Below are 57,885 nucleotides of genomic sequence, written 5' to 3'. Positions count from 1 at the left end.
TGTTCACCTTTCAGAGGACTATTATTATGATGGTTATTATTATATCATACACCATGTTTTTATTATGAATAACAACAACGACAATTATTATAATTATTATTATTACAGAATTGTATTATCCGTTGTTATGGAAAGAAATACCCAGCCGCTTGAAAAGCGGTTTAAAATACAGTGATGATTGTAATCGTTGATAGACCTCTGCCTCCGTTGGCTAATACAGTAAATAGACACGGTACTAATAACTTTGTCCTGTCTCCGATTGTGTGTGTGTATATATATATATATTCAATTACCGTTGTTATTATTATATAGAATATATCATATAGAATTATATATATCATTTTTAGATATGTAATATAATTATATATCGTAAAATATGGCCACGATATTATGATTTTTATTTAACTCAGAAGACCTAAAACAAAAATTTTAAAATAGGTAGGTTGCGTTATATAGCATCAGCACAAATTCATGCTAGCTCCCCTCCCCTCGTAGCATCTTCTTTTCGCCCTCTTTTCCTGAGTCACTGCGCTGAACCCGTGGACTCCTGTCTCCTCTGGTGGAAAATACTCGATGGCCGAGGTGGCTCCAAGCCGTGTTGACGTGACAGGTAAGCAGAATGTATTTTAACACTCATACGTATCTGTTAGTCAATCTACCTGCACCCACACAAACATAAAGAAATCGACGTGCTAGCATGCTGGATGCCGTTTCTTAATAAAAGATAGATTCCTTCCTTCGAGATTCAGTTTTCGCTGCAAAGTTGGGCACGGGATGAGTAATTTCATAGTGTAAGTAGAAATTCATATCATAATTTCAAGTATAATTTCAATTAAAAGATGTAACGCAAGGCATGTACAAATATGACCTGTCATCTAAGGTTTGTGAATACTTGCATATTTATGTCAACATAAAAATATCGACGTGGTTGTATTGCATAAATAGCAGCTTATCAGAATTATGAAAACAATGTGATGCTGAAGACATTATCTTGATACAAATGTATGTGGTCTCTCAAATATCTGTTCTTCTGTCAATAAACTAGAGTCTCTGCTTGTTTGCTGCCTGATAACTGTTTTTAGGGATGTGCTTTTAAGGACAGTCACACTCCTTCACTGATGTCACTACTTGGTGCTCAAATTCTCTGGTCTTAGCTCAGATATGTATTCTCATATATAATGGCTGTGTGTGTGCTAGAGGATTTGTGAGCATATAGGGAATAGAAACAAAGCAGGAAGGGGGCGTGCGGTTACACTTAAGGATCTTGCTAGCTTACTGACACCTGACCCCAATGGTACTGACTGACATGAAGATCTATTGCATCTGGACTCCATAACAAGTATATGTGATTGCTAGCTTTTCAGCCTCTTCCATATTGACGTAAACGTTAGTCACGTTTACCACGCCAGCTTGGCATTTTTAGCCTCTCAGCCAGTATAGCGTGAGTCATGCCTGACTCTTTTCTCTAAAACACAGCTCTCATTCCTCCTCATGCACCATTGCTCACCAACGGGCATGCATCTCCTTCTCAGTCACCCTCCAGTCCCAGCAGCCCTACAGGTTAACAAAATCTTGACATTTGAAATTACAAATAAGTCAGAAATGAAATCTGCAAGTATGTGCAGTGTTTGAATTACACTCTGTGTCTGCCTCAGAATTTAGCTGTTCCTGTTTTTTCTGGTAGCCGTTCTGTCCTCTGAGAGGAGAAACTATTTAATTAACAGTATTTTTTGCAGTTGAGATAACCTTAGGCAGATCTGATGGCAAATTCTTTCACAGTATTCGCATGTAGGCACACATAAGAAAGCACTATAATAAAACACATAATATAAAAGATATGTACAACCTGCAGATAGCAGAACTAATATCTTCATTGTTGGTTTACTTCCCAACTGCATTTAGCAAAACAGCAATGGGAGGATAGAGAGAATACACAAGGTATGAGTAGATCTCCGTCTGGTGGAGCTGTACATGGTCTATCCTGTTGTTCTGGCTCTTCCATTGTGGAATAAATAAAAGGTTATCTTATTTTATCGTGGGAAGGACTGTAGTTGTTAAGAAGTATGTAGATTTTTATTTTTATTTTAGACAAAATATCTCAATGGAGGGAGACTTTTCCCTTTGAGCTGCCTCAACAGGCTCAACAGGGTCAGGTTAACAGGCTCTACATAGGAAGTCACAAGGTTTCAGTTTGATGTTTATTATTATGTTACCTGTACAATCCCTGCTGGTTTTTGCAGGGAGGGGGAAGCGCACCAGGTTTTTGTTTGGAATGGAGGAGGGAATCACATAGATGCAAAACAGGTCTTTAAAAATAGTATCATGTAATATAAATGTAGTACTCGATCCAGTTCAGAGGAGGGGAAATCTCATCAAAATTAAAGAAAATAAAAAACATTAAAATGGCTCTCTTACAGGAGACACGCCTCAACGACTCTGAACATACTAAATTGAATAAATCAGAATTTAAACATACTTTTCTTCACATGGATAGGGGAGGCGGAGAGGAGTGGCGACTCTGATATGTAATGCGGTAAACTATGAACACATAACAGAACATAAGGATAAGGAAGACAGATTTGTTATGGTTATGTAAAAAACAGAAGATATTGTGATTTGTCTCCATAACGGTATGTTCCGCTAGGCAGAGATTGGTCCTTCTATAAACATATGGTTGATTTAATGACAACAAAAAGTCAAGGGATTTTAATATGTGGAGGAGATTTTAACATCCGATTAAATCTGAAAATTTACCCATCAAAATCTCAAAAAAACATTAGCAGTGAAGTGGTGATTGTGGATGTCTGGAGAGAGATAAACCCGACAAGCTGAGACTACTCACAATGTCTACTCGCGTATCAATTGCTTTTTTAGGCTTCTAGGAGATGTTTTTAGGGTAGATAACTGAAATAGGACCCAGTACTATTTCAGATCATGGTCCCATCTATATGTCAATCCATCTGAATAATAATCAGAAATTCACTCCCTGGAGACTGAACTCAGATACTCTGAATAACCCAGTTATCAAATAAAAATTGAAAAGTGAAATTAAATTGTATTTGGAAAATAACAAAAATGAAGAAGTGACCCCACCAATTCTCTGGGATGCACTAAGAGCAGCGATAAGGGGCAAAATAAAAGCCACCTCCTCATATGAGAAGAAAATTAGGGAGCAAAAGCTAAAAAAATTAGAAGAGGACTTGAAGAGGCTACAGGGAGAACACGCAAAGTCTCTCAAAGATGACAACAATGACATCCGGGGAGCAAAAACTGACCCTATTTGCTGACGATTTATTGATAAGTATAATGCCTACAGAAGGATCTTGAAACCCTACAGAAGGATTACGGTCTGGGGAGAGATGATTTTTTTAGGTACCTGAAAGTGAGACATTATATTAACAAAAATATATAGGCGTTAGGAAAAGATGAGTCAGAGTTCATGGAGATATTTGTATCACTAATTAAATCCACAACATGCCAGAAAATTATCTATTATATAATGCTAGAATACTTAAAGAGGAAATGGGAAGAGAAATAAGAGATCACGCAGGAGAACTGGGGGAAAACATGTCAACTACTGTGGTTCTCACTCAGGTCAAATACATGGCGGGAGTTCTGCTGGAAAATAACAACATTTTTTGTTGGATGCTCTGTGGATCTAATGGAGCCAACCACTTTCATATTTTTTGGGACTGCCAAGCAATAAGGTCTTACTTAAAAATGTGTTTAATGTGAAAATTCCATCAAAATGTGAAACTTTGTTTTTGGGCAATATATTGTTTGAAACACGGAATAAAAAACTGCTTGCTATACTGTTGGCAGCTAGTAAGAAATGTGTCACGACAAAATGGTTAAAAGTGGAACCTCCCACCATTGATGAATGGTTGAAATTGTGTATGAGATTATTTTATGGAGAAGATTTCTTTTACCCTTAAAGTTGAGAAACAAAATTTGGACCAAATGGACTGAGTATGTAAAGCCAATTTGATCTGATTTTATTTCATTATACTGGTGCTTGGTGTTAACCTACCCTTGTTTTTGTTTGTTTGTTTTTTAATGTGATGTGCACTCCCTGGTTCTGTTCTTTGTTTTGTCGTTGTTATTGTTCTCACCTCGAATAATTTACGTCCATAAAAGCAACCCCAGAAAGGCAGTAGGAACAAAATCACCCAGATCTTCTACATCCATCCTGTCCTATGTCCTTGACTAACCAAAGCTGTAATTAATGTATGTGATGGAAATAAAGAGAGAATTAAAAAAAAAAAAAAATACCTCAATGGGAAAATACATTGGGAATTTAAACATTTATTTTAAAGTAGACAAGTATGAGCAGAAAATAAATCTATTAAGGAACTCAGCCATCAAGGTGATTGTGCATCTGCAAAGAAAGTATAAGAAAGGACAACTTGATGTCTACCTACACCTGAAGAACAAAGGACATTACATTGAGGACAACAGTGTCCATTTTTTTTAGCCAGATAAGACAGATGGTTTAAATAGAATAAAGGAAGTCATCCATTTCAACTTAGAACTTATTCTTTGTACATGATACTGTATTTATCTAATGTACCACTATATGCAGAAACTAAGTGAGTGAGGAGCTTTAATTTTGACACACTTGTTCACTTTTGGAGTGAAGTGCCTGGTAGAAAATCCATGTAGTAGATTAACAAGTATAGTCTCAAACAACAAACAACTGAGTATCTGAGTAAATGTACTTGCGGTGCTTTCCACCTTTCTAAACCATGTATGCATGTGTGCAGAGCTGTCAGAGGTGCTGCGGGATAAGGAGCGCCGTGCACAGCAGCAGCTGGAGCGCTTCGCCGAAGAACGAGGGCGGAAGATGGAGAAACAGAAGAAGAAGGAGCATCAGCGCCGGGCTGCAGTCGAGGAGAAGAGAAGACAGCAACAAGAGGCAGAACAGGTCAGAGGTCACAACAGTATGACCCTCAACAGCTGGTTATCAGAAGAGAAATAAAGAGAGAAAATCTTACCAGTACAGCAAATTACATATGTAAATATTAATTTTGTAGCGTTGGGCACGGTATTTTTACTGGTCTCCTGAATCAATTTGATTCAGTATCCGTTCATTAATAGAGATACCACAGGAAAAATAAGTATTGAACACATCACATTTTCTCATAGTAAACATATTTGTAAAGGTGCTATTAACATGGCATTTTCACCAGGTGTTGGTAACAACCCAAGTAATCCATACATAGAAAGAAACCAAAAACAGATGAGCTCAGTAATGAAGTTATGTGTAATAATGTGAAATGACACAGGGAAAAAAGTAATGAACACACTTACTGATATTTAATACTTTGTACAAAAGCCTTTGTTGGTAATGAAGCTTCAAGACGTCTCCTGTTTGGAGAAACTAGTCGCATGCATTGCTCAGGTGTGGTTTTGGCCCATTCTTCCACACAAACAGGCTTTAAATCTTGAAGGTTCTGTGGGCCTCTTCTATGAACTCTGATTTTTAGTTCTTTCCATAGATTTTTTATTTGGATTCAAGTCAGGTGATAGTCTGGGCCGTTTTAGCAGCTTTATTTTCTTTCTCTGAAGCCAGTTGAGAGTTTCCTTTGTCTGCGTTTGGGATCATTGTCTTGCTGGAATGTCCACCCTCGTTTCATCTTCATCATTCTGGTAGATGGCAGCAGATTTTTCTCAAGAATGTCTTGGTACATTTTTCCATTCATCCTCCCTTCAGTTATATGAAGTTTGCCAGAACTATATGCAGAAAAACAGCCCCACACCATGATGTTCCCACCTCCAAACTTCACTGTCCGTATGGTGTTTTTGGGGTGATGTGCAGAGCATTTTGTCCTCTAAACATGGTGCGTGTTGTGGCACCAAAGAGTTCAATTTTGTTCTCATCTGACCAGACTGGTCTATGTTCTCTCAGTATTTTACAGGCTTGTACAAATGTTGTGCAGCAAACTTTAAATGAGTTTCAACATGCTTGCATGTCTTGCGTGGTGAGCGTGCATACAGGCCATGGGCATTGAGTGCATCACTTATTGTTTTCTTTGAAACAATTGTACCTGCTAATTCCAGGTTCTTCTGAAGCTCTCCACTAGTGGTCTTTGACTCTTGGACAAGTCTTCTGATAATTCTTTTCACTCCTCTGTCAGAAATCTTGCGAGGAGCACCTGGTCGTGCCCGGTTTATGGTCGAATGATGTTCTTTCCACTTCCAGATTATGGCCCCAACAGTGCTCACTGGAACATTCAGAAGCTTAGAAATTGTTCTGTAACCAATGTCATCAGAATGTTTTGCAACAATAAGATTGCAAAGGTCTTGAGAGAGTTCTTTGCTTTTACCCATCATGAGATGTTCCTTGTGTGACACTTTGGTCTTCTTTTTATAGGCCATCAGTTTGGACTGAACCAGCTGATATTCATTTGCACTGAAAAGGGGCAGGATGACTTTCTGATCACTGATAGATTTCAGCTGGAGTCTTGGCTTTTCATGTCTTTTCCACCTCCCTTTCTGTGTGTGTTCAATACTTTTTCCCTCTGTTATTTTACATTATTATACAAACTTAATTTCTGAACTAGTTTGTTTTGGTTTATTTCTGTGTGTGGATTACTTGGGTTGTTACCAACACCTGGTGAAAATTTTGTGTCAATAGCAACTTATGTTAACTATGAAAAATTGTGATGTGTTCAGTAATTATTTTTTCCACTGTATTTCAGTTTCATGATCAGATTTTAACAAAAGCAAATGTTCTCATGGGTCCAGTGATGTGTGGTTTCACATCTTTTAATGTGTCTTTGCTTTTGTCCAGTTCTTCTCTGTAATCATAGTGTTTAAATTCAATCAGCTTTCACGCTTGACAGTGCATTCAGAGTTGAGGCTTCTGTCATGTTTTGTAACTCCCTCATGTGGACTAATCTTGAAGTGCAGCACTTGTCATGTGAAACCAGTCCTGCCAAACCAAAGATTGTTTTGAGAGGATACAGGAAATGGCATGAATTGATATCACATCTTTCAAATGAAGACTGATTTCAATTGGAAAATAGTTTTTTAAACCCAGTTCTAATGTAGTCTGTTTTCATTAGTTGCAACATAATTCTAATTCATATCAGGAGGCATCTGATCAAGGAATAAATAATAAAAACCTCACCAGGAATCAATTTCAATGCAGATATTTTAAAAAGGTTGGCCTTAGTTGGCTTTTTTATGTACTTTTATGTAATCGTACCTCTGCTGTCCTTCCATCTTACCTCTCCATCACTCTCTTATATGTATTCACAAACTCTGACCAAGAAACGACATCACAGAATTGTATTGATTTGTCTCTCTTTCTGAGCGTCTTGCTTTCCACCACAAAATGAATCCAAAACTAAGTGAATGTGTTTCCAGATGTTTTTTGGCTGACCCACAGTTTAGCAAGTAATTAATGGAAAAGCCCTAATGACGTTCTGTCCACTGACCAACCATGTGCATTCACCTGAAACCGTTTGACTTGGTGTCTACACTCACAGGGCATCCCTTTTTTCCTGAGTGTGACCCACTGAGTACACAATAGTTAGGAGCAGGAAAACTCACTGTGACGTGAACTGAGACCATATTGACATTATGGAATAAAAACTGTACTTCCTGTCAGTGGTGTGTTGAGGAGTTGAGGAAAAACATGATAGGATCTTTATGGCTGAATCCAATCGCTGTTGCACACTGAAAGACAGAACTGTATGGACGATCTTACAGCAAACAACTAACACAAAAAACAAGTTAACAATTGAATTAGTTGTTAGTCAGCAAATTAACCTGATGAGACCAGACCAGACAAAACAGATTGATTGGTGAAATTAAGTGGCAACAATTATTTGTTTTGAATGGTTGTTGAACTATCCAGTTGTATGCAAAAGTGTCTTTTTCTCTCTGGCAAGAGAAGACTTGCCCAGAGACAAAAGACTGTGCTTTGGGAAACATCAGGATGACATCACGGCCCATATTTAGATTGAGCTAATGAGGAATGTATGAAAATGCAACTGCAGCATAAGCTAAAGATTGCTCAGAAAGTAGTTGTTGAATCTCCTGCTAGCAACATTAGCATTGTAGCTAAGTGTCACGTTTAGTTTCCTTTAGGTAAATCTCATGCTCCAGTCTTGGATGTTGTGGTGCATGTTTGAACAACACAAAATGGAGTGCTTCATATTATTGTCAACTCAGCTGCCAACAATGTCAGTTTCATGCTAGTAGCAACTGATGTAGCCTGCAGCAGGGAGATGAGGATCAGGCTGCAGGCTAGCTCACTTCTTTAAGAGACATCACCTCTAGGATATGATCATACATCACACATCCCATTAGAAATTTGAAAGACTTTATATGTCTTTGTTTCACACATGCAGCCCCAACCCAACACACAAAGACACACACTGATGTGTAAAATTGCTCATGGGTGATTTGGAGTAGCTCAGACTTTCATATTTCTGACCAGCAGATATCAGGATCCAATGGTGGGATCTTGTTGAGTTATAAAATTAACTGAGGTCCATACAGATCTCTTCACTCTACATGACTCATGAGTGAGCATCACTTGGCTGAGGACCATTGACTCACATCATCACCGTCCAACATCAGTCTCTTGTTTTGTACAACAAGCAGAACAGAAATAAGTGTAGCTTGTTGAAATCTTAATCAGCATATGAGGGATTAGTAGAAAACTGCCTGGTCCACACAGAGAGAAGAGAGGGGTTCGCTTTCTCTATTGATCTAGAGAAAGAAGAGGAAGAACAGGCAAACACCCCCCTCTCCCTCCTCCGCCTCATATGCATAACTTAATGACATAATGATTGGTCAGTCCCAGGGGACCATGACATCACCTCCAGCGTATCATGTGCCGCCTACTGGAACAGACAGTCGATGGAGGCAGCACAATGACAAGCACACATTTCACCTCTGAACAGGAAAAGAAAGCTACACGATCAATGTGGCTGAGATTATGTGAAACAAACGCACACTCTGATTTTATTGTAAGTATTACTGTGTTGAAATGCCAACCTGGCTTTTAGCTTTCTCAAACTATAGCAGATAGTATTTATTCTTATATGTAATTTAGTTTAGTTTTGTACTCTGTAAAATGACATAGTACTGTCTTTTTTCCCATTTAATAGTCCAATACCCAAATACATTCAATACATGGTTATCTAAATAAACTGTTGCACCATATTATGGTACTACTCTTTACTCTGTTTAATGTCACCATGATATTGCAACTAACATTAACTCTGAAGGAAAAGGGTGCAGGATCAATGCACCATCAGATTTACTGTAGTACAGGGACTAACCTGGGTCATAGCAAGTGAAGCAGATTATTTAGATTTATTTAATGTCAATTATCATCAGTTTAATTTTAGTCATATATCTTATAAAATGTTAGAACATGCGAGAAATAAATCATACAGTTTCCCAGAGCCCGAGGAGTCCTCTCTAATTCTAATGCATATTACCACATGCTAGAAGCCAGGACTGCAGAATGTTTAACCTTTTTAACTTTCTTTTTTTTTTTTTTTTTGGATAGATAGCAAACAATAAGTGTAGAACTATAGACACGCTTAATATTCTGTTTATCTATCTCAAATTATTATCTTTTTTGGATGACTAATAGTTTGAGGCAAAGACTACGTCTACTTTAGTAGAAGTACAGCATGACAAATGCTGGCAAATGCCTTATATAACTCGTCAGTCATCAACTAATATATGAATTGACCAATCACCTTAGCTCTTTACCCTATAGACATGTCAAATTAAATTCAACCATTAAAATACAAATAAGTGACTGTGGGTAGAGCATCCACGAACTAGTGTTGTTGAGCAAGACACTGAACCAATAGATACAAAAGCGCTGCATAAATACAAGTTATTTACCATAACAATAAAATTAAAAAGGATGTGTATTGTTTTGGTCATTGTGTCAGTGGTTCTTGGTACTTAGTAGAAATAATTTTACTAAGTGAGCATTTTTGCGTCCTGTATTTAAAAGTAGTTAATGCTGTAGTGAGCTGGGTGAGTCCATTTTAACTAAATGTGGCTTGTAAATAAGTTACCATAAGTACTTCAAATTCTCTGTTTCAGTGTACTGACTGGGCAAAACTAAGTCAAGTTACAGCAAATAACTCAGCTGCAGTCTGTTAATCTGTCCCCTCTTTGATCTACAGTCTATATTTGCCTCTTTACCCTCTTTCACTTCACATTTCTGGTGTCTCCCCCTCTCCCTTTAAATCCTCCTCTCTTCTAAACCTACCACCCTTCTCCCCCCACCTCTCCTTCTTCCTGCAGTGTACTGCGTGACTCTGCATGCACCTTCAGCAAACACCCCACAGTGCTGAGGTGGGGCATTTACGTCCTTTAAATGTATGCAGCAGATTTATATATTGTACAATTACAGTATTTACAGACATTAGTCGTCATTTGGAAAGCATTATGAGATGTGGTTGTAAACAGAATGCTTATCCACATTGAATGATAGACTCTGCAGAAGAGGTCGAGAGAAACTCATCTCTTCCAATGACTCACATGAACCACAATCAGTGTTAGTATCAATAGGATTATAGGATTAAAAATATTCATCTTACATTATATTAGATCACACCACTAAATAACGTACATAACTATAACAGAAACACCTTGAAAAACACAGCTGTAACGTAATTTACAGAATTTCTATATATACATTAGGGCTGTCACGATATCAGATTTTCACTTCACCATTATCGTGGACAAAAAAGTCATGATAACGATGTTACCACGTTATCAACAAAAATGTAAATAATAACGACAAAATCCTGGAAAGGCATTTATTTATGTAATTTTCTCTCTTTTGGGAGATGAATTACACTCAAAATAACAGTACAACGGAAGAAAACAGTGGCACTGGATCAGTGGAGGGCCAAAATGCTAATTTTGCAGTACATTAAGTTAAATAAGGGTGTATATATAGCATGCATGTGCAAAATAAACACTATCACAAAATAATTTTGAAAAATGAATGACACTGGTTATTGTGCTTCATATTTATATTCAAAAAATTACTGAACATCTATCTGGGTTCTTTAAAAAAGAAAAATAATTGAAGCACTCATTGAAGAAATATTTGAAAACCGACACAGATCATCACCTAGCCTTGGACCCATATCTGCAGATACAAAGACATTTAATGCAATGAACAAAGTTACATGTGACAAAACATGCCTGAAATGATTTCATTTCATCACAGCACAGTTCTGATTTCAATCAGTACTGTACTTACTAGTGTAATAAAAAAATGCCCTCATTAATCATACAGACTTCAGTCATACAACATACACTGCTGTGGAATTGACCTTGGTAAAAAGATATTTAATTAATTATTTCATTTATTAAATAAGCTTTTTCAACTTATTTTGAATTTTCATGCCTGTGTACCACTCGCTAACACCTTCCATCTGCATCCTCCCACTTGCTGATGGTCTTCTTCACCTCACACAATTTCAGCTGGCAGGAGCTCAACAGCGCCACCCTACCATTAATGTATCACAATGTTATTTTTTGGTGAGGAGTGGAAGTGCACCAATAAATAGTATTTAAGAGAGCAAGCCATCAGGCAAGCGCAGATTTTTTAGTGCTGACGAGCTAATTTGAGCTAATTATACAGAGGGCAATACAAGAGCCAGATATAATTGGTCATGTGTGAAGTTTGGCCTGGATTTACAAAATCGTAAGTGCATTTTAACACTATATTGAAATTTCATTCTATAAAACCACGATTGTGTCAGTACCGGTATACTGCAACAGCCCTAATTTACATAATAATAAATTAAATTCAAGCAACGAAACAAAAAACCTGAATAATAGATGATAGATGATTTTATTCCTTCAGACATGAGAGTGTTAAATGCTGTAAAAGACTGATATTGTGATAAGTGTGCAGACTACTAGATTAAAAGGTGAACAGATAAAATATAGGATTAACGCGATTGTGTGTTATATTTAATTTTGGTGTGTCAGGTGTATTATTATTGTATTTATTTCTTATAAATCTATTTTTAATTAAATGACAGTGTAGCCTATAAGCCAGGAGTCTCTCTGTTAGTAACTAATTAAGCTCTGCTGTGGCAATCATATCATTTGTTTTGTGCGGTGATGGGCAAAAGCGCAACAGCGGCATAGTCATATGCTTCATCTCAGCGCTGTTGAGTTGATTTAGTTTTTTAAACTAGGCTGATGTATATAAGTAGAGTATAAGATATAGGGTAAGATAAAAGGGGGAAGGACGAGAAACAGAACTGGATATGAATCAAATGCAGCCAATGTCCAATCCACCAATCAGCGTGTGCATGAGAAAGAGAGAGAGAGAGAGAGAGAGAGAGAGAGAGGAAGAGAGAGAGAGAGAGAGAGAGAGAGAGAGTGATCACTGCTACCTAGAGGGAGCAGCAGATGGAGAGAGAGGGGGAATAAAGCTGCTGTATCACTGAGTGACAGACGAGCGATCCAGCTCTGGTTGAACAGTAGCACCGGAGGGGCGAGGCTGCTGCGGTCGCATGCGGTAACCATGGCGCAGCTGTCTCCGAGCGCATCGCCCGGCACCCGTCGCCGTAGCGATGGCTCAGTAAGAGAGTGTCTGTTCTTCCCTATTTCTGAACGCAACGAGCAGGAGAGGCTGGAGGCCCTGGTGCGCCGGAGAGCTGGGGGTGCTGACAGACGAGGGGGAGGAGGAGAAGGAGGTGGAGGGGAGGCCCGCGACCACCTGGACAACAGACCTAAACGATGGACATGGGGAGGGCCGCCTGAAGGTGTGGAGGGTGAGTATGATGGGGAAGGAAGGTGGGGGCTTTCTTGATTGTGATGATGTCAGTGGAGGGTTGGTTTGAGATGTAGAGCAGAGCAGACCATACGGGTTGATATTGATGGGCGGCTGTGAGTGATGGGGAAGATGTTTGTGGAGGTGGTCTGGAGGTCAGGTAAGAAAGCAAGAGGGGGATGGTAGGATGAATGGGTGGGGGAGGACAAAGAGCAGGTGAGGATAGAGGGAGACAATGAGGATGTGAGGAAGAGAACAAGTAATGAACAAAAGAAAGGAATAGAGCAGTGGATGGAAAAGGGTGTGGAGGCTGCAATGGAGGCTGCAATGCAGGAGCTGCTCTACGCTCTGTCTAAACCTGGTCAGGGCTAGGAGAGCCTCTGTGTTTGTGAGCAGACATGGTGAAGATGTGGTTATAAACTGCTGTTTGGTCCTATCAATGTGCTACAGGTGTCTGTTTGTATTTGTGTATCATGGCTCTGATTGTTATGTGTGTGCTGGGAGGCAGAACTAAGACCTGGAATTACACATCTAACCTTGAACACAACAAGGCCACATAAACAAAGTGTGTCACGATGCTGCCCTCTGTCCTATTTTATAGCTTTTTCTTGTCACGTCACTCTCATCTCTTGGAGCTGTGTTCTGTCATCATGTCGGAACACAGCGCCACCTTCCCAGCTCTGCCCTGCGGTGCATTCATAACGCCATCAATTATTTATTGTGCCCATCACCCAAGTCGTCCTGGCACTGACCTAAGATCAGGGTCCACCCAGTAGCTCATCTGGCTCTGGCCTGGCTGACTGGCAGAGAGGCTGCTTTGGGATCTGTCAGGCCCAGCAGAGCGCTCACTGCAGCAGAAACAGCAGCATCTCCTCTTACAGCTCTACACGATAAAAGGACAGAGACTCACCATAGATGCAAAGTGTGTGTGCAATTGTGTGTATTTGCGTGCTGCATATTTTTCTAAGATGGTCCAAGTTAAAGTCTGTGTGTGATGAAATTAAATGTCGTCTGAGAATACATCACAACACTGTTGCGCACGAGCATTATCGTCTGAAAACTGAAAGAACCATGGAAACAATTGATGGGCTAATTGTAAGGTGACCTTCTATAGCTATAAATCAACTAGTGTTGACATGCTACTTTACTTCAGTCTCAAAAGTTTCCAAAGATATGTGTGTACTGCTCATCTTTCCGCTAAATTATAGGAAACTAAACAGCACAGAGAAACCTAACACAAGGAGCAGATAAACGTATGTGTATAAATCACTTGGAAATACAAAAGTGAGTCATCCCTTTTTAAATTTCTTTGTACAAATCAGCATACTTTGAGGCCACAAGTACAGTGGTGTGAAAAGTTGTTGGCTACCTTCCTGATTTCTTCTTCTTCTTCTTTTTTTTTTTTTGCATGTTTCTGGTGCTTAAATGTTTCAGATCGTCAAACTAATTAAATATTAGTCAAAGGTCCCACAAGTAAACACAAAAGGCAGTTAAAAATTGAGGGGTTTTATTGTAAGATCACACGTAAACAGCACATTTATTAGTTCAGTGACTTTTGCTCTCAACAACTGTTATTTCTTTCCCCTCTTGTATTAATTCCCAGGTATTTTTGTTTGTGAAAATATTGCAGAGCAGCAAGTTCCGTGAAAAACAGAAATCCTTTAATTTGGTGGAGCTGTAATCTTTACTGGGTAGAGGAATCCAATTGACTCACATGCGGTCTGGACTGGATTCAGTGTTGCCAGATTGGTCAAATTTTTGATTTTATTTTGCAGTTGCGAGTAATATTGAGAGGGCAAACTAAATATGATCTGGTTATGACAGACTTTTGTCGTTAGTGTGTCTTTGTACGACATGCAGTTTTTGGTATAGTTGTTCAAGCTGCTCCTCTCTTTGCCCTATTTTGTCCTCTATTGATAGCGATTGGGCATTATCAGGTTCTGTTTAAACCAGTGTGTGTTGTGTGGTTTGAAGTTGGCTCCTGTCACCTGTTTGTATGTCTGCTCCCTGTTAGATGACAAAGGTGTGTTTGTACATGCAAGTGTGTGAGTGTTTAAACGCTTTGCTTTCTGCTCTCTGCCTCACCTGCTGCCCAGGTAACCCTAAGACCCCGCCCCGCATTGCCATTGGCTCCACTCAGCCCAATGAGCTTCCTGCTGCTTCCAGTGCCAGCCAATCCCGTAACGGTATACATCACGTGACTATATGTGTAACCCACGCCCCTACCACCCCCACCCACCACACTCATCTGTAGCTAATCCTTTGATCTGTGCCATCACAGTGGCTGTAACATCATCCTGAAGTGTGTGTAAATGTGTGCTGTGTCTGGTGGTGGGTTCTAGTGACATTTTAGACCTTTTCCATACATATACTGCAGCCCTACATCTCCTGGAGGAGCTATATGTGAGAACGCAAATGTCTGAATCAGCCTTATTAAACATTAAACAGATTTTACTTTGACAGCTCAGGAGTACAAAGTCGGTGTGTGCACATGAAAATAGTAAATAATATTTTCCTTCACTCCCCTTAGACTACGACCCCACACCCGCACACTTACCTCCCACAGAACCACACAACATAGTAGCAAGTGTTTGAGAGGAATTTGCTTGATTTTGCAGCATTAGACGCCAAACAAGACACAAGACCAACTGGGAGAAATGTTGTTCTCTATGAGATGATGTATAACATCGCAGCAGTATCCACACACCCACTGAAAAGCAGCCAACATTTGAGGAATCCTTTTTAAATTACGTATATAGTATATAGAGCACAGTCAGTGTTGTTGACTGCATATAGACATTGACATTGTTTCCCAGTGGAAAGTGCTCACATAAGCAGTCAGAGTGCATATAACTAAGGATACAGTGCAGTATTTCCACAACCAAACTTATGTAAAATTGTCAAAATGTGTGAAGAGACAACTCTGAACAAGTCTGGATTGAATTAATGAAAACACATAAATGAAAAAAGCTTGTGTTTGCAGTTATGACTTGCATAAAGCCACAGGCTAAGTGTTTCCATATAACTGTTGTTTCCTTCTGCAACATCTCAACTGTTAGTCATACCTACCTGCAGTCCTCTGTCAATAGAGTTGGATAACATAAAGTAAATCAAAGAACCAGACAATAAAATAAATACAGGTTTTTGTTTCCAGGATATTTCTCTGTCACTCTACCGTCTGGTTCATCAAATGCGAGATATAAATAAAAGTCTGCACTTGAATCTGGAGCTGTTTGAACATGACTATGTCTCAGTAATGTCCAGATAGGCCCAACGTCCAAATAATATTTTCTGAAGAAATAAGTAGTTTCATCTGCAAAATTTTTTTGTCATAAATACTTTCAAACATCCATATCTGCATTCTTTAATATTGCAAACATTCATTCCTAAGCTGTGTGGGATCAAGCCACGCCTGCTGACCATCTCAAAACGATGGTGGATCTGGACAGAAAGGGTTGTGACCTCCATCACTGTCTGTCTGTCTTCTCACTATATCTGTGTAGGAAACATGGCTTCACTTTGTGCTTTGCTTTTTTCCATCAACCGTACACATTTGCACTTGCTGTGTAGCTAATGGGTGTCTGGTTTAGAAGCCCCCACCACACACGAACAACCTCACTCCCCTACCCCCAACCTTATCACAACAAAGGGCTGCTCCACTTCCTGTCTTCCTGGCTCAGGGCCTTGTTTAGCGATGCATACATACCATACTCAGCAGGGAAGCCAGTCTATAAAACACCCTGCTCCTCACTGCACACTCACACATGCACACACACACCCCATGTATCATACCAGACATTCACCCTGTAGCTATCTGTGAGACTTATTAGACCCCATCTACACTCATACAGATACCATTCAGCCAACATTTCCTATTGTTACTGGCTCATTTTACAGATGCAGCAACTCTATTTTCAAGTGTCTTATTATTATTATTATTATTATTATTATTATTATTATTATTATTATTATTATTATTATTATTAGTGTTGTTATTGTTATTATTATTATTGTTATTATTAAATCAACTTTATTTATATAGCACCTTTCATGCAAATGAATTACAACCCAAGGTGCTTCACACATTGGACAGACAAATATAAAACAAGCCCCACACACACAAATACATGCACACACACGCACGTAAACACATACACACACACACACACACACAAAGAAGCACAGGGATATAAAGAGCACAAATAAAATTATTATTATTGTTATTATTAATGAATGCAGTGATGATTCTTACGGATAAACATTAGCCTTCTAGACATGTTTTTTCAGCATTGTCCCAATAAAGTTAACGAATGAAATACAATTAAGTGTATATTAAATTGAAATTTAGTTTTATAAGTTTATCGCTCTTATTGATGCTTGCTGTGAGAGCTCAGTGCTTTGGAACTTAAGACAACAAATGCAAGTAGACAAAACGCAACCAAGTTGTTATTAAATATTTGGGCTTTACAGACAGGTTGTTAACATGCAGCTAATAACAAATATGATACATAGATCATAACCAAATGAACATGAGAATGTTCTTTACCCGACCTGTCCTGGAGTTTTGTTTAGCAGGGTTGTCAAATTAATTGTGGAATTAGCACAAACCTGTAAACAAGTCTAAATTAACATCTTTCAGGTTGAACATGCAAAAATAAATTAAATCTTTCTTTTTCCATTAGCATGTTTTAAAGTCCCTCTAGAGTAATATAAATATTATTCTTATTATTAGTTAAGCATGTTGTCCAATGATTTTATTGCACTGTTAAAATGTTTTATGTTCCTGACATTATGCTTCATTATGCTTCCCACTTAAGTAAACAATATTCCCTCCCCTGGTGATTCATAAAGGCTGTTCTTATCTTACTTGTTGTCTCTAGACCTAGATCATGCACCATGCCACAGTCCAATAAATAGGGAGGTCACAGTTAATGTGGAGGATAGCGCATACCTTGGAACCAGAAGTTACAACATACGATGAAAACCTATGTTCTCTACTCCAGAAATGGGCTTTATTTTGCAGCCACCAAGGTTGTTTAATTTGGTATTATTGAATGACTATCTCCTACTGCCACCTCACCAATCATCCACAGAGCCTAATTCAGAAATTTCAGTTTGATTGATGTAATTATCCAGAGTCACGTAATTTTGGTTCTTTCACTGGTTTTGAAGACGTCATCTTCTTCTTGTTTTTACTTTGGTAGCTTGGATGCTAGCCAACAAAGAGGGAGACAACGTATTTACATTACAGGGAGTTGGTTTTGGTTCATGGCAGAGCTAAAATAAAAAACTACACAAGATCTGTCTTGATATTGTTGCCGATCTGATCTGATCCAATCTGATCATTTGAAAAAAATGCCTGGATCAACCCCGATTCTGATTTCCTGATACTGATCGGGACATCCCTACTCCAAACTGTATTGTCAGACCCATCATGCAAACTCAGATTATTTGGAAAACTACGTTACTGTTAGTCCTCCAAAATGCTTGAATTAGATAAAATCTGGCAAATTAAAGGAATATTGTGTTTAAACAAAAACTGAATATTTACACCCTAGTTTCCTTCCCCCTTCTTTTCTGTGGATATTGTCACGGTGCCTTCAAGTGCTGTAGGAAACATTTCCCACTCAATTTCATGGGACTGCGGTGGCTGCTTCTGTATAACCATCCTCCATTCCATGATGAAGCAGTTACACACACTTGCTGTGTCTTTCCTGCTGCTTTGTTTCTGTCTTACATCACCAAGGTTAATTCATTCAGCGTTCTGCACGGCTCATTGATCAGCAGAATTATATTCTGCATGAGCTGGCAGTTTAGTCCTGTGATAGGTGTTTGTTTTGGGACCAGGACGCTTATTGAATGTGTTTTACGTCAGCGATGCAGCAGCTGCAGCAGGAGTTAGCAGTTTTATTCATAATCATCAGTGATTTGATTTATTTTTTTTTTTTATTTAGCTGTTGACTTCCTGTCTCCACCTGCAATGGATCAGCCAATCAACAAACAGCTTTCCAACTCCTCAGCCACCATTCACTCACCAGAGAGAGGTAAGACAATGTTGATATTCACGTCTGATTCAATCTTTTTTTTTACCTTAAGATGAAAAGATGAGAAACTACAAAGTGTGTACTGCAGTAGGACACAAACTGAAGTCTCCTGAAGTAGCAAAATTATTTGTGAAAAAGATACATTCCAAGTGGATCTAATCTTAAAGTTATCTGCAGGATGTCTAAACCAGTCAGTTTGGGATATTAGCGAAACCATATTTATCACAAGAACAATACAACACTTGGAAATAACAAGAAATATGTGTGTTTGTCTATCTGTGACCCATTAGCGTCTTTTGTACTCCAACAGCTTCCCCCAACAACCACAGACCGTGCAGGAGTTCCTCCAACCGCAGGAGCATCGCTGGATTCCCTGAAGAGATGTCCAGAGCCAAAACACCCACGGTCAGCCTTTACTAATACATATACACGCATATAGCACATTATAAGAAAGGGCACATTAGCAAGTGTTGTTTTTGTTTCGTGATAACCTTATAAATATGTAGATGCAGGCACACACTCACACACATGCAGTTGTTAATGAGTTTCAGAGGTCCTTTGTTTAAATTAATGTAAAGATCGTTGTATAATGTTATAAACATGGGGAGGAATGGAATGAATGACTTGACTGGTTTCTGTCAAAAGGCTGTGCATCCCTTGTGAGTACAATAAGACAAGATCCAAGAAGTTCCTTGTTTATTTATAAGACTGTGACAAAAAAAAAAAAATCCAGAAGATGATTATTTAATTATTGTTTAATTGTTATTGAATCAGAATTATGAGATGAAACCTAATCCAAATAAGGTCCACATATATTTGGATGCTGACACAAGTTTTGTTATTTTAGCTGTATACCAAAACATGTTAAAGATACAGTTATATAATCAATATGGGGTTATTTGCTGTTGATGTGAACTCACAACATGTGGACAAAAGAGATCTCGATGAAAGTATAACAGACTTAGACTTAGACAGACTTTAATGATCCACAAGGGAAATTAATTGATCATAGTAGCTTAATTGGCACAAATAGATGAGCTGTTATACAGCTGGATAGAAAAAGGAATAAAAGAAGTTCTGTGGCGTTCACTATGGCAGCGGAGCTGAATCAGTCTGCTGGAGAATGAACTCCTCTGACCCTCTAATGTTTGGTGTAGTGGATGGGATGGATTGTCCATAATGAAAACCAGTTTATCCAATGTCCTCCAGTGACTCCAACTCCCTACCGATCACATGTCCAGCCTTTCGGATCAATTTGTTGATCGTGCTGATATTAGATTTTTTTTCTGGTACTACTTCCCCAACAAACCACAGCAAAGAACAGGACATTCACAACAACAGACTGGTAGAAAGACTCTAGTAATCCACTGCACACATTGAAAGACCTGAGCTTCCTGAGAAAGTAGAGTCTACTTAGGCCCTTCTTGTACACAGCATCACTGTTGTCCCTTTAGTCCAGTCTGTTGTTTATGTGGACTCCCAGGTACTTGTAGCGGTCCACTACTTTCACCTCCAGGCCCTGGTTGAGGATGTCCTCTTCCTCCTGAAGTCAATGACCAGCTCTTTGGTCTTGTCCACGTTAAGGAGTAGGTGGTTAGCCCAGGACCACTCCACAAAAGATAACAGCATCATCCATCTGAAGAGGGTCCAAGACAGGGGCCTCAGCTGAGCCAGGACGAGTCTCTCCAGGACTTCATGACGTTTGACGTCAGTGCATCTGGTCTGAAGTAGTTGAGGCCACCGGTACCGCTACTATGCAGGATGTTTTCCATAGCACCGGTATCCTTTCTAACTTCAGACTCAGGTTAAACAAGAAGTGCAGGATACCAGTCAGCTAAATCTGTTAAAAAAGACATTCAGTTCATTAAATCTTTCTGGGCCACTTTCCTACTGCTTGTCTTTGGTATTACAGGCGGTGATCAGCTTCATGCTTCTCCACACATCCCTGGTGTTGTTCTGCTGGAGCTTGGCCTCTAGCTTCGTCCTGTAGGCATCCTTACACTCCCTCGGTTTGACTTTTTTGCTGCCACTGTACCCTTTTCAACTCATCACTATCTCCAGATCTTAGACTGAAAAAATGGATGCACTGCTTACAACAGAACAGCTTCACTAGTGTTTACCTCATACTGGGTCACATCATGAGACAAGAAGAAAAATTAAAGTGAGCAGAATAGACAAAACACGAAAGTTTGCAACCATTGCTGCCAGAGCAGAGAAACCAGCTTTGCATAGATAAGTTCTAGTGAAGGACATCAAAACCCTCAAGGCCTTCTTTGCCAGGACTGTGTATGATGGCATTGACTCAGTCCAAAAATCCACAAGTGGACTGCAACTCCAGTGCTTCATCATCTATTCCTGCTTATGAAATGACAGCTGTGGGCCAGGAAACAAATGAATGGGTGGTGTATCCTTGCTTGAGATGTGCCCATAGGTAGGAACTATTGGTCGAGTTGTCCAATTATGAAAATGAAACTTTTCAATAATAATACATTTTATTTACAGTGCCCTTTTCATCAAAAGATATTACAGGACTACGACAAAAAAAAAAACATGTCCACATAATTTTTTCCAAAGAACTCCTGAAGCGTAGGGAAAGACAGGATTGTGTTCCCCCTCACACAACTCGCCCAGCACTGTAGCTTCTTCATCATAGCTTTGATCTTGTCTTGTGTATTGAACACTGAGTCACTTCAGACTACAATTCTGTTCATTCAGAGCAGAAAAGATGTGGAGATTCTTCAGTCTCACTTTGCTGTGGGACAACCAACACACAGTGTAGCAGCAATGCTTTGTGTTTGCTTTCCATCTCATTGCATAACAGTGTGAACAGTCTTGAATTTGGCAGGTGAGCTTTAATGAAGTTCACCAGTTTCACAGCATCATTCAGGGCTGCAAATTGATCAGCTGGCATGTTTTTGGCTGCCAGGGTCTCCCTGTGAACACTGCAGTGTAACCAGTGAATGGATGGACATACTTTCCTGATAGGAGCTATAAGCCCTGTGTGCTTCCCCGTCATTGATTTTGCCCCATCAGTGCAAATGCCCACGCAGCGTGCCCAGTCTACCCCATTGGTCCTCATGAACACATCAATTAAATTGAATATTTCCTCTCCTGTTGTTTGGGGAGCAATGGGCCGAACAAGAAATCTTCTTGAACTGTGCCTTCAAAAAGGTAACAGACATACACCAGCAGATTGGCTAGAGTTGCCACATCTTTAGACTTGCAGAAAGTAAAACTCACTTGTTTCACACAGCTGACTAATGTAGCCAGGATGTCCTCAGACATTGCATTGATGTTAACACAGTGTTGTTGGACACTGGAATAATGTCTAAATTTTTTGCTTCTTTTTCTCTAGTCATACATGCCACCATTTCTTTGGCAGCTGGCAACTCGCTATTCTGTAACTGACAAGATGTGAAACGCATAATGCGTCCTTTGTAGACCCAACATATGAATGAAACTGCAGTTGTTATTGGCTGTTTTGCAACGCCTCCAATTTTGATTTAAAAAATGTAAGGGACTTTTTACTTACATTAGTATCCTTTGTGTGAAGGTTGCGACGTAGATAAGAAGGCCTCAGGCAGCTGTTTGCTAAAACCTCACTGCAGACCACACATGGCGGCTTTGGGAAGTCTGTATCACCAATCCAAGTGAAGCCCAGACTCAGATAATTTTCATCATATTTTATTATTATTATTTTATTATTTGAACTAACATTAAATGTTAGGATGTAAATTTTGCAATTTAGAGTTAGAATATGATCTACAGTTGTTTTTGTATAAATTGAAACTGAATTAAATGGTTAAATTGTGTGTTTATATCCTAAGTTATATTTGTAAAATATGACCTGCAGGGGGAGCCACCAAACACACCAGTTCGCAGTTCTTCCTTCAAGGCCAACAGCAAGGGCCTCGCCACACCAAAACGGTACACACACACTCACACACATCTCTCACCTCAGTTATAGCTCGGGTGATGTGATACGAGTATGTTGGCTTTCAGAGTAAGGTCCAACCGGAGTCGTGCTCAGTCTCCCTGCTCACCTGGACAGTATCCACCCTCCCCACACCGGCAGAGAGCCACCACCCCCGGCAATGATGACAGGGGTTACACTGAGGTCAAGGGTCACAGCACCCTGGAGAGGAAATCCACCAAATCAGAGACCTCCGACAAAAAGATTCCCAAATCCACCAGCAGAGATTTGACCGCAGGTAATGACAGTGTGGTGTGAATTTAGATACAGAACATTTACGTGTGCTGGTAGCTGCAGACAAGGAAGAGCTAGTACAGTAACAATTTGAAATGTTGCTATTACAGAACAGACTTAGGCTAAATGCTAATACTGCACAGAAAAGGGAAACATGATGACTTAGTCATGTTCAAAAATAAGCTAAATAGAAATGGAACAACCTGTAGCATTTAATCTGGTAGCAGAGTAGCAGCAATGTAGCACCATGATACCATTTAATCTCAACGAAATTCAGAGTTTTTGTAATGATAGGAGAAAAAATCTTTGGAGACATAAAGCGTCAGTACCAAATTGAACTCAACTTTGAGGACCACCAAAATGATCATGCTAATAACAGACTTAGAGGACCAAGTGAGTCCAGATGGAGCCTAGGCTAGAAGAGCTAGCTCCTCCCGCTGAAAATAAATGAAGAGCCACTGATAAAAGAAAATTGAATCAATTTTTCTCATCTTAAGTTTGCAAGTTAGATTAACACAATTGACACAATACAGTTAATAATTTGCTTTGAAATCAACAGTCTACATTAATACAACTTAAATTTAAGGCACATGGTAGTTTAGATGTGTTCACCTAAAGACTTCACCTAAAGAAACTTAACTCACACACTTTGACTTGAATAAGAATAGTAGGTTAATCGAACAGTTGTAATTTCAAGTTGATGTAATCCACAAAAGTACACTGCCATGACTAAAGCAGAAAACTGGTGAAACTCATGCAAAACATTACATTACTTCAACTACTACACAAATACACTTTTTAGAGCGCGGGTTACCAAGGCAACCAGTCTGGTACGTTTACTCCAGACCAGCTGTCAACTACAGAGTGATGGATGACAAGCCCCCCGTAAGTCATTCCTAGATTCAGTCTGTAACAGCTACAAAACTGAAAAAGAACAACCTTTGGCTCTATGCTATGAGTTTTCATCATCATAACAAAGTAAGACTAGAAAAACGGCTAAAGGAATTGTGATACTGTATTTCGTTCTTGTAATGGAAAACACTACCAAACAGTATAAGATAAGGAGGCAGAGAAGAAGATGAATTCTGCATGTCCCTCTCTCTGTGCATCTCTGAGTTCTCCAATATTTTATTTTTCACTGCCTAAATGATAATTTGTACTTGTGGCTTTGTATTAAACCGTGTTTGCCCTTCTCCATCCTCTTAACCACTCACACAGAGTCTCCGGGCACTCCCACAAGCAGGAGTGTTGGTGGGACAATGGATGCTGAGGAAGCGTCCAGACTGTTAGCTGAAAGGCGCCGCCTGGCCCGTATACAGAAGGAGCAGGAGGAAAGACAACGGCAGGAGGAGGAAAGGTGAATGTTGTTGTGTTTACACACATGTAAATTTATACATTATTTTATGAAGAATATTGATTACCATCTACAAATGTCTATTGTAGTGTCTAAAATTACATATATATATATATATCTATATTTTTTGTCTGGATTCGGACAGGCTAATGGATAGGCTAATGGATATTCTAATAATAACAGCTCGAAGATTAGGTGAAACCTGACCCACTATCATACTGTATAAAGACTGGAACATATCTGTTTGAGATAGAAAAAGATAATTTGCATTAAGTATCTAAAAGGCAAGATTTAAATGAAAAAGCTGCAGTTCCCCTTTCACGCATCTGCCTGTCTTCTTTTCTTTTCATTTTATTCTTAAAATTAAATATTAGTAAAGTGAGGGAGAGAATAGTATTACTATTGAAAACACATGACTGTGTCCAGGCTGAGGGCAGAGGAGGAGCAGAGGAGGCTGCAGGAGGAGAGAGAGCGACAGGAGAGAGCAGCGCTGCAAGCTGAGGAGGAGAGACTGAGGCGGGAGGAGGAGAGAAGGAGCAGGGACGAGGAGGAGAGACGACAGAAGGAGCAGCGATGGAAGGACATGCAGGATCAGCTGGACAAAGAGGTCAGACTGAATACGTTTCAAACTCATTGGGAGGAGCAGTGTGTCTTGCACCATTACCACCAGTTGGTCCTGTATTGGCAGCTTGAATTCTGTGGCTGTGAGTGAGAAAAAGTGAATGACTGGATGTTTTTCAGAGGGAAGAGGCCTTTCTGAGAGCCCATAAAGAGGCAGAGAGGAAGAGACAGGAGAGAGAGCTGCTACACCTCCAGGAGGAGCAGGAGAGGCAGCAGAGGAAGAAGGTACCACAGATCTCCACAAACAGATTACACACAAATAACAAACAGCATCAATAGGACCTACTCTTAGTGCAACTTTCCATCAGGTCAAATGTAGTTCATCTCATTCCATGAAAGATGTTATAGTAGCAAATATTATCAAAGTTATATGACATTATCTTTGTTTTATCTATTTTATCAGAGAATTGAGGAGATCATGAAGAGAACGAGGAAGAGTGAAGTGGATCCTCCATCTGCTGCCTCTGGTAAACACTGAATATTTCCCTTAACACACACTCCTCCCCAGTGACTTCTGTTTCTAATCCACCTCAATTTAACCACCTCTTGGCTTGTTCTGCAGCTTTTTTCTCCTTTTCATTTTGCTTTTATCACATTTTTTGGTTTGTTTTTGCAGGGCATGCGTTATCTTGTTTCTCCATTTTAATTCTTTCCTCCTCCGAAACTGGATGTGATGAGTTTGAGCTGCAGTGTGACTCAGCAGTGTTAGACAAGCAGGGGGACAGCGCCTCCCAATGGTGCAGTGGCAGTAACACCAGTTCCAAGAATTCTCCAGCATTAGTTGAACTCTCTGACCTCAATTCTCCCACATGGCAATTGTTTTATTTGTGTGGGTGGCCCAAGAGGAAATGATTCACAAGCTTTAGAAGGCAATCTTTTGACAATAAGTGGTTCTTGCACTTGCCCTCCTGCAGCAGCTGCTTTCTGAAAAATATATCTATAATGAAACTGTGTGTTTGCAGTATCTGAGATGAGAGCTGAAGCTGCCCTGGATGAAGATGCTCCAACCCCTGCAGAGCCACCTATTATCATGCTAGGACCTCTGGAAAACAAGAGCTGTGTGGACGAGCTGTCTGATGGAGTGCAGTCCATGGACGTCAGGTAGGACAGTCCATTTTTCTGTCTTTGCCAGTTTTTAACTGGACTGATTTAACTTCCCACATACAAATCAGCTCAGGCTTTGTTTCTCTGCAGTCTTGCATCTCAGACTTGTATTGTCCTGACACTTATCTTGAATGAGGGATGAGATTTATTTAATCTCTTAAGGAACCTTGTCAGACTCTGAAAGGTCACATATGAGCTCAAACTATCCATCTGTCAATTAAATCTATTTCTAGAATATCTTAAGAATTTCTTCGTTTATTGTGAAAAATGGCCTTAAATCCCAAATCTTACGTTGTCTTTTGAGTCTGATTAATGCTCCCTGTCCTACCTTTCGTAGTTGTTTTCAAGTTTGCAATAAATGAAAACCAGAAGAAGAATTAAAATTACTTGACTAAACATACTCTGAATAATGAGGTCACTCAGACAGCAATTTGTAAATTGTGCAGTGGGGATGTTTGGTGAGGTGTGTAGGTGATCATCATCCAATACTACTGACTTAATTCACCACCTAAAAAAAACACAAAACTAAATTCATAGTGTACACCCATGCAAAGACTGCACTGACATAACAACAAACACTGAACGTTGTGTTTTGTTGTATATTGATGTGCTGAAGAAAGAAGTGATCACCGCTGACAAGTCTTCTCTTGCATTTAAAAAAGGCTTATTACGAGAAAAAACTCTCGCCGAATCTGAGAGAGCTTCTGGCCAATTGTCCAATCCCCTCTCTCGTTCAGCTCCCACAGTCTCCTTATATATGGTTTTCTAAACAAAGAAAACGTATCTCCTTATGTCTAGTAGTTTTACAAGCTGACATCTGGTAAATAACCTTTTTACCTTTAAACTTTGTACACATGTCACAAACCCAAAAACAGGAAAAAGACAAAGTTTTCTGAAAAAGGTTTGGAAAGAAATGCACATCCAAAAAAGCGTGGGGGGGACAATGAAAAACTGTAGAAAAACTCTGCACACCTGCAGAAGCTACTTTCTGCTTCTGCCATTAACTTTGAGACATATTTATTGGAATCTGCTCACAAGGAAGATAAGAAAGGCCTTCATGAGTCTCCAGGGGAGAAATTTTAATTTAAGATTAGATCAAACTCAGATGGGTTGGTCAGGACCTGATTAGTGGCAAAAAAAACTTAATTGAAACATCCATAACAAGTAAAGTGAATCAACACTGATTATCAGGTTACCATGGTCTTTCAATGGGTTTGATATATTATGTAACACATTGTCCTCAAAGATGATGTTAGAAGCACAGAAGAATGCTCAAGGATTTCAGAGAATATGACAAAGAATAGGACTGTAATGGCTTGCTGACTGGGTCAGAGCATTTCCAGAACTGCAGCAGCTGTGGGGTGTTCGTGATCTGCAGTGGTCTGTACCTGCCAAAAGCACCAGATACAGAGTCATGGATGGCCAAGGTCATTGACGCACGTGGGGAGATAAGGCGGGTCTGATCCACCTGCTGAAAACAGTGATGCTGGTTTGATAGGAGTCAGAATACCAAGTAGATCGCACCTTGTTTCGTATGGGGTTCTGAACCTGCAGACCAGTCATAAAGGAACTTGCCTACTATCAGGAGCACATGTGGTGGTGCTGGGGATTCAACCATCAACCATTTGATCAGTGTACACTTCTGAGCTACAGTCAAATAACAATAAATTGATTATCTGAATACCTTCTGTTTTTTCTATTATTTGGGCAGTGTTCATCTGCAACACAATGTGTCTAAAATTAAAAATGAAACGTTCTAATAAGCCGAAAACTGTTTCTCTGTCATCATTGTCCTTTAAAGCTCTCCATCTGTCTCCATCAGTCCAGTGTCCAGGGAGGAGCAGGCGAGCGCTCAGGAGTTTTCTCCGGTCACTGAGGGCACAGATGGCTGCCCGCTGGAGCACCTGATGGACCTCGATGCCCAGGGACAAGGACTGCGTCAGGGCCCGGAAATGCCACCGTACCCCAAATTGCAGGCCGGCAGTGGGGTGGGAGACCACAACAAGAACCTGCTGATTCAAGCGTACAGCGGCGCCTCTGAGTCCTCTCAACTCATCCACAGTGGCAGCCCGAGCAAGCTGGACATCCAGTAGTCAGGTGGGCTCGAATCCATCTGCCAACCGTGGCCTTTCTGCATGGAGTTTGCATGTTTTCCCTGTGTCTGTTTGGGTTCTCTCAGGGTACGCTGCCTTCCTCCCACTGTCTAAAGACATGCTGGTGTGGTTCATTGGTGATTCTTTTGGGCGTAGGTGTGAGTGTGAATGGTTGTTTGTCTCTCTGTGCCCCCCTGCGACCCTCCAGAGGACAATTGTTGGGGTGACAGTGGCTCAGGTGGTAGAGCGGGTTGTCCAATGATCAGAGGGTTGGCTGTTGAATCCTGCTCTGTCCCGCTTACTGTCATAGTGTCCTTGGGCAAGACACCTTACCCACCTTGCCCCATGTGAATGTGTATGAATGTGGTGGTGGTCGGAGGGGCCGTTCGGCGCACATTGGCAGCCACGCTTCTGTCAGTCTGCCCCAGGGCAGCTGTGGCTACAAAAGTAGCTTACCACCACCAGTGAGAATGTGTATGAATGAATAATGGGTTCTGTAAAAAGTGCTTTGGAAAACCACTCTGTGCGTTGAAAAGCGCTATATAAATCCAATCCATGATTATTATTATTCAGTTACAGAAAATGAATGAATGAATGACTTTTGTTAATTATTTTGTCTTCTTTCTCACTTTCAGGACCGTTTCCAGGAGCTTGCAGTTAGAAATAGGAGCCAGGAGAATCAGACCAAGAAACCATCACGTCCATCTGCAGCAACAGCAATCATCATCTCCTCAAGGAACAACTGCTCAACGCCAGATTTCTCTTCTGTATTACTAAACCACACATAACTGTTAAGCTTTTCGCCACATTGTGAGGCAGTGCAGATGGGCAATTTTGTCTCTCAGAAACAAAGAATGCAAATGATGTAAAGTGTATATATACGACATGAGTATGATACAGATAAACACTGTCATTACCATGTGTGTCATACAGAAAGGTTGCTGTTAAGCCTCTTAGTGGGTCATGTTTATTAAACTGAAAACTAAGACCTTGTTCTGACTATAAACCTTATATGCACTGTAGTTAAATATCACCTCATTAACACACAATTTATTTAAATTTTCAGCTTCTTATTCCAGTACACCTGTTCCTGCCGAGGCAAGCATTGCCCAGCTGCATTACCATTAAACTTCACTCGATTGTCACCTGCTTTAACGTTTCATCCCTGCTTTTGTAAAACTGTAAATAGATGGGAACGGAGTCTGTCGCTGTAGGGCCAGGAAGCAGCTCTGTAGCAGTCCATCCAGAGGGGAGAGTGTGTGAATCCTGTGTAGCATCTTGAGCTAGTGGAGCTGTTTTATGGTTGTGGTTGTAGCTGTGTACTTGGGAGTTTCTCTTTTTCTGTCAGTGTTTCTGGTGGTTTCTGTGTGTTTATCCCACCACTGACACAGACTCCTGGGACAGCTGGAGAAACCCTCAACAACTGATATTATAAGCCTGTTGTGCGCCCCTAACTACTAGCTTTTAGCCTTGGTTTCTCTGCTGCTCATTGTTCAATTTGATTGATGGATGCATTTGTGGACTAGAAATTATCTACAGCAGGATATTAATATAGCCACTGGAGAAAAGAGTAAAAAGCTAAATGCCTGTATTTTTATCTGGAGATTTGGAAAATGTTAACACAGTGTGTTGTGTAGTTGTCTGGCGCTGACCGTAAGCACGCGAGCTTCAGTTTATGCACAGTAGTTTTGTGTTTCATTGATCTGAAGACATCTTCACCTCAGCTTATCCCCCGGGCCATAATAAATATACCTCACCAAATAAAAACAGACTGGGGTCAAACAGCTTTCACCATCTTACACTTTATCACCTCTCAGGCCTTAAACTTTGATGGATTCAGCATCTTACCTTCTAACAGCCATCTTCTGTGCTTCAGCCTCTTGCATGTACAAGGCCCATTTCCACCAAAAGGAACAAGAGAAACGAGAACTCAGATTAATGTATTTCAAGAGCACTAGTTTTGTTGCTTTTCAGCTGCACCTGATAAGGCAGATTAGATGGAACTGGGGTTAAAATGGCCACTGTTTGGCATGGGTCCCGTCAAATACCACACCCACCACATACCAATTAAACTGATGAAAAAAATTTCTTAAAATTTTAAGCAAAATTATATTTTCAATCAGGCTGATTTATATAACACCAATACCACGCCTACAGAGGACTTAAAAGTTTTTACTATAATTGACCTGCTACCAACCAAGTTGAATTTACATTCTGTTAATACAACTACAAACAAGTTTATAGTGGGTGAATAAATGGTGTTTATTCTTCTATTAATCTGTTTAAACAATGCTAAGAAACTTGTGGTTTGGAATATATCCTAAAAAACTGGATCTAGGTGCAGCTGGGTACTTGAGTTCTTGTGGTGGAAAAGAGGCCCTACTAAAAGCTTCAGCAGGTTGTCAGCAAGTTGTTTTAGGTTATCATGTTCCTGTTGGCTCTCCTCGTTATTCCTCCAGATTCTGCAGAAACTCAACATCAGAAGGTCTCCTTGGTCCGCATGTAAATGAAGTAACACTATAGGACATAATGTTTATCCCAATATTACTTAAACTCTGTGACACTGCAGCTTGGTGGAATATATTATTGTAGATGTGGTGCATGGATAACTGCAGAAAAAGAACAATAAACTTCATCAAGCCATTTGTGTCGGTGAGCTGGATAAATAATTAAAGGGACTTTTATTGGAGGATTCACAGGAAAGGAAATGTCAAAGGACATGTGATGGTGAAATGTCAAATCTAGGCTTAAATAAGGCAAACAATTATTCATTATATCTCACTGTGTGTTGACTTTGTACTCCACTGAAATTAAAATTAATCTGCAAATAGTGGAGTGAATAATGTTTTATTCGTATAGAGTTTTATTCCTTGTCGACATTTAGCACTATTATTACTATTATATTACACTACAACACGTTAAAATATTTTATTACTGCTGGATTAACCCAAGGATGAAACAAATACATTAATTCATTGAAGGAATAAATCATTTATGATCTTATGCCAGTCATCTCATACAGTATGTTCCCTCTTCACTGGGGAAGCATTTACTATCTTCACGATACCCAGTGTGAAGTGGATATAGTTATACGATACAATTTGTAAATTCAGATGATGGATTTTGAAGTCATCAAAAATTTCTTTTCGAGTTCAGGAGTTACACTGGTCGAAACACGCATTCTCAGATTAGATTAATGTAGAATAATACTGAAGACATCTAACCCAAACCCAAAAAAAGATAAATAAATAAAAAATAAACCAGATTATATTTTATGTTTTAGATTCCTCCTTTTACTTAGGTGACTTTGCATAGAAGATGAGTTATACCCTCTACACAGTTTCATGAGATTGTCAACTGGAATGGTTTTGAAAAAGTGTCCTGGTCAGGTGATTACAGAGGCCAGGTCATCTGAGACAGCACTCCATCACTTTCCTTCTTGGTGAGGTAGTTAAAAGCCTGGAGGTATGTTTGGCCTCATTGTCCTGCTGAAAAACAAATAAAAGCTCATAACAGATAGGATAGTGCGTCACTGCAGGCTGCTGGTGTAGTCATGCTGGTAAGGTGTGCATTGAATTTTGAACAAATCACACCATCACATCTCCTCCATGCTTCAATCATGAGTGTAGAAATCATCTGCTCCTCTTTCTCCCTTTTACAGCATGTGAAACCAAAATTCTCATCAGACCAAAGTTCAGATTTCATCTGGTGTTCCTTGGTCCAAGCAAGTTTCTTGTTCTTGTTGTTCTTCTTCAGAAGAGCTCTTGAACATAGATTTTCATTTCAAGGTGAACTTTGACTCTTGCCAAGCTCACAAGTGAACTGAAAACCATTTCTACTTCATGAAAATGATTGAGATAATGAATCAAATGTTAGTTCAATACTTTATGTTTACTACATTTTTCACATTATGTTCCTTCAGAGTTCTGATATCTTTTATATTAATCTGCAATGGAGAAAATAATAAAAACACAGAGAAAATAAATAAATTGAGAAGCTGTGTCCAGACCCTTGAGTTTTATGAAACAATATTTCATCTATAATTACAGGCTATATTTTTAAATGTTGCTTTTTTATTTTGAAAATATCGACTACGGAAATGCCGTTGTCGTTCTCATCACCAGAGGAACAGCAACACCTCTTCTACGTGCAAGTCTATCGTCAACACAGCCATTACCTAATATGATACAAACTGAAAACATAACAAATATGCGTAGCTAGCGTTTGGTTATATATTGGTTATATACAGGGTTGTGTTAGGGTCAATTACATTGCGATTATTTTGGTGTGCTTATTTTAGACAGCGTTAGCCGCGGTAGCCTGGTGAGTCTCGCGGACCACGGTAAGGCAGCTGTTAGCTGCTACTTAGCTTTAGCTATTAGTAAGCTTTAGAAACTCATGTCTAAAAGTATTGGGGTCACAATGTAAAGCATATTATGTGGTATTTTGGAGGGCCTTCACGTAATGTCTGATCGTTCAGAGGCAGAGTTTTAGCTAAATTTACCATGTGAGCTAACCTAAGGCACCTGCTAAACCTTTAGCATAGCGGCTGGTTTCAGCATGGGCTGTAACACCGTTCGGTGGTGTGACTAGCTTTATGACATAGCCTTTTCTCGTCCTAAGCAATATCGGGCGAATATGGAGCTGTGAATTTCTGTCGAATGTCTTTTATGACAAACTCGGTTATTGATCAATTATAAAAGTACCAAATACGGCCAGTTTATGATTTACTAGTCCTCCTCCGCTCCCCCTCCGTGCAACGTCCCATGTTTTTGTGGGATGAAACGTCCCTGTTTTTGAACATATTCGTTGAAGCTTGCGCAGAAACTTTGCTTTAACACTTGTAAAGCGGTTTAAAGATTATACTGTCAAATCCTCGTATAATCTCCATAGATTACTACCTAATCTCGAAACTGTTCTTTTCTTCCAGGTTGACACAATGTCAAGATCTCACTCACGATCTCCATGTTACAGGTAAATCCAATGACAAATGCATTTTTAGAAATAACATTAGTGTTCCACTTAATCTAAATCATAAATCGCAAAATTGTTGTTGTCCTGCTATGTGCTTATATTTCATTTTTTGTTATGCAAACACACTTGGTGACTCTTTAATATTTATTTTTCAGGAGGTTTCCTTGGGAGGAACCTAACTTCGATCCTCACCATGCCCTTACAGAACTGGATGGGGAAACCCTGGATAGGAACAAAAAATTCAGAGAATATCCTGTGAACTATTTCAGGGAAGACATGTATCCAGAAGGCCGAAGAAGATCCTCCCATTTCCCTGATTACCATAATTTAAGGCATAGACCTCACATAGACCATGAGGAGTTCTACCACAGGAGGCCGCCACCCCATCATGATGTGATGCACTATGAAGACCCCAGGCTTTCTCCACTGCATGACGGGAGAGGTGATGGAGACAGACACAGAGGAGAGTTTACAGAAGACCTCCAGAGTTTTGAAAACCGGGGGAGGTTACCCCAGTCGCCTAAGAGGATAGCGAGGGAAAGGCTACCACCAATACCTAAGTCTCACTCAGACCACCAACAAAATGAATTGGCGATGGGCTGGAGGAAAGAGGAGCAGGGTAGAGGTCGAGGACGATTCATAGATAACACTCCCAGTACAAGATCAGATGAAGAAAGAGCTGGATCAGACAGGGAAAGGGGAAGGAGTGAACAAGGTCCTAATAAAAGCAGACCAAGGGAGAACCCACATCACAAGCGGAGCCTCCCTCTTAAAAGACAAAGAAGAGAAATGGATGACTCCAATCGTCTTGGGTAAATTTTAAGCAAAATGCTTTGCCGCATCTGGGAACGAAGAATTCAAAGGATTCTCATCTTTCTTACTTTCCATAGAGCCAATCCCCTCTATTATCCTGCCCTAACTTCACTAATCCAGTACTAGTGTAGTGAATATTGCATTGTTTAAAGTTTCCAAGTTCTCCTGAAACTTACTGAAATTACTGCATGTTCATCATACTCTAGACATTAATGTATAGAGCAAATTTAAATATTAATTTTACAGTATCCTAATAAGTAAATCATATGACATAATCCCTAAGTTGATTTAATTTATAAATTTAAAACTAAATGTGACGGTTCTATATAATATTGTTGAACCGTGTCACCTCCTCTTATCCCATCACAGGTACAGGAATGAGGAGGACTTTGGGGAAGAGGGTTACTCAATGGACACACACAGAGATGGGTCTGGAGGAGACACCTGGGGTAAACGCCCCCTTGGAGATGTTTGGCATTCAGGCTCACACGTCATGGAAAGTGGCACTGTTCACAGCATCGTAGACCGCAGAAAACTACCACGGAGGGAACACTTTGACGGTCGCAGAGATTTTGATCGTCAGAGGACTCTTCGTTCAATGGGTTTCAGGGTGTTGGAGAGCAGGTTGGAAGATTGGGAAGACTCAAGAGAATGCCATTTTCCAATTAATTTCCAAGACTCCAACTATCATGAAACTAGGAGGAGTCCAAAATCACTGGACAAGCCAAACTCCATGCGATATGGTAATCGAGTCGGACCCATAGACCAGGAGGGAAGGGGTGGTGCTCACCTAGTTAGAAAGAAATACAATCAAATTCAATTTGGAAGAACGGGACATCCTAGGAATCAACCATTCTTACAGCAGTGCTCCCAGGGGTACCAAGATCTTCCTCATGAAGAGCAGAAGCCAGGGTATCAACCCTTCAAGAAACACTATGAAGATCCCATTGAAGGGAAGCCCAAGTGGGCAGGAGAAACACAATGGGACCATGACAGGCCTGTAAGTCTGGATCGACAACTATCAAAGGAAAGCGTCAACCCTAAAATGCCACCCCAGAGGGAACGTGGACGGAATGATCAGAAAACCAAAAACATGGTCATTGTGCCTCAGGAAACACTGACCATCAAAGTGGATATGAGTCGATCGTTGAACCAGAACAGGTACAGTATATTTAATAACATTATCAAAGGTGAGGGATGAAAGTTCACACTTTTTTTTTCTAAACTCATGAAGAACAAGGAAGAGACAAGCTGCCACATGGAAGACTGGTGTTAAACTGTTTCATGTCAAATGGCATTCAGATGGATTTGGTTGAACCTGGTTCAAGCTCTGCATGATTCAAATCCATTGCGTGAAGGTGTTGTTTAACTATATAATCAAGATGCTTCAAAGTTCTTCAGCTTTATTTTCATCTGAAGGTGAATGTGCAATCACATGAAAAGTTGTGTACCAACATTGGAAATTTCACCGTTGAAATGGACCTCACAGAAGAAAATGGCTGTGTTGCTGTTATGACGTCTTTCAAAAAAGAAGATTCAGCTTGAATCAAACAGTTCCTTGTGTTGCAACATATTCTTCTCCAGTTAAACAACAAACTCCACACTTAACATGTTTGAAACAATTGAAGAACTGGAAGAAAAGCTGTGGCTTATGGAATGGAAGGACCTGATATTTGGTCATAGTTCAAGATAAACAAGAGTACAGGTCTTCTACATGATTGTATCGTCATCTATCAACAGAACAACATAACTGCTATTTGGAATATTAATGTGAAGAACACGTTTTGTTTGTTTAAATTTGTTTTAAATGTACAACGTGTATCTCTACTGATTAAGGGCAGTTGGGAAGATGACAAGGAGATTGCATATTCAAGTGGATTAACTGAAAGGGTTGATTCAAAGTTCGTCTTTTTGACAACATACGTCTACAAGGATTCCAGAAAACACAAGACTACAAAATCTTGCTGAAGTACAAAGTCGGCTGAAGAAATGGACCACAACACAGTCACTGTTGAGTGAAGTCATACTAAACAGATCGAACCAGCTATTGGATTTCTAAAAAGCTAAAATAAAAGGATGCATACTAGGTTTAGGTGGATTGAGACCCTGAGAAAACGACATCCTGATCGATGCCTCCGGTTCAGCACCTTTGATTTTCTTGTGTATTGACTGAAGAAAGAACATTTTTGCAACCAAAAGACGAAATACCTTTTCACTGCTGTTTACCAAAGGAAGTCAACAACACTGACCTGTGGCAAATATGGAAGTTGAAACAGACAAATCTGTTGAGCAGCCTTGCTTCAGATCACCAAGAAGGGAAACGTCAGCAGAAAATGAACAGTAAATCAATCACATTGTGCATGAAGCTGTTTGGCCACATGGCAAAAGTGACTTAACAAAAAAGCATGCATCAGTTGGGAAAGTGGAGACGACCACACCAGCCATGGTCAGGCATGGATTCCCCCTTCTCTGTGGATTAGCAACGAGTATTTATGGATTTTAGAAGATTATCCATCACTGGATGTGTTTATGGGTTTATAAAGTCACAATCTTACAAGAAAAAGATTAAAAGCTTTTGATCTGAATGGAGAGAGACAACTTCAAAGTATTGTTTTTGTCCTTCATGCCACTGGTGAGTGATGGATTTTGACAAAGCACATGATTTTATCCAAGGATAACTGTTTACCAGCCTCACTTGGAAGATCAGGAAGATGAACATGGCGTCACAGTATAAACATACATTTATACTGGCTGTTGGAAGAAGAAATTGAATCCATAAACATCGTTAATGTAAAACTATCTGCATGATCGTCAAGCATGATTGGCAATAAATGGAGAATGGAGATTGCGGACTCATCAGTGTTGTCAACAATAGCAATGAAAGCCAAAAATATAAATGGCAGAAGGGATTGAAGCCGTCAACCATAATATAAACACTGGCGAATAAAATGAAGAATTGAAGTGTTTTAATTGATCTTAAAAGAGGATATGAAACCTACATAAAACGCATCAAAATGATGGGCTCTGAAGAATGGAAGAAAATTGTAAAAGGACACATTTCAAGCATGGACATAATCATTTCTTCTAAAACTTCATCAGTACCGTCAGGAATGTTCATCATATGAAGAACCACTGCCAACGCTGATAAATGAAAACTGCATAGTGGTTATCAACATCATTGAGACGACATCATGAAATATCATTACCAGGATCTTCTCTCAAAATAAATTGACAGCATGGAGGACGAGAAATAAAGAAATGGTGAAAGCATAAAGAATGTGTTTCCTTTCGACTGAGAAAAAAAAAAAAACGACTGGAGACATTTTACATCTAGCGGACCACAACTGAGTTCCACAGTGAAAATGGATGATTAACTGATTAAATGGATCAAACAAGGAAAGAAGTGTGAACTTTCACCCACTCTTAAACTCACCTGCCAGTTTAAAAAAAAATGGTAGGGGTATGTACTGGTTGTCTCTGGCTTTTAACTCCTAAAACATCCATGTGATTCTGGGTAGAGAGTGAACATCTCAATGTGAAATGTTTAGTTTTTTTGATTGTAATTTGTTGGACTCATAAAAGGTAAGTCTGCTGGGTAAGGTAAAGTTCTTATTATCGTTTTTTATGCTGATGTGATGAGGAGAAAGTTTATTTTAAAACATATAATACAGAGTATTAGCTCCTGTATATTTTAGTCATTGAAGGTTTAAGCCTTACTATTAAAGGTTTCCTCCTGGCACTAATCTTTTTCCTTTTCATCTTCTGCAGCTCGCTGTGTTACTCCTCAGACAGACAGCTCTCTTTAGACCTGGTCAATGTGGGTCGACAGCGTCTGGACTTCCTGCCAATGCTGGAGCACTCTGGGACTTACCAGGAGTCTGCAGTGCACACTGGGACGTTTGCCCAAGAAATCATCACTCTCGTGCACCTTGTCCGAGGTTAGCACTGCCCGTATCTAAATCTGTTGGTATCCTGCGGTGAAACACACTGCACTGTTCAGACATGGCGTTAACATCAGTCCAGGGCAATGTTATTGCAGGTGACAAACTTAAACCTTTATGGGACAAGGAACCATATTTGGTAACTTTCGCATTCATTTTAAATTACATCCCTCACTAAGGTTTTCACCTAGCCAGTCAGTGAAGGTTAAGGCAACATATAGCAGCAATACTGAGTCTATGTTAGCAGACCAGTTGAATTTGTGATCCAGCTTTAGACCCAGATACTTATAGGTCTGAACCACCTCTACACACTCCCTGTTGATGGTTACAGACTGCAGGCCAATATCCAACATTCCTTTTTTTCCCTAAAATACTAGAAAAAGTTGTTGCTAATAAGTTATGTGACCATTTAAACAGAATGGTTTGTTTGAAGAGTTTCCGTCAGGGTTTAGACTTAGACAGACTTTAATGATCCTCGAGGAAAATTACTTGTTCACAGTAGCTTTGTTGCACATAAAAGTAAACACTCTTAAAAACCACAAGAAAGATGAAATAAAATAAATATTATCTAGTAAAATCAAATAAACAGTGTAATCAATTTTTTTTTTTTTTACAGAATTAGCATCATGAACAAATGTATAAAAGTTAGTTGGCAAAACAGTGTCCAAGGTGATGTGGTTGTTTGGCCAGTTGCATAGCAACACTGGCATGGATCATGTCGCATGGTGTTTCCTTGTCTGCTGAGGGAGAGATGTAAACTGCGTCCACCCACAGAGTCCCGAAGCCGGGCACAGACGCACTGTGGTCCTATGAACCAGGTCTCCAAAGCACCTCTCACGACACCCTCCCTCTGGGTCGCATCAAGCGCACACAGTCCATCCATTCAGCTGCCAAAGACCTCCCATGAGTACAGACAGCACCTCCGACCCAAACCTCCGTCCTTCTCCTTCTCCACTGGAATCCCCAGTGCTTCTTCTGAAGTTCAGCGGGAATCTCAGTCCTCACTCCGGGCAGCTCAGGGGACACACACAATGCTCGCAGCTGATCTCTGGAACACACCAAAGGACACGACGGCCACTCCGCAGAACCCAACAGCCAACAACAGCCAAAAACAAAAAGTCCAGAAAACAGCACAAAAACACAAAAAACAACGAAATACCATGTCAATTGGTTCAAGGCACAGAAAAACAAAGACAGACAATAAACAGCCAATAACACACTAAGAATAACCTAAAAACGTAAAAGTCACAGAGCTACTGGCCACATGCAGCCACTCTTTCAGGCGCATTTTCAAAAAAAGGGCTCTGGTTAAGGTTACCAATGATCTCTTCGTGGCTTCACACAGTGAACTTGTCTGAAGCTATTGATCACAATATTCTACTAGATTTAGACTAGATTTCCTGGATGTGTGGATCGTAACACTTGAACCCCAAGGATTTCTTGTACACCTCAGTCGTGGGTAAATTTGGCAGTTATGTCTTCCATGGTGTCCTTATGTGTCTCTTGGCTTCTTTTACAGATCAGTATTTCAGAGATGGTGGCCCCACTCTGAATGAGCGTTTCTCAGTTCCACAAAAGGGTGGCTACGCCGAAGAAGAGTTGGAGGAGCTGACATTGGATGAGAGGTTCAGTTCCAACAGGTGTGTCACATGCAGGTTCAGAGGGGTATGATTTGTTCCTTTTGGTAATAGAAGTGTTAAACTAATATATATAACTAAAATATATAATACTTCTCTGGCTTTCCTCTCATTCAGAGGCTTCAATTTAGACATGAACTCCTTACTTGACGATCATGAACCCTTGTTTTCAAGATTGGGACCCATGCAGGTATAAAAAAAAATAATAAAAAAAAATGTCATGATATTAAAGTCCAGTCTTCAGCAGTGGTCGTCGTTATTGACTCTTAATTCATACTGATTATTTGATGATAGGGTTTGACCCAGCAGCCAGTGCGAGGACCAGGGGACCTGAGGCACGACCTGGAGAGAAGGCGACAGGAGAAACTGGAGGGGGTTAAAGTTACAATACCAGGGAACAGTACATCACAGCACCTCCTTGGACCAGTCAGGTGAGACTACACTAGCTTCTCTGCTTCATGTCTTAATTCACCTCTCAAATTGTCGTCACAATTTATTTTCTAGATGAGTAAAAAAAAATATAAATTCAGCTTGAAAATGTCCACGCTCCAAGCACTCTTCAAAATAAAATGATATAGACCTTCAAAAACATTATCTGTCAGTTGCTTCTGTTACTAAAAATAAATGTTTAAATACATCCTATTAAAAAAGAGAAATGATACCGACAACAAGCTCCCAGTAAAGTCACTTGCCAACACATTTAAGTACACTTGTGAAAACTGACCCAAAACAGCAGCAGATTTTCACACAAGTCCTGAATGAAGACAAAGAGTGGCCAATCCCACAAATGAAATAAAAAATATTATGCAATTTTATTTGCTTATTCAGGAAAATTGTCCAATATGTGTGAGGTGCAAAAGTAAGCACCTCTAGTATTACAAGTTACTCCATCTGGTCAGAAGTGTTGTAGAAGCACCTGAAACAAACCGTTCATGTGAGGAAACCTAATCAAAGGATTAAAATGGTTCTCAACTTTAGTCAGTAAATTTGGGCTAAAATTCCTCCAAGCTGTTGTTGGCAAAAGTTGGAAACCTTGAGTTGCTGTTATTGCTCCACAAGGTTGTCAGATATTGAAAACGAGGAGATGACATTGACTGGTTTTCCTGAATAAACAACTACACAAACTTCCTGTGCCTTAACACTTTGTTCCCTTCAGTGACAAGGTCAAGGTGGCTCAGGTGGACCATGAACAATTCTTCAGCTGGACAGAGGAGCAGAGCAGGCGAAGAGAAAGCAAGATGGTGGGTGTTTTAGAGTAAGGTTGTAGAGGTTGGCATTTTTGACTTCCAGCTATGTGATCCATCTGGACTCAAATCTGTTTTCTTTAGGAACCAAGGCGGGGAGGTTCCAACAGATCAAACACAGGCTTCCAACGCAGGAACAACCGCTTTAGCAATCAACGACCAAACGTCCACAGTAACCCTGCAGGTAATTAAACACAACTCTGTATTAATACAGAGATAAAATTTGTGTCATGGGATCCAGTTTACCTAGAAACAGTATGGTTGCTTTGTCTGTGTATCAGTATATTGTTAAATAGCATAGTAGATCAAAATAAACTGTAAGCAGTTATTTTCTTTAATTTATGATAGCTTTTATTGATGGTGGAGGATATGGGACTTTTGGTTTTGGAGCTTATAAATAAATTATTTAAGGTTCTATGACCCAATATTCAGTCATTTTTACATTGCTTTTTTTTGCTCTTATGTTGTTACTGACTTAAAATAGACCTAACTTTCTTGATCATCCTCTGCCACAATACATTTAAAAATAACATAATACTTTTGAGTCATAGGGTTCGCAAAAATTCAAATACATTGCTTTATGTGGAATATGTTGACATGTCACAGAGTTGACGCGCATTCTCAATTATACCCAATAAGAGGTAAATAAATTTCCAGTTCTGCTAATTAATCACAGGACACAGTAACCAACACTTATCTCATTATTGTCCTTCTGATTGGTCTGCTAATCTCCAACCGGAGGTCTCAAGTCCTGGCTTCCCATGTTACTGTTGCTACGTTAGACAAACTATAGCAGGCTGCTGCTGATGCTGGGGTTAGTAGTTAGTGGAATTAGTAGGACATCATCTACAAACAAGAAGTAATTTTGTGTTGTGCAAGCTGAGATCGTGCCTAGCTAGTGGCATGGAAAACAACCCGCATCAGGTTCAATTCAGTTCAATTCAGTTTTATTTATATAGCGCCAATAACAATACAAATTGTCTCAAGACGCTTCACAAAAAACAGCCTGCAACCTCCAGAACGATGGTTATATAGAATATATGAATATGTCAGCGGAGGCTATTACACAGGCTAATGACTGCGAGGCTAATGTAAAAGCAAAATGTTGTTAGCCGTAAATATGCAGTAAATGAAGCTTGCTTTGAAATTATCAGCGTTGCTAATTATTATAATGTCAGCAGGCTAGCTATCTTTCTGTCTCAGAATGGCAGCTGCTATGCAATGTAATTTCAGTTATAGCTGTTCTCCTCTGATTCTGGCACCCTACAACAAAGCAAGATGACATTTTGATGACAGTAACCACTGTGATGTAGTCGTGACTTAGACCGTAAAGGGACTCCCACACTGCTATTATTTGTCTAACCTGGCAACAGTAACATGGGAAGCTGGGACTTGACAAAGATTAGGAGCCCTCTGATTGGTAGTCCAGAGACCAATCAGAAGACCAACAAAGGTAAATAATCTTAACTCTTGTTGAATATTATTAGGTACAAGTTCAAACTGGTTCTTCATACTTCATACTAACCATTTAAATTAATCAAACTGAGCGTCTGTTCCAAGCATTAAATAACTAATCATTATTCTTCCTGTATAATTGCTCCAAGCATGCTACTGTGTTTTAAAGCTTTTCAAGAGAAACTGTTAAGTCCATAGGTCCAAGGCCCAGATTTGATAGAGAGCGAGAGAACGACTGAGCAAGCTTTATTGTCTGCCCCAGAGGGTGGCAGAAATTCTTCTTTGACATGGCTCAAGAGGCACATACACTGTAAAAAAACATATATAAAAGACATAATAAAAGACACACAAGTTTGCATGTGTTACCCTCAGCTTGGCCTTGTTGTGTAACAGCCGCTCTTTGACCTGGGGCAGTTTCCCATTGACCCAGTGAACCGTCACCATCTTAATTTAAGAGCGAGAGCTTGTCAGATCCCATCATCTCCGCCTTTAAAAATCCTGCTTTATTATCCGTGTGTCCACCTGTGGGTCATGACCTAAATTCATCCGACCTTGTCTGTCTTTCTGTCTCTATCTCTGCTATTTATAGGTCCAAACTGGTAGTCGGACCGTGGAAACGTATTCTGTTTGGATGTTGCTGATTTGTTCATGACTGATAACACAAGTTGTAAAAGACAGCCTATTAAAGGGAGGATTTAGTCCCTGTGTTAATTTTCTTCTTAAGCACAGTGCTGACCTATCAAACTGTGAAGAAGGCAGTCAATCGTCTTGATCCTTCACCTTGTCTTTGTCTTGTTACAGCTTTCACTTTATTTCATTTTCATTTAGATGTTTTAAATGAGTTGATTAAAAATGTTAATGTCAAGAGAAATTAATTGATAGTACATATATATTTTTTGTTGCCATCAGATCACTAAACCATCCTATGACCCGGATTCACCCGGACTTCTTTTAAGAATCATGTTCATGTTGCTAATAAACAGATGTTCTATAACTCTGGTTCTTGTCTGTCTTTTCTACTGACAATATATGAGTGAACAATTGCTGCAAAGTAAAATGGGTTTTTAATTGTTTGTCTTGTTTTATTATATATTTCATTCCTCAATCACAGTGAAATAGTTTGCAGTAACTTTTTTTCACCAATTTGTGTTGTACAAATGGTTTGATTACATTTGAGTACACTTACTTCCAAAAACATTTGGTACACTAGCAAGGATGAAAGGGTTCTAATATGACGATTTTACACTAGAGTTTATGATATATATATTACATAGTACCGACACATTTACTTATTATGTCATTGTAGTCAGTGGTTTAGGCTTAATATCAGAAAGACTTTAGATGATAGTCCAGTTAAATTACCATTACCACATTCGAACAGTCATAAAGGACGATTTAGAACTGGACAGGTTTCAATGATCCACAAGCCAAATTGCTTGGTCATAGTAGCTTTTGTAGCACTCATTATCGGAGTGGAGCTGAATCAGTCTGCTGGTTAAGTTTAGAATGCATTCATTAGTGTATCTAATAAACTGGCAAGTGAGTATTTTAATACAACTCAATTATTTAAAACTAAAAATGCACAATAAAAGACACACTGCATTTACAGTAGTGTGAAGAAGTGTTGGAACCCTTCCTGAGTTCTTGTTTTTGTTTTTTTTGTCACATTTTAATGTTTTAGATCATCAAACTAATTTAAATATAAGACAAAGATAACATAAGTAAACAGAAAATAGTTTTTAAATGAAGGATTTTATTTTTAATGGGAAAAAATCCAAATCTACATGGCCCTGTGTGAAAAAGAGGTCACAAAATACCCTCCAACAGCATCCAAAGAATATCAGTGTTCATGCCTCCACCATAAGAGACAGACTGGGCTAAAATGGCCTGCATGGAGGAGTTCCAAGACCAAAACCACTGCTGAGTAAAAAGACTTGTTTCAGTTATGCCAGAAAACCTCTTGATGATCCCTGAGACTTTTGGGGAAATTCTCTACGGACTGACGGGACAAAAGTTGAACCTTTTGGAAGGTTTGTGTCACCACGTTTTAGAAAAAGAACACTGTACCAGTTAAATCTGGTGGTAGTGTGATGGTCTGGGACTGTTCTGCTATTCTGCTGTCTACCAAAATATCCTGAAGGAGAATGTCCGACCATCTGTTCATGACCTCAAGCTGAAGAGAACTTGTGTTCTGCAACAGGACAATGATCCAAAACACCAGCAAGTCCACCTCTGAATGACTGAAGGAAAACTACATGAAGACTTCATGGAGGAGGCAAACACTTTTTACCACAGGGCCGTGTAGGTTTGGATTTTGTTTTAATGAAAACCTTAATTTAAAAACTGCATTTTGTGTTTACTTGTGTCATCATCATTTAAGTGTGACAAAAGTGCAATAAAAAAAGAAGTCAGGAAGGGCCAACGCTTTTCACACTACTGTACATTGGAGGAAATGTTTTTATCAACTTCTCATTTGTCACGTTTACTGAGCCCAGAGTCAGGTTGGTTAAAACAAAAACATTTGTTGATTATCATTGTGTGTAAACCCATTTGCTATCACAGTCTACAGCATCACAAAATTACAGAGCTAGTGTAACACAATGGCTTATTTCTGGGGTCACACCTTCATCACCGTCATCTAGCTGTCTGTTCATTTGTTTGTTTTCTACAAATACACTTGTATTTTTGCAGAATGATATTAACAACTAAAGGGAGACAATTTCATTGCACTTGAGGAGCGCTGCAGGATGCAAAGCTGCTGGTAGAAGGCACAGAGGAGAAGTTGCATTTCATTTTGTAACTACCAAAACTGACCTTTTACATTTAAAAAATTCAGTGTTTGTAATTCAGTCAAGCTAACTGTCACTGCTTTGCAGAGAAAAAAATAATTAAAAGATTTTGTTACCTCCAAATGATTGCTCTGCCCTGGAGTGTCTAAGGAAAGTTTATTTTCAGTACAATACATTTATTTGTGTTGTAAAATGTCCAATTTAAACAATACGTAACATTAGTTTTGAAAATAAACCATTCAGAAGCTCCCCTCAAGTTTGTCAACTTTTAAATCTAAGACAACTTTAAAAGGAGAGAAAAAGAAGACAGAATTTGGTTAAATTATTTCGTGTTAGCTGCACAAATCAATTCTGATTATCGTTGCTATTCATGAGCAAAACATGTCCTTGTGTTTATTTTGCACAAAGAAAATGATAATTTTCTCCACTTACAGAGGAAAAATGAAGTGTTTATATTATCTGCCAACTTTAAACCTTGTTCATACTGTGTGTTTAGTAGAAACTTAACAGTTAACAATTTCTTTGTCCATCTTCAGTTCCTAAATTCTGTTAAATGAAACTGAATGCTTAAACTTCGATCTGCTGTACATAGTTATGGAGGAGGAAGTCTGATTGAAAATGGAGCCAAGGCTCAAGAGGAGTGATTTCAGCTTGTAACAAGTGCCTCGTGCAGTGACTTTCTCCAGAATCCCTTTACTCTTGTCAGCTTTCCAGTTCCTAGTTCCAGTAACCAGGAGAAATCCACAGCTGCTGATTGGCAGGCGAGAAGGTTCCTGCTGGCATCCAGAGGGTGCCTTCAGCAGGGTGGTGGGTGCATCAGAGGTGTTTGGATGAAGTCTGGTCCAGGTGTTAAAGCCGAGAGTTGCAGGGCAGAGGTCGAAATGCCACCTCCATGTTCTCCTCCATGATCATGTCAAACCGGCACATCAGAGGCCTGAAGGAGAAGAAGATCCTTTATTACTGCTGGCCTGCAGCCTTTACAGAACCATCTTAGCCTCAATGGTTCTTGATCATTTTACTTAATATGTACACATCAGCCTTAACATAGGTATGGAGACCAGGAGCATCTCACAAGATCTGTAGTTCTGGAAATACACAGACTCATCTAGCAACAAAGCAACATTGCTCTTATTAATGGCTTATTTAAGCTGAAGTAAATTAATAAAGATTTATGAACTTTTAGTCAATCATTATTACATCTTATAAACCCTTACAGTTATTATTAACTCGAGTGTGGATCTGAACTAACTGCAGTCAAACACTGACCTCTCGGGATGTTCCAGTGGTGTGAAGCGAATTCGCAGCAGTCTGATTTTGTAACGAGGCCCGATGACGTTCCCCGTGTTGATTCTCAGCGAGATCTTCTGAACGTTCTGCAGGTCCTCGTCAAACTGAGCCAGCAGCCGCGTGGAAGTGTACTGCTCGAACCGGAGGAGCTTACTGGAAACAAAGGAGGAGAAAAACCCGATAGCCAATTAAATCTACCAATTAACACTTACATTTAAAGTTTTAATTTATTTATAAAACTAGATGTATTTATTTCCTTCCTGTACTGTCTTTAAAAACTACAAAGACTCACTGGTCTATTCGGGCCTCTGTGAAGTTTCTGCCACTATGCAGCCGGATGTAGACGACCCCCCAGCGGAGGTACTGGTTCCATGTCACCATGTCCACTCTGTAACCCAGCTCTGCCACACACAAGGCAATAGACTGTTACAGTATAAGGACTATTTTTTTGTTAGTGAGTCCTAGAACATTCAAGTCAGCTGAAATCCTGCAAGCAGCAGATTAAAATCATTTCACTGTTAAAATGACTCAAAACATACTGGTGCATTTATTTATTCATGATGATCAATCATTTGTTTATGTTTGTGAGTTGCACCCAGTGATTTAACCTTGTTTTCAGTATCTGGTGTGAACCTCTTTGACTCGTGTTCAGATTCAGCTCACGGTGCTGATGCTGATGTTTTGCATTTTTTTTTCTTTTTTAATGAATGACTATTTGTGTTGGTGTATTTTGGACTCACTCCTGTAGGGCAGCGTGGTTGTGGTGCTGAAGAATACTGTAGTCTGTCCAAGCCTCAGCAGAGTGTCCCTCCACGGGCTGAAGTCATAACCTGCAGGTGTGAGCATCACCATTTAGTTTGACAACAATCAAAACAGTCTTTTAGTGTTTTAACTGTCTGAGCTAAATTTAGAAAGATTTTGTGCATCATTATTTTTTCAGTGCAGAGGATGGTAAAAACGCTTAATTATAGCCTAATGTGTGACTGCCTTCATGGGTACAACAAAAGAAAAAAACATCTGCCACAAGAATTTGGTGAGGAAAAAATGAAGAATTAAAAAAGGTCTTAACAATAACACATCCAATAGGCAGGCAAGTAAAAGTTGATGAATACTAAAATAAAGAACATGGAAAGTAAGTGTGAAGATGGTAGAATTAAGTAAGAGAAAAAGTAGGTAGGTGAACAGAAAAACTAGACTAGACTGAGAGAAGACTCATTAAATAATGGTTGTACACATAAAGTACTTGTATGGTTCTCACTATGGTCAACCCAGAGTAAAGACGAAAAATCAAATATCATGTCAGCATAACAATACATTATCAGACACATTTCAATCCTTTCTAGAACATTCCTCAATACTAATCCTAAGTCATATTTATCACATGTTAACTCTACAGAGAAGAACGGAAGGTAGATTATATTTATCGAATGACATTTATCACCTTCTTCTCTGTTGGAAAACTGGAAAAGGGCGTCAGTACTTCTGTGGGAACAGTTTAAATGGAAAATAATTCCTTTGTGGCTTTACCTAAAAGCTTGTTTTATGTCCTTGGAATGTGGACACCTGAAGGAGAAATAAATATCCCACTGGAACTACTTGAATTATAGACCAGCCTTTCATCTATGGGGCATTTGGAGGAGTCCCCCATTGGATCGTGATGGAATCCTAGGTAAGGGTATTTTAAAGCTGAATTCATTTCTATCAGCACAAATCTGACTGTTTCTGCAGTGCTCCTTGCTGGGCAAACAACAGCCTAGATACTGTTTGCTTTGTATGTAAAGCAAGTTTTAACTAAAGTGATGGACAATTTTATACAAATGAATGTCTCAAAATTTTCTCAATTAACAAACAGAACTGAGAAATTAGAACTTTATAAAAACGTTTGTCTTATTTTTAACAGCGCATTATGTATTAAAGACCATTTCAAAAAATTAATCAAAAAGTCAGTATCATAGCAACAAGACAGTTTTCATGCAAATATATGTCTCATCTCATCTTCCATACCACTTAATCCTCACTAGTGTTGCGGGGGGCTGCTGGAGCCTATCCCAGCTGTCAGTGGGCAAGAGGCGGGGTACACCCTGGTCTATCGCAGGGCTAACACAAAGACAAACAACCATTCGTACTCACACTCACACCTAGGGTCAATTTGGAGTGCTTTTAATTCACTTTCATTTCATGAAAATCTTGGAAAATGACACACACAAAAAATATAACAGTCCTACTCTAAATTCTCTTCATGAAGGTTCTGGTATTCAAATAACTGAGAGCTGATAGCTGTGAGACTCAACTATTTAATTAGAATGCATCCACTGGTTTACCTAATAAATTGGCAAGTGAGTGTAAGTCACTTTAGTAAACATCTTGTTCTTGGGGTCATGGTATATGTCAGGATTTCAGCAGGTATCAGAAGAAATCTAAAGACTTATGGTCTTGTGACATGACATTAGGTATACTAGTGAATCAATTCTAACAGTCCTGCACTAAATCCTCCTTCATGAATTTTCTTATGTTCAGTTGATGTTGAAACTGTGTCAGAAAGGTTTTGGAGGATGTAGTTTGTGGTGCTGTTAAAACTGATTTAATGAAACACTAACTACTACTTTGACTACAATGTCAAAATAATGGGAACATGTGACTCAACATCTCCACTGAACATTACAGAACTACCAGAACATTCCTGAAGAGAAGATTTAGAGCAGGACTGTTATATTGGAATGTTTTTGCTGGTGTAACTAATGTTTCGGTAATATTAATGTTCTGTACTTTCACTTTTTGCTTCAATTGCTCCAGTGATAAAAGCTGATTAGTATGTCCAATGTTTTTACATGAAACCAAATTTTACATAACATTCAAGATTATTTTAATGTCAAATTTTACTTTCTCATAGCGATGATTAGAGAACATGTTTAAACTCAGAGGTACTTTTCCTGATTGGGATCTCACTGAAGCAGTGGAAAAAAGAGGATTTATTGGTATTTTTGTGCTGGGAAGTTGTACAATGTGTCAATGACCTTGATTAGCTTGTCTGACTTGTGAAAACATTGTGTGACAAATGGTTTGGCTTATAGATTCTTCCACCACCTACCGAGCATGGGGCAGGAAGCTGGTTTAAAGGCCTCGCACTGCAGACAGCGTCCATCCAGGAAGTCGCTGTAGGATGAGCAGGGGTAACCACTGAGGCTGCAGGTTCGGTTCAGAGCGCACAAGTACAGGAACACAGATCGCTGGTGGTCACACACAAAGTAAGATTTACCTGTGGGACATCAGATGACAGTGAGAGAGAATGTGTGTTTATTAGTGTGTGCATGTGTGCATGCGTCCATGCGTGTGTGTTGCATTTGTGTGTGTCACCTGCAAAGATGGTTTTGGGACATCCTGGTTGGTCAGCTCCACCGTTGGCGTAGAAGTCAATATGTCCATGAGCTCCTTTCAGTCCAAATGCTGCATGTAGAAAACATAGGTTAAGAGTCTGTCACATTTACAGATGAATATATAATATATAAGATATATAACAGAACACGATTTATATTATATATTTACATATATGTATGATATATGTATGATACAAAAATATTGCGTCAAGTTATTGTCCCAAAGTCTGATGTAAATGCTCACAGTTCATGTCGGTGTGAAGTACATCCACAAACATGGCATCTGAGGGGTCCAGTCTCTCCTCTGGTGTGGCACTAGTGAACATGGGCCCGGCCGGGTCCAAACCTATAGGACAGGAAGGACGGAAATATGTGAAGTTTCTCAGTCATCTAGGTTATGTCTAAGAACAATTGAGCAAAATAAAATTTAACTGGACTTATTTGAGTCTTATGTTAACAACACATGTTGGTGGAAGTGCATGATCGCACAAACAAAAGCACTTTCTGAGAACATCTTTCTGAGAACATTTGAAATCAACAAATCCACATTCAGACAGATTGAGAACAAATGGTGGAGATATAAGATGACTGTTACTATCCACAGGAGTGGTCAACCAACAAAGATCACCTCTCTGATTAGTAGAGGTGGACTGAGGCATAATTTATAAGCCACTGCTAAAATGTGCTAAAAAATCTGACCTCAAAAAGTTCAAACCATGTTCCCACCTTGAATCTCTAGTTTCTGGTCATAAGAGTACGCTTTGTCTGTCCATTACAGACCCTTGTCATTTAAGGTTTTTGTGTCAGTACTCCCCTGGAGTACTGCCTGGGAATATACACAGACAAGTTCACAAAACCCTTAAGCAGGGTTGACAGTTCAAGCCCCAGTGATCATGCGCACCATGGTCTAGTTGTTAAAGCTTATAAAGTTGACAGGCATGTTTTATTACACTGTACTATGGGCTCTGAGGAAATCTGTTTCACCTGTGATGCGGCCAATCTTCCCCTTCAGGTTTGCTCCTACAAATCCAGCCAGGTGAGCTCCCAGACTGATGCCAATGAGGTGGATTGAGCTCAGAGGGGCTCCTTCCTCCTGCACACATGCAATGTTTAAAACCCACGGTTACAGTCAATGTACCTGCTTCTTTTGTCTTTCATTTAATTTTCAGCTTCTGCTGGCTGAACAACTTTTAGACCTCACAACTTTTAGACCTAAAAACAGCTGTAACACAAGATTAAAGAGAAACAGATATATAACTCAATACAGTTAGGCTCAGAAATATTCGGACAGTGACACAATCAATGATTTGGGCTCTGCATGCCAACTGAGATGTAATGGAAGAGCAGACTTTGAGGTTTAATTCAAGTGGTGAAAAAAAAATTCTATGAAACGTTAAGGAATAGCAACCATTTTTAAACAAGTTCTCCTCAAAATTATTTGGACAAATTAACATTAGCATGAATAAAGCTATTTTTATTAAGTATTGTTGAGAATCCTTTACAGGCAATGACTGTCTGGAGGCTGAAACCAAACACAGTATCTGGGTTTTTCCTTTGTGGTGCTTTGCCAGGCCTATACTGCAGCTTTCTTCAGTTGTTTCTTGTTTGTGGGTCTTTCTGCCTCAAGTTTTGTCTTAAGCAAATGAAATGCATGCTCAATGGACTTTAGGTCTGGTGACTGACCCAAGCATTGCAGAATATTACACTTCTTAGCCCTAAAAAACGTTTGAGCAGCTTATTCCTGCTTATCTCTATATACCCCTATCCCTATACACTTCAGAATTCATGCGGTTGCTTCTGTCATCTACCAAATCATAAATAAACCGTTGGAAGGCCTGCATGCCCGGGCATCGCGCTACCACCTCCATTTTTTTTTTTATGGAATATGTGGTCTGCTTAGGATCATCGGCTATTCCAAGCCTTCTGCATACTTTCTTCTTCCTGTCAATCTCATACATTTTGATCTTAGTCTCATCCGTCCAAAGAACACAGAGTCTAATCTGACCTTTAATGGTACCTTGTAGTGAACCCTCTGTATTTACTCTCACAAAGTCTACAACAGGTAAACAATGGGCAGCATTTCGTACTTTCTTTCGCTTTCAGTTCGTTGTTGACCTGAAGAATGGACTGGTCAAACCCCCACTCTTTGAAAAGCTGCTGATATTTGAATAAATTACTGTGTCCTGCGCAGAGGCTGATATCTGCCGCCTCTTCTCCTCGGAGTAGACCAAAACAGGGAGTTGATAGGTTTAGTGCCAAGGGTTAAAAACAATGAAAAGACCAGGTATTGTAGAAGCGGGAGACAGCTAGCCACACAAACTGGCGTCACCTTCCAAAGGTTGGCAACCATTAGGCCTAATGTCCTCAAATTACACCTGAGAGTCTGCACTTTAACCCCATGTTGATTATACAACTGTATCTTTAACATATTTTGGTATACAGCTAATACTTGTCTCAGTGTCCAAATATATGTGGACCAAGCTGTAGCTTTGTTAACATGCACACTATAGAGGAAGGTACATTTCTACACTTCTACGCCTCAGAGATTTAGAGTATTTGTATCTGCACTGGGAACTGATTATGCTCCAGCAAAGTTAGCCATCAGTCAAATTGTTTGGGTGGACTAGGAAACTGAAACTGAAATTCACTGCTTAACCTGTTTCCACTGTGACCTGAATCCAGCAAAGTGGATGAAAATGGATGGCTGATTGATATTGCTTTAAAGCTGCACATCAACCTGAAGATCCCATCTAACTATCTATCAATCAGGTGGACATGGATCATTTAATGTATCAACTGATGCCTCTCCTTTTGTCTCATTTTTGGTCTCCAGGATTATGAGTAAAATATCTGGATATCAGAAGGTTTATTTCAAACAGCAGCCAGTCGCTTTACCTTCATGATCATGATGAAGCCGGTCAGGTTGTGAGCAGCCTCCCTGGTGTAAGTCACAGCGGTGAAATAGTTGAGGTTGGCCGCCCCTTTGTTCCAGTCCATCACGATGATGTTCATGTCCTCCTGCTCGGCCAGCAGATGCACTATATGGTTGATCCAGATAGGGGGTGCCCCAGTGGGCCGGTAGCCATGGATAACAAAAGCAGTGGGACGGGAGATGTTGAAGAGTGGGTGTGAGGACGGGTGGTGGTGGTTAAGCTCACGGCCACAGTCAAGGTTGGAGCGAGTGTAGAGCAGCAGCCGGACGTACAGGCTAGTTCCCATAAAGCAGTGTGACAGATTAAGGTCTGTGAAGTTATCACAGGACTCACTCTCATCCTCACCTGGAGGCACAGATAACATTATATTAAATAAGCTCGACATGCTGGCTTTATCCATCAGTTGTGTATATCTGTTGTGTCTGACAAGTGGATAGAGGACATCTGAGAGATCACCTAAATGTGAAGTTACAATCTGCATCTTAAAAACAGTTACAAACAAACCTGGCCAAATTAATTTTCTTACTTGAAATCTCCTCAAAAAGAGGAAACATTTATATTGCCCAAGTGTACATGCATGTGCACGTGTTCTGCAGCAAGGTAACAACCGCAGAAATCCAGCTAGGATCATGAAGAGCTACATTCAGCTACAAAATCTTTGGTAATTGGTACAAGACTCCAGACTGAAAATCTGTACCAAGGTACTGAAGTAATTATACAGTGGTGGAAAAAAGTTTTTGGACCATGCACTGGTAAAATATTGCATTAAGGATCACTCTTAGGTCTTTAAGTGCAATTACTTTTAGTATAGTCACAGACAAAATACTAAACAAATCCTAAAACAGCCATTAAAAATTTAAAATTGATTGGTTGTATAAAAATACATAAGAAATTTTGAGTACTGGGTTATTTTGGTACCAGTGATCCATTAAAAAAGGCTATGCTTTTTATAAAACGACTTTTTTCTCTTGCTTTGTGTCTATATGAAGCCAGCTAGAACATGACTTAAGGCCCCAGAAGGCTGTCAAGGAGCCCCTGATCAATGAGAGACAGAGGTTAGGCTGGCATCATTGGGCCCAAGCACACAACATTGGACAGTCAGGAATTAGAAGAAGATTCTGTGGTTTTTGAGAAATTATGGGTTGCTCTCAGGAGTTCGGTGAATTCCATCATGGTGCTGTGATAGGATGCCACCTGTGAAACTGTCATTGGTATTACAACACTACCACTGCACTCTAGAGCAGTCGAGACGTTCTCTGGAGGTACAGATCACACTTCTCCATCTGGCAATCTGATGGATCAATCTGTGTCTGGCAGTTGCCAGAAGAATGGTACTTCCTGTTCCAACATGTCTGTGCACCAGTGTACAAAGCAAAGTCCATAATGACATGGATGAGCTCAACCCAACAGAACACCTTTGAGGTAAATCAGAGTGAAAACTGTGAGTCAGGTCTTTTCATCCAACATCAGTGTCTGACCTCATAAATGCATAAGGGCAGGCGAGTGAATACTTTTGGGACTGTGGTGTAGTGTTGGTTTTCTCCAACAATCCAGTCTATCCATCAATCCTCTACCTCAGAGACATTATCACCAAACAAGTGTTTAATTAAATCAACAAAAATAAGTGAAGCATTAGAGTAGATTAGTGGAATACCTCTGGGTCATTCAAGGTAGCATGTTATCCTTTGATTGGCTGGAGAGTTTGCAAGTATTATCATCCTATTTTACCTTGATTCAGTCATGTAACACTTAGGGGTTGTACCAACTAGCCAACTCATCGACTTTACTGATGTGCCTTCACTTTAAGCATAATGTCAACTAGTCGCCAATCACATGACAATAACAACACAGATGCCTTCGAGAAGAAAGGGGAGGAGCCCATTGGGTCACTGCAGCAAGCTAGCAGATGAAGATGAAGCCCATTCTGCTGCAGTGTTTCCCCTGCCACTATATTGGGGGGACACAGGGTTGCCAACCATCCCTTGAAAAATGGAATTGTTCCGTATTTAGAAACAAAGTTACACATCTGGTATTGAGCTAAATATTAAATTTTAAACTAATATTAATTGTTAGGATGTTAATTTTGCAATTTAGAGTTAGGATATGATCAGATGTTTTTCTTCTATTTTTTCTTAGATGGTTAGAAACCACTGCAATAGAGGAATATGCAATTTGTACCAGCACTTTACATTTTAGTGCAACTGCGTGTGCAATTTCCCCTAGTATTTTATAATCAGGTACTAGTCTAGCACTCTACACTGTCTTTCACTTTGGGCAATGTGCAACAACAATAAGTACTTGCCCTTATCACTTTACTCCCAGTACCATGCACTTTTACCCCCACTAGCTCCTGGTCTGTAATAACCTGATACTTTGTGAGTTATACTGTTGTATGTGTGTTCTATGTCAAATATGGTATGTCTTTATGCTATATATGTATGTTTCTGTCAGACACTGTACTTTTTTTCATATATTTTTTCTCCCTCTTTCTCTCTCTTGTTGTTGCTGTTACTAATTGCTATATATTTCTTGTTGTATGTACACATGTATAAAGTAAGATTTCTTCTTGTTTTTCTTCTTTACGGGGGACTGTTGCTGGTCTACTCTAGATCATGAAATTTCTGAGAAAGTAAAACTCTGACAAAGAGTAAAACTCTTGCTACTAGCACTGAAAGACAAACAACTTGCAGCAAGAGCTAGAAAAAAAATACAACTGGAAAAATCAGGCTGTCTCCCCATGGTGTAGCATTGAGCTTTTGAGTTCATGAGTTCAATCTTTTTTCTTTTTTACTGCCGTGGCCATTGAGGCATTAAATGTTTGTCTGTTAACAGCTTTTCCACAGACTTTCTTATTGCACTAAATAATCAGATATTTTAAAAATTGTTTCACACACACAAAAAGAGGCAAACATTTTTCCCCACACAGTGCCAAATGCATGTTTATTTTTCTGGGAGTTGGCAAACCGAGGGGGGCATGCAAAATATGTGAAATAAAAAAGTGCAACATCTGGAAAATATTAGCAAAACATTAAATTATTTAATAATGTGGCTTTAGCTGAGAATCTTCACTTATTGAAATTATGACAACCAATACTGCATGACGGAAAAAAAATTTGTTTTCTAAAGCAGCAATGCCACCTGCCATAGCTCCTTTGACTCATCCATCCAAAGTGTAAAAAAATGTTTCAGTAATCTGTGAAAAAGTGAGTAATATGTTACCACTTGGTTATATTTACATGTTTCTACATGTAGAAATGAAACAAATGTAATATATTAAATTGATTAATGGTTTTAAGGAGTTATGGTAGTGTGCATTTTTTATGCTTTTTGTAAACTTTGGAGAGAGTCTACCTTTAAGATAAACTAAGCTATGCTAAGATAAGCTAATAGCTGTAGCTTCACGCACAGATGTGTCAGTTAGCATTTAACTAGCCGGCTGTTTGGAGACTGGCGCTCTGCAATTGGCACACACACAAGTGCGACACTGCTTTAATAGGATCAGGCTGCTATAAAAAACCCTTCATCCTGTCTCCAGCCCCCCCACCTTCCATGCAAGACGTGATTACAGCTGCCAGTCAAACAACAGGGGCGGCGTTTATGTAGGGGAAACAGCTCCGATCCAGCTGTACATTTGGGGACTATGGATGATGAAAGAGACTATGTGATCATTTCACACAAAACTTTTGAACCTTCACTGGAGCAGATGGGACTTTAAATAATCTGATGTTACTACCGCTCACTAAGCTGTTCCTGTCTGCAGTCACACGCTGTTTCTGGGGATTTGACTATGAAAGTAATTTTTGTCTTGATATCCTGCAAGATCAGTCCAAGCTCATAGACAACAACTGGATAGTGAGCTGATTTAAGCTTTCACAGTGACCAAAAACTCAGTTTAAAGTGATAAATGGTTATGTTTTTCTTACCTTTGCATGGCATGAAGAGGCACAGCAGCCCGAGGAGTCTGTGGGGAAGCATACTACCTATGACCACAGAGACGCAAAGAGACGCAGGGAGAAGGAAGGACTGACTAACTAAACGAGGAAGGATTGCTGTAAGAGAAAAGTCAGGAGGGAGGGAGCAGGAGTAGGAGGTGTCTTCAGTTACAGTAAGGATCAGTTTCTAGAAGACAGTGAGTGATCACTATAAGAAGATTTAACAAATGAGGTAAATGACAGGAGGGTGAGTTAATGAAATGAGGAGAAAGGAAGCTCAGCGGAGAAAGAAATCACTAGCACACCATCACCACTGTAAAGCACGCTCTGTGGATATATTCTGGTAAAAGAACCTGAACAGCTTCTAAAGATAGAAAGTAAAATGAACGCAGCAATATATAGAGAAATCCTGGAGGACAATCTTATTCAGGAAGCAAGAGAAAGGAGACTTAGGAGAAGATGTATTTTCTTATAGGACAATGCCCCAAAACATAAAGCAAGGTTTAAACAATATGGTTTAAAGAAAACACGGTTAATGTTCTGGATTGGTCGGGTCTAACCTCAGACCTTTTGAGAATTTGTGGTTTTCTGAAGAACAATGGAGTAAAATTGCAGAGTCTAGATGTGAGATCTCTTCACACAGACTCAGTGCCCTCAATAACAGTAAAGATTTTTTTTTTTTGTATGATAAACAAAAAAAAAATTGCGCTAAACCATTCCTACTGTAGGGAAGCTGCCAAGTTATTATTTTTAAAATTCTTATCTTATATTAATTATTGCATTCACTCAAGATAACAAAGCTTGTTGTCAGCTGACAAAACGTTCCAATAACTTTCCACTGCTTTTAAAGGAGATCTTGCAAATTAGCAGTAAGATTTTTTTTCATCAACTGTACAAAGTGACATAAATATGAGTGTATTAGAGTAAAAAAAATGCTAAACCTTGGTAGGTGGCCCTCAACTGTTCCTCCTCACTCATTGAGGTATGATCGTAGGACATGGAGCCATAGTGATGTTTATTAAAAGCTCCACAGACTCTGACCACACTGTACCCAACCCATCCTGCCCTGTAGTCACTGTATTTATTATAAACACATGTAATTTAACTTCTGCGGAGAGCAGAGGCCGAGCAGTGAAATTGAGCCGAGGGCTGCAGTAAAACAAGAGTGAACATTGTAAACATACAATCAGTGGAGGAGAATATGGAGGAGTGTGGTTTGACTTCCACATGTAGAGAGGAGCATGCCAACAATTTCAAAGCCTGGTTATCAAAATGAAAACTACAACATCAAAT

The 57,885-nt window shown here is 39.6% G+C and overlaps 3 protein-coding genes across 11 annotated transcripts; 2 read left to right on the top strand and 1 right to left on the bottom strand.

Annotated features, from left to right (window-relative positions):
* Nucleotides 1-466: 466 nt before the first annotated feature.
* map7d2b (MAP7 domain containing 2b) lies at nt 467-30,856 on the top strand. 7 transcript variants are annotated; one of them, XM_047612287.1, is made up of 15 exons: nt 467-610; nt 4,764-4,924; nt 12,644-12,791; nt 14,887-14,976; nt 18,745-18,834; nt 19,145-19,239; nt 22,688-22,761; nt 22,837-23,045; nt 24,260-24,398; nt 24,822-25,002; nt 25,137-25,241; nt 25,420-25,483; nt 25,979-26,117; nt 27,943-28,217; nt 28,849-30,856. In XM_047612287.1, exons 1-14 carry the CDS (start codon nt 574-576, stop codon nt 28,211-28,213), a joined length of 1,803 nt encoding a protein of 600 aa, XP_047468243.1. In that variant the 5' UTR covers nt 467-573; the 3' UTR covers nt 28,214-28,217; nt 28,849-30,856. The 7 variants fall into 7 exon arrangements, with proteins under 7 accessions (XP_047468243.1, XP_047468242.1, XP_047468244.1 ...); XM_047612286.1 differs by having other exon boundaries at nt 27,922-28,217; XM_047612290.1 differs by lacking the exon at nt 467-610 and adding an exon at nt 708-791 and having other exon boundaries at nt 27,922-28,217.
* A 1,464-nt stretch (nt 30,857-32,320) lies between these two features.
* zgc:112982 (uncharacterized protein LOC503771 homolog) lies at nt 32,321-43,271 on the top strand. Of its 3 annotated transcripts, XM_047612281.1 has the most exons (11): nt 32,321-32,555; nt 33,144-33,187; nt 33,343-33,999; nt 34,370-35,161; nt 37,769-37,938; nt 39,461-39,581; nt 39,696-39,768; nt 39,873-40,009; nt 40,735-40,819; nt 40,907-41,006; nt 42,867-43,271. In XM_047612281.1, the coding sequence occupies exons 2-11, from the start codon at nt 33,153-33,155 to the stop codon at nt 42,878-42,880; spliced, it is 2,184 nt and encodes a 727-aa protein (XP_047468237.1). In that variant the 5' UTR covers nt 32,321-32,555; nt 33,144-33,152; the 3' UTR covers nt 42,881-43,271. The 3 variants fall into 3 exon arrangements, with proteins under 3 accessions (XP_047468237.1, XP_047468238.1, XP_047468239.1); XM_047612282.1 differs by having other exon boundaries at nt 32,321-33,187; XM_047612283.1 differs by lacking the exons at nt 40,735-40,819; nt 40,907-41,006; nt 42,867-43,271 and having other exon boundaries at nt 39,461-39,606.
* Nucleotides 43,272-43,329: 58 nt separating this feature from the next.
* lipib (lipase, member Ib) lies at nt 43,330-56,688 on the bottom strand. Its single transcript, XM_047567676.1, has 10 exons — nt 56,584-56,688; nt 52,623-53,005; nt 50,712-50,820; nt 49,972-50,073; nt 49,708-49,797; nt 49,442-49,609; nt 47,094-47,183; nt 46,646-46,754; nt 46,333-46,506; nt 43,330-46,000 (listed from the first exon to the last, which is right to left on the bottom strand). The coding sequence occupies exons 1-10, from the start codon at nt 56,633-56,635 to the stop codon at nt 45,916-45,918; spliced, it is 1,362 nt and encodes a 453-aa protein (XP_047423632.1). The 5' UTR covers nt 56,636-56,688; the 3' UTR covers nt 43,330-45,915.
* Nucleotides 56,689-57,885: the final 1,197 nt, after the last annotated feature.

This window comes from Mugil cephalus, chromosome 18 (assembly GCF_022458985.1).
Source record: "Mugil cephalus isolate CIBA_MC_2020 chromosome 18, CIBA_Mcephalus_1.1, whole genome shotgun sequence".
NCBI classification, from domain to species: Eukaryota; Metazoa; Chordata; class Actinopteri; order Mugiliformes; family Mugilidae; genus Mugil; species Mugil cephalus.
Note: the sequence above shows the minus strand (reverse complement) of the source record. Positions and strands in the feature narration are given on the sequence as shown.

Excerpts from the sequence above, each read along its gene's own strand:
- map7d2b (XM_047612286.1), top strand. The coding sequence starts at position 574 with ATGGCCGAGGTGGCTCCAAGCCGTGTTGACGTGACAG. Across the intron at positions 23,046-24,259 it reads CAGCAGAGATTTGACCGCAG|AGTCTCCGGGCACTCCCACA; the intron begins GTAATGACAGTG and ends CCACTCACACAG. Across the intron at positions 25,003-25,136 it reads AGGATCAGCTGGACAAAGAG|AGGGAAGAGGCCTTTCTGAG; the intron begins GTCAGACTGAAT and ends GATGTTTTTCAG.
- zgc:112982 (XM_047612281.1), top strand. The coding sequence starts at position 33,153 with ATGTCAAGATCTCACTCACGATCTCCATGTTACAG. Across the intron at positions 40,010-40,734 it reads CACCTCCTTGGACCAGTCAG|TGACAAGGTCAAGGTGGCTC; the intron begins GTGAGACTACAC and ends TGTTCCCTTCAG. Across the intron at positions 40,820-40,906 it reads GGCGAAGAGAAAGCAAGATG|GAACCAAGGCGGGGAGGTTC; the intron begins GTGGGTGTTTTA and ends TGTTTTCTTTAG.
- lipib (XM_047567676.1), bottom strand. The coding sequence starts at position 56,635 with ATGCTTCCCCACAGACTCCTCGGGCTGCTGTGCCTCTTCATGCCATGC. Across the intron at positions 46,507-46,645 it reads ACAGAGGCCCGAATAGACCA|TAAGCTCCTCCGGTTCGAGC; the intron begins GTGAGTCTTTGT and ends CTTTGTTTCCAG. Across the intron at positions 46,001-46,332 it reads CCACTGGAACATCCCGAGAG|GCCTCTGATGTGCCGGTTTG; the intron begins GTCAGTGTTTGA and ends CTTCTCCTTCAG.